We start from the raw sequence: 72,089 nt of genomic DNA on the forward strand, positions 1-72,089 counted from the left end.
CCAAAACATTTAAGCCAACCAAACATGGAAAAATGAGAAAACATTTTTTGGAAAATGTATTCCTTCATACCAAACACACGCTATAAAAGTCAAGTTTTTCCTGAACCAATTTTCATGTTATGTTATAATATATGTTCTCTATAACAACACTTTGCTATAATATTCAAAAATATTCGAAACAAACAAAGCTGTTATAGAGAGATTTGACTGTATATAAAAACAAAATCGGAGGATGTACTCTACTACTCACCAAGTAGGGAAAAGTGATTTTTTTTTTTGATTATTAGTTTTTTCTTGATTTATTTCATTATTGGAAATATATTTCTCAATCAATTTGTTTGTTGATTCATGAAAGAGTCGTGTATTAATTCTGGGAATATTAATGATAGATAAAAATAGATCGATGTATAATCTTTGAATGAGTAATTTTAGAAAATAATGGAATTTTCACATTACGAGTATTTCTTCTTTTTAATATTTGAAAAATATTTTTTGGCGTTTCGAATTTTTTAATATTATTTGTTTTATTAAGACTAATGTCTATTTCTGAAGTTTTTTTAATTAACCTTACGTGACTCGAAATCTAATTAGCGGATTGAAAAAACCAAAAAAGAAAAAAAATACCATACAAAAACATGCTTAAAATGCAAGGACCATTACCCCAAAAATAACATAAAATTAATAAAAACTCCAAGCGTTAGCTTCTATAAAACTCGAAAGCACCATATAGCATATTTAGAATTACCACCACAACCTCTTTTCTAACACCCCCCAACCCGACCCTACCCCTTACACCTCACCTCTCTGTATGCAATTGTATCATGTATGTATATGTGCATATATAGAACACTGTTGAGGGTTTGTTTTTAATCAGAGTTGAGAATTTCACATTTCATCGAGTTATATATTGTACGTAATGCTGTGAAATTTGAACATTTTGTATAATCAATCAATTTGTGGGAGAGAAAATGGAGGAAGAATTGTTAAAGCGCAATACTGATTGTGTCTATTTCTTAGCCTTTCCCCTCACTTGCAAGAAGGTTTTTCTCCTTTTTCATTTGCATTTCTTCGAATTTTGATACCAAATTGAGGTATCGCTACAGCTAAACGAGAGAAGAAACACAGAAATGAAGAGAGGAGAAGGAAGAAGAAAGAAGAAGAGAGGGAAATAAAGGCAGAATTTAGAGAAGAAACAGAGGGAAAGCACTGGAATTCAAATTCATAGCATAATCCATTACAATTTGTTGTGTCTCTATTTATAGTATTTGTAACAAGCTAAAAGTGCTGAGAATAAAAGAGAAAGGAAATGCAAACATGCCAATTGTGTGACATAGCTCTAACTAACTTTCCCGCCAAAATCTAACTTTCAAAACTAGGCAACTAATTTTCAAACTTAGCCAATATGTGTATCAATACCCCCCGGTTGAACAACACCCTTGTCCTCAAGGGTGAAGGAGGGGAAACGAGCTTTAAGAGCAGAAGCTAATTCTCACGTAGCATAAGAAGCATCCAAACCAGTCCACTTAACCAAGCATTGAGCGACAGCCTTGTTGCCCTTCTTGATTAATCGTCTGTCTATGATGGACTCAGGAGAGGGACAAAATCTATTAGCCAAATCAACCACAGGTGGATGTATTATCTCAGTAGGAATGTCATGACAAAATTTGAGCTGGGACACATGAAATGTGGGGTGGATCAGAACTTCAGGTGGCAGGAGCAATTTATAAGCAACAACCCCAATTTTGTCAACTATAAGATATGGCCCAAAGTAGCGAGAAGTAAGTTTATGGTATGGAAAGGAGGAGAGGGAAGACTGGCGATATGGTTGAAGCTTGACAAAGACCCAATCACCAATGTTGAAATGTCTGTCCGACATGTGGGCATTAGCTTGAGCTTGCATCCTTTGTTGTGCACGAGCAAGATGAAACTTTGCTAAGTGAAGTTTGAATTCACGAAGCAGAGAGAGGTCCTCAATAGAATCAACCTCTGAATCTCCAGGTAAGTAAGGCAGATGCAATGGTGGTGGATAACCATAAAGAAGCTCAAAAGGAGAAGTCTTGATGGCAGAATGTGGACTAGTATTATACCACCATTCAGCCAAAGCAAGGAAGGAAGACCAGTCAGAACGAGAGTCTATGCAAAAGCACCTGAGATAAGTTTTCAAGCAGCGATTAAGCACCTCAGACTGACTATCAGTTTGAGGATGGTAAGCAGTGGATGTGTTCAGAGTGACACCCTGAGCAGTGAGGAACTCTTTCCAAAAGGAGCTAATGAAGATGGGGTCTCTGTCACTTGTAATGGAAGCAGAAAAACCATGAAGTTTGAAGACATTATCTAAGAAGATGGGAATGAGGGACTGAGCAGTATAATGGTGAGCCAAGGAAATAAAATGAGCATGTTTTGTAAGGCGATCAACAATGACCCATATAACTGACTTTCCTCGTGACTTAGCAAACCTTCAATGAAATCCATCGTGTTGTCTGTCCAAGGAAGGGCAGGAATGGGCAAAGATTGGAGAAGCCCAGGAGAAGAACCAGTGTCATACTTGTTTTGTTGGCATACAGAGCATTTGTGGACAAAAGACACAATATCATTTCGGATGCCCTTCCAATAGAAATAAGTAAGGACCTTCCTCATGGTGGCATCAATACCAGAGTGACCCCCAGAAGGAGTAGAATGCCACAATGTTAGTATCTGCTGCCTCAAAGCAGTGTTGTTGCCCACTAGTAGCTTACCCTTTCTTCTAAGTTGGCCATTCACCCAAGTGAAGTGTTTCTGAGGTTGTGTTTGCAGAGTAGAAATCAAAGTCTGCAACTCACGATCTGCAGACCAACTATCCTGAATAGCCTTCCATAAATCAGTTTGAACCGAAGAAATGAGCATGGACATCAAGGAAGCACCTTGAATTCTAGAGAGAGCATCTGCAGCTACATTTTCATTGCCCTTCTTATAATGAATCTCAAAATCAAAAGGAAAAAGCTTAGCCATCCACCTAATTTGAGAATCAGTATGGAGCTTTTGTTCCAATAGATATTTAAGGGCCTTCTGGTCAGTTTTGACAATAAATTATTGCTGAGCAAATAATGGGACCATTTAGTCACAGCAAAGACCAAAGCAAGTAACTCCCTTTCATACACAGACAAAGCAGCATGTCTGGGGGCAAGTCCTTTACTAATGAAGGCTATAGGATGGTTATTTTGCATAATAAGAACAACACCAATGCCAGATCCACTGGCATCAGTCTCAACAACAAATGGTAATGAGTGATTAGGCAAAGCCAAAACTGGTGCAGTAGTGAGAGCTAATTTAAGCTCAGCAAAGTCCTGTGAAGCAGCTTCAGTCCATAAAAAATTATCTTTCTTAAGCAAGTCTGTGAGAGGTCAACTAATAAGACAATAGCCTTTGATGAACTTCCTGTAATATCCAGCTAACCCCAGGAACCCCCTTAGTTGTTTGACAGTTGTGGGAATAGGCCAGTGTTGCACAGCCTTTATCTTTGCTGGAACAGTAGCAACTCCTTGGGCAGAAATAAGTGGCCCAGATATTCCACTCTTGGTACCCCAAAAACACATTTATTCTGCTTGGCTAATAGGCTATTCTGTATCATAAGGTCAAAAACCAGTTGTAAATGAATAAGATGATCGTGCAAGTTCTTACTATAGATTAGAATATCATCAAAGAAAACAAGTACAAATCTTCTGAGAAGGTCCTGAAAAACATGTTTCATTAGGCACTGAAAGGTGGAAGGAGCATTGGTCAAGCCAAAAGGCATGACTAAATACTCATAATGTCCCATGTATGTTTTGAATACTGTCTTGGATATATCCTCAGGATCCATTCTGATTTGGTGGTAACCAGATCTGATGTCAATCTTAGAAAAAATGGAAGCCCCTGATAGCTCATCCAGCAGATCATCAATAATAGAGATGGGGAATTTGTCTTTAATAGTGCAGTGGTTTAGGTCCATGTAGTCTACACATAACCTCCACGTGCCATCTTTCTTACCTACCACCACCACAAGTGAGGCAAAAGGACTATTACTATACTGTATAACACCCTGGTGTAGCATTTCCTTTACCAATTTCTCAATGATATCCTTCTTCATAGAAAAATATCTATAAGGTTTGATGTTGATTGGCTTGGTACCAGGTTGCAAGGGAATCCTGTAGTCAAATGCACCCCTTGCTGGAGCTAGTGCAGTAGGTTCTGAGAATACTTCCTTAGAGATTGTTAGTAAGTTATGGAGTGACTGAGGCAACAATTCATCACTAGTTAGATGCAAAGCTAGCATAACTCCATCATTTCCACAAGCAGATGATGGTGCATCAAGCAATATTTGTAGCATATACAACTAAGCAGGATCTCCTTCGTATCTGTTAACAGCTTTGGAACTAGAGAGTTTACAGTCTTCTGAAACCCCCTTCAAAAGATGTTGTTTGCCTTGGTAGTTAAAGGTCATAGTGAGTGCTGAGTAGTCCATGGTGACTGGACCCAAGGTCTTCATCCATAAGGCTCCCAAAACCAAATCATATCTACCAACAGGAAAGACAATAAGATCAGCTACATATGTAGTGCCCTCTAGCATCCATGTGAAATCTTTTACCACCCCAGAAGTGGCTTCAAGAGTGTTGTTGCCTAGACTGACATAGCTTAATACAGTAGGAGTAACAGAACAACCTAACTTCTTTGCAGCTGCTGAATCGATGAAATTATGAGTAATACCACCATCTAGGAGAATTTGAATAGGTCGTTTAGCACTGTAACCTGTAACATGAATGGTCTGTGCTCCTTGGATACCAGCTAAAGCACATAATAAAATGTGAGGATGTTCTTCTTCCACAGCAGGCCACTCCTCAGGAAGTGCCTCAACTTCAGCAGTGATGTTCCCCTTTTCTGGAGGTGCAGCATCATACTCTTCCAGCTCCAAGACAAATAACCATTTTGGAAGGTTACATTTGTGACATGCAGCGTATTTTTCATCACAGAAATAACACAATCCCTAAGCCCTTTTTGCTTGCATTTCAGCTGGAGAAATAGTCCTCTTCCTAGGCATCACAGCAGTGTTAGCAGCATGTAGTGCCAATCTAGGAGTATGACTAACTGGTGAATAGATAGGAGGTTTGAGGCTATGATTATCATAAGAACTCCTCCTAACATCAGAATAACCAGCTGAAGTATGTTTCTGAGCTCTAGCATTAGCAGCAAGAGTGGCCTCAGCTAACCTAGCTAACCTGCACATTTTAGCTAAGGTTTTAGGCTCATGCATCATAATAGGATTCACCAATTCCTCCTTCAAGCCTCCAAGGAAACAAGAGATAGCCTGCTCAACAGTCAAGTTGCATTGAGCTACCAACCTATCAAAGGCAAATTGAAACTCTCTAACAGATCCTGTTTGCTTCAGTTCCAGCATAGGATCAGAGAAATCACCACTAAAAGTCTCGATGAGTTCAGCTATGTACTCATCCCACACAGGTAGCATAGGTAAATTCCTACACTTAAGGTATGATTGATGCCAAACTAATGCTTCATCATCAAGGTTCATAGCTAGTAGCCTCACTCGCTGATTGAGAGGAGTGTCATCTTCAGTAAAATACTGTTCGATTCTATATAACTACGTTTTCAAATTTTCTCCATTGAACTGAGGAAAAACTAGGTTATGATTACGATTAGCATTAACACAGTAAGGATTTGCTCCTAGAATACCCTGACCTGACTAGGGCATCTTATCCTTAGCAGCAGATGTAGATGCACTGTCCTTAGATTGCTGATTCAATTGCAGTCCATCAAAGGAGGTTTTAAGAGCGCTCACCATATGCAGAAGTTCACTGTGTCGCTTGTCCAAGTCATCTCTTAATTCCTGCTGTTTTTGGGCCAATTCTACTCGAAGATCTAGCTGTTGAGCTGCTAGATCTTCATACTGCTCTTGCAAATCCATAGGTGTATTACCCGTTACAACGTCCACAGCTCTTCGCGGGCCCATAATTCACCGAGCTCTAATACCAATTGATACCAAATTGAGGTATCACTACAGCTAAACGAGAGAAGAAACGCAGAAATGAAGAGAGGAGAAGGAAGAAGAAAGAAGAAGAGAGGGAAATAGAGATAAAATATAGAGAAGAAACAGAGGGAAAGCACTGGAATTCAAATTCATAGCATAACCCATTACAATTTGTTGTGTTTCTATTTATAGTGTTTGTAACAAGCTAAAAGTGCTGAGAATAAAAGAGAAAAGAAATGCAAACATGCCAATTGTGTGACATAGCTCTAACTAACTTTCCCGTCAAAATCTAACTTTCAAAACTAGGCAACTAATTTTCAAACTTAGCCAATATGTGTATCAAATTTCGCTCTTTTTAAAAAAAATATAAATCCTATATAACTTTATAGCAGGTTATTATCATTCACGCTAGGTTTCAATGAATGGTTATTATGTTGAATTACCTACAATTACCTTTTACATGGCCTAATTTAAGCTCTAAATTAATATCTTAAACTTTGTTTCTAGCAAACAGTAATGTATAAAATGGAAATATGTGTGTGTGTGTTCTCTGCGTGTATGGGTCTTTATAAACTGTTGGATGTATCTTTTGTCATGATTACATTGCGTTGGTTTCTTGGATTTTCTTTTACATTTGAATTTTAAGTGTTTAAGTGGTGAGTTTATGCAAGGGAAACTCAATGGGTCGAAGAGTTATGTTAACATTTTCTAGCAAATTGAGTTGGTGATCGTGAATTCAGTTAGCTGTCTACATTTAGTTTGCTCTATTGGCGCATTTCTTGTTTACGTAGTTATTGTCCTTAATTGTTCTTTCGATATATAATTTTTGCTTTTTAGTTCAAGTCTAATCAATTATGGTTTAGAGATGATGGGATCACAATAATCAGAGTAGTAGTTCTCAATACAATGGACATTCGTCATTGTTGTTTTATGTAACATGTGCATTCTTGACTCACGACATGAATATCTTTGTTTCGTGTGCGTTGTTGGCTTATTATTTCAAGTGTTGTATCTGAGAATCTGGGTTTTGTTGATATGGATTTTTTTAAAACCAGGGAATAGAATGTGAATATCGACATAGTGAGATAGCTAGGCTCAACCCCAGGGACTGTTGGTACTGGCTGGCAGGAAGCTGTCTTAATCCAACATGCGCTTTTCGGCATCCGGTAAGCACGAAGCTGCAATGCCTTGAAATTGATATCTTTGCTGATTCGTGACGTATTATTACTGCATACATGCAACAAAATAAACTATGCTTTTGTTTTCTGCTTGAATGTTCTCCCCAACTTAAAATAGCGTGTTGAGTTCAGGCAAGTCGTAACTATTTCCTCTTTCAAAATTTAAGAATATTAGTGGTAGTCTATCATGTAGGACAATTGCACTTTGTTTACGGTCTACCTAAGTTCTAGAATGGTAGAACCATCACGACCTAAAAGTAGGCTACTGCAGTTAGATGTAGAGAAAGCTTTACATGTATGCTTGATAGAGTGTTGTTTGATGGTGTAAGGGAAATCATTTTGAAAGAAAACATCCAGCTCTAGATATATCAACGTCATATTTTATTTTAAGAGTTAGTTAGAGTAGATGACTTCCAAGAAAAGATACTTGAAGAGGACGATTAAACAAGTAAGAATTCAAGAGATTTTGGTGCAATCAAACCTTTATATAATTTCACTAGTTTTTTTTTTTATCATTTCGGTTATTTGGTATTTCAAGGATTCTGAAGTTTCAAATATCTTGCTACTCCTAAAGAACGTTGCATTGTACTCTTCTCGTGAAAGACTGGGAAAACAATATATCTTGTTGAAGAAGCACATTTCCTATCATAAGAAAAAAAGAAATACAGATCTCCGCTAAAAATTACTGGCTCCTCAAGACCTATATATGTCAGCCAAGAAAACGCAGTCAAGAAATATAGATCTCCCCTAAAAGTTATTGGCTCCTCAAGACCTGTTCGGCCAAATGCATGGCAACCATCGGGGGGATTTTTAACAAGCTTAGAGCTCAAGTTCCAAATTCTATTTTTTTTAGAAAAGTACAGTGCAACATTATGTAGGATCAGCACGATATTTGAAACCTCAAGAGTCCTTGAAGTGCCCAAATCACTAAACTGACTTAAAAAGCCAGTGCAATTATCTAAACGTTTTAAGTGTTCACCAACATCTCGTGTATTCTTTACTTTCTCTGACTCATCATTTCATGTTCTGGAAACCATATACTCTAACTAATTCTTATTAAATGACGTTAATATATCTAGAATTGGATATCTCTTTCAAATTGATTTCTTGTATGCCGTGAAACGTCACTCTATAAAGTATATCTGTAAAGTTTTCTCAGCAAACTTAATTCACTCTACTGTGCTTGCAGTTCAACTGGGGTAGCCTGTTTTGTTTGGTATCCTTTTACTTTTCCTCCCCAGCCACTCCCTTATTTCCTGTTCCTTCTCCTTTCCAGGGGGTGGGGGCCCAAAAATTCCCTTGCAGGAGTGGTCGAATTGATGGAGTTGTGTAAATATTTTAAATGGAAATTAATATTTCCTTTTCATGTATTGGTTTTATGCAAGTATCTTGAAACTGACACTACTTTGAAAAAGAACAGCAAACACTCATCAGAATTTCAGTCTGTAGCCCTTTCTGCTAAATGCTTTTCTTATGTGAAGTTCTCAAAACCTCATGTCATATGTAAAATATTTAAAGAAACAATAGTGATTCTTGCTTGTATGTAAGCGAGAATATACCGGCATAATTCTGCAAAAACCTGCTTAAGATCTAGCAAAGTGGATTCAAGTACTTTAATATACAAAAGACTGCAACATGATCAGTTCAGAAGCATATTTTTAACTCCTCGAAATTCTATCTGTTGAAAAAACTTTGGATCTGCTACCTCATTCCCCTGAAATTTGCCTTGGTGACGGATTTACCTTCTTGTTACTCTGACACAAATGACTTCATCGTTCTCAAGTCACAGGAGAATTCAGTAATCTACCTCACTTCTAAGAAGTGGTTTATACATATGAACACTAACATATAACTGTTTAACCAAAAATTTGAGTCTTTGGTCAAAGCTAAAAAGAAATTCGGGTTACTGATAATGATGATACTTCTTCCTTTTATAGATAATTCTAGGTAAAGGAATGAAGCCTCACCTTTAATGATATAATCATGAGTAATAAATGACATTAAATAAGCCGTTATACAATCATTCCTATTAAATACCAATTTTATAACGTATCAAGTATTTAATAATGAATTTGGACTTCTTTCTGTCATCAGATCTTTGTCTTCAATGCCTTCTAATCCGTTGGCTGTAAATAATTTAAATTGGTACGAGACTCGTATCTATACGTCGTCTCGTGCCTATTTAAATTCTTCTTCCCGTGGCTGTCTCCATCCGTGCCTCTTAGTCAATTGCTGTTTGACCATTTAACTAATCCACGTGTCATGCCACATCATCTTTAATATAAACTCAGTTTTTTCCCAATACAGATAGTCCCCCCACTTTCCATTTTTTTATCAATTAAATAATTGGGAAGTGGATCTTCATGAAAAAGGAATTTTTGCCACAATTAATGCTCATGACAGTATTAACGCCTCAGTAGTCTTTTCCATTTAATGTTCTGCCCATGTGTCATTTTCTAATTGATTCCGCTATTCACACCCTTTTTCGAGACTTCTTCATTCTCACTATTTACGAAGTGATAGCTGCCTTTATTATAGGTTTTCCATCATTACACTTCTAAGGTTGACGGTTCCCATTTTACACATAACTTTTTCTTCCTTTGTCTTCTTCACAAATCTTCAGCACACACTTCCTTCTTAACAATGTCTTCTTCAAACCCTAACCGTAAAAAAGTTCCAATTCTAGATCAATTCCCTAACGCCCCTGTTAGACACAAAAGAGGCAGAGGAGGTAGGCTTCGAACAGGGTTAGAATCTACTCGAGGCGGCTCCTCTGGTTCTTCTTTAAGGAGTTCTATCCCAAAGGCCCCTTCTTCTCAAAGTAGGGAAATTCTTGATTCTTCTCAAGAACCCTCAGTTGATGAAATAGTTCCCAGCGATTTGTCTTTTGAAAGTGACAAAACGTCTCTTCAAAAACAAATTACAAATTTAGAAAAAGCCGATACTTACCCCACAATAGTAACCGAGCTTACAATCCCCACCATAAGAAGAGATTGTAACTGGAAGGATAGTCTCCGAATGTCAATTCCTTCCCCAAATTAAAGAATTTCCTCTTTTAGAAGTGGGTATTCTTCTGTTTATACTTACCCCTTCACTTTAGGTTTTAATCCTCCGATTGACCCAGTTATTCTCGATTTTTGTCGTTTCTTTACAATTTGTTTGGTCCAAATCGGTCCATTAGTGTGGAGAACAGTGGCTTGTTTGAGATATTTATCCTCCAAGGCCAATGTCAATTTCATCTTTTCTCACCTCATTCATCTGTACCATCCTAACTTAATACACCATGGGGTTTTTACCTTAACTGCAAGGAGCAAAAAAGTTTTGGTAAATCCTGAAGATGACAAAGATCGTGGATGGTATATCCGTTACGTTGTTGTTCGTACGGTGGACTTGATTGGCGAAACAAATATTCCCTTCCCTGAGAAGTGGAATTTTGAACGTAGGTTTCCTTTTATTTACCGTACCTACTTTTGAGAATTTCAAAAGAAAGTTTGTTTTTAACCTCGTCTCTTCTTGGTTTTTTGTAGCAACCATGGGAGATGTGGAACCTATTCCCAACTTCCGTGGTTGGGTAGACTCACTTTTGAAGATTGCTTCTAGGGAGCAGAGAACTTGGAAATCAATTTCTTCCTTACATGGCTGGAAGGTCAAAACACATGGTATCCCCCTTTTTATATGTTTTTTTTACATGTTAAGCATTTTTTCCTCTACTTTGATCATGTATATCCATCCTTTAATCAGGATTTGGCATTAGAGGAATGACGGCTGAAGTAGCTATGGCCATTCGCATGTCTGCGAATGCTGCTCTTGATTTGGATAAGGCTCGAGCCTTGCTGCCAAAAAGGAAAACTATAAAGGAAAGTTCTGAAGAAGAAGAGGAGGGTACCTCCCTAATTACCAGGCCAATGGTCAGGAGAAGAATAATCATTGATGATGAAATTGAAAACACTCCTGCTCGAACCTCCACCACCGAGCCTGTTTTTATTCATTCTGACGAGGACACCGAACCAAGAGATAATAATGAGTCAATTCAGCATCTTTTTGACAGTGGTTTCGGGAGTGGCGAGCTCGGCCCTGTTTTTGATGAAGCTCCTCTTTCCTCATTTGTTCCTATTTCCTCCATTCCTCTGCCAACCGTAAGTATTTCTTTACCAGTTTTGACGACTTCCGTTCTTTTGCCAGTTTCTACCGCTCCTATGTCCGTTCCTTTGGCGGTTTCTACATCTTTTCCTTCCATTCCTGTTTCTACATCTTCTCCTTCCATTCCTTCCATTGCTCCTCTTCCCTCTGTTCATCGTACAGAGACGGGTTCTAGTAGTGGAAGTATGACTATGAGAAGTGTTACTTTGGAGGTTCCTGCCAATCATAGCCTCTTGAGGAAGACCGGTAGAGCCGATGTTTGGCTCGAACCTCTAATTGGAGATATCGAGAAGAAGAAGATGGCGAGCCATAGCTGCTTAACTCTGATGAATGACGTAGTTCATTCTACTTTGAAGGTATTTTTTCTTCTTACCAACAATTTTTTTTTAATTATCTTCAATCTCTCATTTCTATGAGTTATCTCTGTAGGCTAACCTTATTGGCACGGAATTAATGGGAAGAATTTCCCTACTGGAAAGAAAAGCCCGTGAGTCTGAAAAAACTGTCCACGAGGCCGAAGAAATAGCTAGGAGAGCCCAACTTGAAGCAACCAATTGGAAGGAGAAGTTTGAGAATGCTCAAGGGACCATAGAGGAGTTGCAAGAAAATAAAAATCTCCTGGAGCAGCAAAACCGTGGTTTAGCTTCTGAACTGGCAACTGCCAAAGCTTCTTCAAGCCAATTGAAAAGAGACAAAGAGCTTTTGGAATGCTCTTTGTCATAACAATTATCCAAGGCTAGTGAAGAAGTTAGGGAGCTGAAGGCACTTTTGCCTAAGAAGGAAGAGTATGCAGGAGAGTTAGTGCAAAGCTTGACTCAAGCTCAGACTGACTTACAGACCTCTTCTGACGAGATTCATGCCTTGAAGAGTTCTCATGCCTCTCTTGAAGCTTTCCCTTGATTCCCATTTAGCTGAGCACCAAATCTTAAAAAACGATCTTGCTATGTGGGAAAAGGAATATGGACTTCTGGAGGAAAACTTCAACATAGAGGTGAGTTGGGCTTTCCTGAAATCTCGCCGTGATGCTTTGACGGAAGCTGCTCAAGAAGGTTTTGACTTGCAGTCTGAACTGGCCAAAGTCGTAGATACCATCGAGAAAAGCCAACAGTCTACTGATACTCCTTCTCCTGCACTTGAAGTTCCTGGAATGGAAGAACTTTTAAATGAAGAAGTGACTACTGCAACAATTGGGATTACAATTCCTGCTTCAGCTGAAACCGTTCATGTTGCTGCTTCTTCAGAAGTTGCCACCGTGCCTGTGGCTGAAAGTGAAATTAATATTGCAACTTCTGATGTGCTAACCACTTCAATTGGATGATGGTTTTATCCCTTAGTTTTTAAGGGATTTTTTGGTGAAAGTCCCCAGTTATCATAATGGGGCACTTGTATAAACCTTTATTGACTAAGTTTCTACTTAGTCTTTTTAATTATATTAAGAAGTTTTGTTAGTACTTCAATGCGTTCTATTCTTGCCTTTTCCTTACCTATTTAGGACTTATAGAGTAGTTTAACATTTTTATCCTTTGAAAATGCTTTATGATTCTTCTCATGACTTATTAACATGAGGCTTATAAAAGAGGGCCCTTTTATTTTATCGACACTTAATGAAGAAGACGTCTTAACTTCATAATGGTGTTATAATACGATGAAAGAAATAGGAAAACACACGTTTTGTATGAAACAACTTTGGCAAGTTTTTATTCATAAACTTTTAACAAGTTTTTTATTGTTACATGTATTACAATACATCTACAACTTTCTTGTAACTGTTTTTCTTGTAACAGATTTGTAAATAACATAAAATAAACAAGGTTTTTCTTCATAACCTATTTCAGTACATAGTCATGACCCTATCTTTACATATTAAGAAGGGTTTGAGAGGTGACTTTGTTTATGAGTTTGAGAGATGACTCTGTTGTTCTCATAAATGCTGAAGACTTCATAATTTTTTCTCAACACTTGACTTCTATCGTTCGATATTCGTATCTGCGTATCTGCATTTCTACATGTATCTATGTACAATATTGTAGTCCCCCAAGTGTTTGAGCGGTGAAGTATGAAGCCTCGAGAACTTGTTTATTTCTTTTACTTTGGCCCTTTTTCCTGAAACAGAAAGATATGCGGGACCCGAAGGTGCGATTATAGATGAAGACCGCCTAACTCGTGTGTATTTCCATCAGATTAATTGTAACCCTGGGCTAGGAATTTAAGAATACTCCATTTTGCCTTGCAGGTTGTGACTCATCATTTGGCACGAGTTAGGATATTTTTTCTAGCATCTAAAATCGTTAGTAAAATATTAATAAACCAAGAGAGAAATTTTAACATGATGATACATGACCGTAGGTACTTTCTCAAAAGTAATATCTTTTTAAGTGGACAGCATTGCAATGTGAGGGTAAAACTTTACCATCCATTATTTCCAACTGGTATGCTCCTTTTCCCGCAATGCCACGGACTTTGTATGGTCCTTCCCATGTTGGACTTAGCTTTCCTGAGTTAGCAACTTTTGCAGATTGGAACACCTTTTTAAGCACGAAGTCCCCAATTTTGAAAAATCTGAGGCGTGCTTTCCTATTGTAATATCGTTCTATTACTTGCTTTTGTGCTGCCATCCTTATCAAAGCAGCTTCTCTTCTTCCTTCAAGTAAATCTAGGCTAACCCGCATCTCTTCATTATTAGATTCCTCCGTTGCCTGATCGTATCGTGTGCTTGGCTCACCTATTTCAACTGGAATTAAGGCTTCCGTACCATAAACCATTGAAAATGGTGTTTCTCCAGTGCCTGTTTTGGTCGTTGTACGATAAGCCCATAATACTCCAGGTAACACCTCAGGCCAATTACCTTTTGAATCTTGTAACCTCTTTTTCAAGTTATTGATAATAACTTTGTTAGTTGATTCTGCTTGTCCATTCCCTACTGGATGATATGGCGTAGACGTTATTCTTTTGATCTGCCAACTTCGAAGAAATTCTGTGATTTGAGCTCCAATGAATTGTGGTCCATTGTCACATACGATCTCCTTTGGTACTCCAAAACGGCATATTATATTTCGCCATATGAAGTCTTTAACTTCTTTTTCTCGTACCTGTTTAAATGCCCCTGCTTCTACCCATTTAGTGAAATAATCTGTAAGTACAAGTAGAAATTTTACATGACCTTTTGCTTGTGGAAGTGGACCTACGATATCCATTCCCCATTTCATAAAGGGCCATGGGGCTAAAACAGGATGTAGTAACTCAGCTGGTCTGTGCATATTATTGCCGTACCTTTGACATTTATCACATTTGGACACGAAACTGGTTGCCTCTTCTTCCATCTTAGGCCAATAATATCCTGTGCGAATTAACGTTCTTACCAGTAACCGTCCTCCTGCGTGATTCCCACAATGTCCTTCATGTACTTTTCTCATGACATATTCGGTTTGAGAGGGTCCGAGACACCTTGCTAGTGGTCCACCGAACATCTTTCGATAAAGATTTCCTTGATATAAACAATATCGTGCAGCTTTTTTGCGAAGCGCGTGAGCCTTTCCTTTGTCATTAGGCACGGTTCCGTGCTGTAAAAAGGCAACAAATTCATTTCTCCAATCCCATGTTAGATGATTAAAATTTACCTCATTTTTATTAGATTCAAGAACGGAATGAAATAGATGTATGACTGAAGCATCTGTATTGTTTGCCACGTCTGCTGCGGATGCAAGATTTGCTAAAGCATCGGCCTCTACATTCTCATCTCTTGGGATCTGCACTACTTTCCAAGTTTGGAATTGCTTTATTAACTCCCGTACCTTTGCGAGGTATTCTTGCATTCGTGACTCTCTGGCTGTATAAGTCCCCAGCATCTGATTAACCAAGAGTTGAGAATCACTCTTGATTATAATCTGTGTTATGCCGAGTTCTCGTGCCAATTCTAAACCTGCAATTACAGCCTCATACTCTGCTTCATTGTTAGTTATAGAATGACATTTTATAGCCTGTCTAATGGTTTCACCCGCAGGTGGTACGAGGACTATTCCTAGGCCTGCCCCTTTTACATTAGATGAACCGTCAGTGAATAAAACCCAAGTCCCCGGGTTCGCGCCATTAAAAACTAGTAATTCTTTTTCTGCTTCTAAATGCATCCCCTGGCTAAAATCAGCCACGAAATCAGCTAGTACTTGAGACTTTATAGCGGTCCTGGGTTGATAAATAACTTCATACTCACTTAGTTCTATAGCCCATTTTGCTAATCTTCCTGAAAGTTCGTATTTATGCAAAATATTTCGAAGCGAAAAAGCAGTAACTACAACAATGGGAGGACATTGAAAATAAGGTCTTAACTTTCTAGATGCCATGATCAATGCTAATGCTAATTTTTCTAGCTGTGGGTATCGTGTCTCAGCTTCCAATAAGGACTTACTTACATAATAAATAGGAGATTGTTTACCTTGGTCCTTGCGAACTAAAACAACACTTACTGCGACTTCAGATACAGCCAGATAAATGAGAAGTTTTTCCCTCACCTTTGGTTATGCCAACAACGGTGGTTTTGACAAATAAGTTTTCAAATTTCTAAGGGCTTGTTGACAATCTTCATTCCATTCAAAATGATCTTGCTTTTTAAGTGCGGAGAAAAACTTAAAACACCTTTCTGAGGATTTGGAAATAAATCTCCCCAAAGCTGCAATTCTTCCCGTTAGTCTTTGTACTTCCTTTTTATTAGTAAGGATATCCGGAATTTCTTCTATTGCTTTGATCTGAGAAGGATTCACTTCAATACCACGATTAGAAACAAGAAAACCCAAAAACTTACCTGATGCAACTCCAAATGCACATTTTTCTGGGTTGAGTTTCATATTAAATTTTCGCAAAATTTCAAAAGTAACAGATAGATGAGAAATATGATCATGAGATTGCTGGGTTTTGACGAGCATATCGTCTATATATACCTCCATTGTTTTCCCTAAATGTTCTTGGAACATTTTGGTGACCAACCTTTGATAGGTTGCCCCAGCATTTTTGAGGCCAAAGGGCATTACTTTATAACAGTAAGTCCCCCTGTCTGTGATGAAAGAAGTTTTTTCTTCATCACCAGGATCCATTTTAATTTGATTATATCCCGAGTATGCATCTAAAAAACTTAAAAGTTCATGACCTGCGGTTGCATCAATTAGTTGGTCTATATGCGGTAAGGGAAAGAAATCTTTTGGACAAGCTTTATTTAAATCGGTATAATCTACACAAACACGCCACTTACCATTTTTCTTGGGTACAACCACCGTGTTAGCTAACCAAGTAGGATATTTTACCTCACGGATTGATCCGATTTTTAATAATTTTTGGACTTCATCCTGAATCACCTGGTTCTTGAAAGCACCTTGTTTCCGTTTCTTTTGCTTTATTGGTGTGAAAGAAGGGTCCTCATTGAGTTTGTGAGTCATCACATTTGGTGGTATCCCTGTCATATCAGCGTGGGACCAAGCAAAGCAGTCTAAGTTAACTTTTAAAAATTCGATTATCATACCTCGCATGTTCGTGCTTAAATTGGCCCCGACATAAACCTTCCGTTCAGGCCATTGATCAAATAACATCACTGCCTCAAGCTCTTCAATTGTCGTTTTGATGCTTTCATTTTCTTCAGGTTCTTGAATTGTGTCAGGTCTTGAGTCTAAATCCGTCTTTTCCTGTTCAGTTGAAGTTTGATCTTTTTTACCTTCAACTGTTTCCTGTAATTGCTACTTTTCTTTATTTGCGGCGCTCGTACTTGTTACAGCGTTGACACTTTTAGCCATCTGCTGATCCCCACGAATTTGGCAAATTCCCCATGGTGATGGGAATTTAATAACCTGATGTAGAGTTGATGGGACAACATCCATATCGTGTATCCATGGTCTCCCCATGATCATATTGTAGGCCATTTCCATATCAACTACCTGAAATTTAGTTTCCTTCACAACACCCATAGCAAAAGTTGTTAGAAATACCTCACCTTTTGTTACTACACTTGAATTATCGAAGCCTGACAAGGTGTGCGCCTTGGGTATCATTTTGTCTTCAGCTTGCATTTCTCGTAGTACCCTTAGTAATATAATATTTATAGAACTCCCTGGATCAATCAAAACTCATTTTACATTAGTATCATGTACAAGTAAAGATATTACCAGTGCGTCATTATGTGGAGTTGTCACTCCTTCGGTATCTGCGTTATCGAATGAAATACTTTCATTTTCAAGGACCTGACGCACCCGTTTCCCGTGTGTAATCGTTACCTTAGAAACCTTGTTGGAGGCTGTGTAGGTTACGCCGTGAATATCTTCTCCCCCGCTTATGACATTCACTGTCCTCTTGGGTGAAGGAGGTTGTGGTGGCTCTTGTCTGTTTTTCATATAAGCTTGTTTTCCTTTCTTACTAAATAACTCAGTGAGGTACCCTTGCTTCAATAAATGATCCATTTCACTCTGCAGGAATCTACATTCTGAAGTTTTGTGCCCGTGATCGTTGTGAAATTCGCACCAATGATCCGGATTGTGTCTACTTGGATTTGACCGCATCTCTTTTGGCCACCGTACCTTATCTCCCATGCTTCTTAAAACAGCTACGAGCTCGGAGGTAGAGACATTAAAATTATATCCACCGAATCGTGCCTTTAAACTCCTGTCATCATCTCGTGATTCTTGTCTGTTCCGATCATTCCTGAACTTTGAAGAAGAGCTAGAATCCCGGTTCCTCGATTTTTGAGCATATTGCTGGTTATCTTGTTTCGACCGTGGGTCTTTTCCTGCAGGTCCCATATATGGATCGTACCTGTTTTTACCTGATCTTTTTTCGGTTTCTGACCTTCGGGTACCGCCCCTTTCTTCATGATGAAGCTTAGGTACGGTATCTTCTTCGTTTCGCAGCTTCGTGCTATACCTGTTGTAAACATCATTCCATGTGGTTGCAGGAAATTCTCGAAGGCTTTCTTTGAGTCATCTCGTGGCTTCAGAACTTTTGTCATTTAAATTATTTGCAAAGGCTATAGCAGCCCAATTGTCAGGCACACGAGGTAGAGTCATTCTTTCACGCTGAAATCTATCAACAAAGTTTCTAAGCAGCTCCGAATCCCCTTGCTTGATTTTGAAAATATCTTCCATTCTTTTCTCAACCTTTTGTGCTCCCGAATGTGCTTTAATAAAAGAATCTGCAAGCTCAGCAAAAGAATTAATAGAATTTTCAGATAAAAGAGAATACCAGGTTAATGCACCCTTGGTGAGTGTTTCTCCAAATTTTTTGACCAATACTGATTCAATTTCTTGTTTGGTCAAGTCGTTGCCTTTTACGCCTGTTGTAAATGCAGTCACGTGGTCACGTGGATCTGTAGTACCATCATATTTCGGGATGTCAGGCATTTTGAACTTTTTCGGAATTGGAAGGGGAGCAACACTAGGCTTCCATGGTTGTTGTGAGTATTTGTCCATGTCTACTCCTTTTATTACAGGTGGAACTCCAGGGATTTGTTCAATATGCTCATTTTGTCCCTTAAGCTGTTTCTGCAAGGTTAGTACTAAATTTTGCAAATATGAATTATTTAAATTACCTGGTCCCCCTTCCTGTGGTTCGCTGGGGGTTGCTCCGTTTCCAGAATTATCAAGACCAGAACGGGGATTCTCCAATGTATTATTATTAGGAATTGGTGTGGGTGGCGCAGCAGGCAATCGACTAACAAGTGCCTGAAGAGCTTTGCCGACCTGTGCATCAATTAGCTTTTGCAAAGCTTCAGTTGTAACTCCTTCAAAATGTTCAGATTGCTCTTGTTGATCAGTACGGGATTCAGTAACATGAGTGCCTTCACGAGATTGACGTGGTGAATTTAGAGGAGAGGGAACCACGTCATCTTGATTTTGATGTATTTGATTCTCGTGGTTTCCCAATGTGTTATTACTATTGTTGTCGGCGTTGTTGTTTGACATGGTGACGACAATAGATAAGATATAGCTTAAAAGGAAAGATTATCAGATTCCCGGTAACGAAACCAATTTGTTTACCAAAAAATCTGAGTCTTTGGTCAAAGCTAAAAAGAAATTCGGGTTACTGATAATCAGGAGACAAAAATAAAATACTTTTGAGAATGATGGTAAAAAAGCAAATAGATGTGTATTTCAATAAATTCTCAATAGTATTCCTGTGTCCTTACAAATGATGATACTTCTTCATTTTATAGATAATTCTAGGTAAAGGAATGAAGCCTCACCTTTAATGATATAATCATGAGTAACAAATGACATTAAATAAGCCGTTATACAATCATTCCTATTAAATACCAATTTTGTAACGTATCAAGTATTTAATAATGAATTTGGACTCCTTTCTGTCATCAGATCTTTGTCTTCAATGCCTTCTAATCCGTTGGCTGTAAATAATTTAAATTGGTACGAGACTCGTATCTATACGTCGTCTCGTGCCTATTTAAATTCTTCTTCCCGTGGCTGTCTCCATCCGTGCCTCTTAGTCAATTGCTGCGCTTTGACCATTTAACTAATCCACGTGTCATGCCACATCATCTTTAATATAAACTCATTTTTTTTCCAATACAATAACATTCTTTCTCCTTTTGATTGTCACTTGGCTATAAGATTTTGACGTTCAATTCTGCCAGAAACGAATGTTACCAATTCTGTATGCACATATAAGGCACTAAGATGAGCTCATATTATTTCTTCTGGTGGAACAGAAAAGAGGCTTTTGGGGGTATAAATGAGTTAAGTACCGGAGACTGGTTGATGAGGGGGGATAGCTTAGTCAAAACTAATTCTGTTTCCTCACCAACTAAGAATCTTTTATAAAAAGCATCTGTATAGAGAGAAGAACTAGCATAGAAAGAAAACAGCAGTTTTCGGGACCACCCACCTCCAACAATGAGGTTGGGAAATTCGACTCATCAAGGAAGCAAAGCGGATAAAGGTTAGTGTTAGGCAGGCCGGTTTCGGAGGTGGATATACCATACCCCAAAAACAAAGAAAACGTACCTGGAGACTGGTCGTTAGATCTTCCCGAGTGTGAAGGTTTTTGCATCTGTTTTCTCGTTTGGTTGGTCATTGCCTTGTACGACTTAATTGGGTTACTTAAGTACCTAGCTAACAAGAAATTAGATGCTTTAAAGCAATGTTTCTCTTAACTTTCATGTGCTTGTTTATGACCTGTATAAAATTGATTCTTGAACTTGTTATATTTAATACTTTGATTGTGTTAATTTTTTCCTGTTCATTCCTCAGCCATTAGAGAGCCGTGCTGAGACATCATCTGAATCTGCTCCTCCGCACAGTAAAACGGCCGTGCCTGTTAACAAGACAAATGTTCCCTGTTACTTCTATTTCAATAGCTATTGCAATAAAGGTGAAAGATGCTCATTTATGCATGGACCTGATGATGGTACAACTGCATGGAGATCCTCAAAAATAGCATCTGGAGTACCTGATGGACCAACAGCTGAGAAAAAGACATCTGCAGGAAGTGAAACTGGTCCTGCATCAGCACAGAAGCACTCTAATTCCTCTGAAACTGGGTCCAAGGCAGCAGCACATGAATATATCAAGTCAAAAGTGGATCTTCATTCGATGAGTAACAATGTTGGTGAGGAGAGTGCTTCTCGTGAGACTTCAGCATCTCCTTCTGAAGAAGCTACTGCAGTAAGGTTAAATTCGTTGGTCCCTGCTGAAGGCTTTGCCCAAGGAGGATCCGATTTGTCCCCCAACGGGAGCTCAGACGAAGAAGTGGAGGACAATGCGGAGAGAGAGGAGTGGTTGGAATCGTCTCCTGGTTTTGATATTCTTGTTGATGATAGGGTAGAAGGTTTAAGTCACGAAGATAATCACAGTTACCTACTGCAGCATGATAAGGAGCTTGATGAGCGGTTTGCTGGATATGATTTTGTGGACAACCTTGAGTATGATCCTGCATATCCAGACATGAGAATTGTTTCCGACGAAGAACTAGACAATTCTTATTATAATAATGTTGAGAATCATGAAGTAAATGAATATGCAAGAGAAATCGTTATCTCTGCTCATGGAAGAAAGAGTGTACCACATAAATGTTAGAAAATAATAAACAAAATTGGCTTTGAGGCGTGAAAATTGATTGTCCTTAAAGAGTTATCGTCTGTATACTAATTTAGGAAAAATACAAAACGATTCTCTTCAGGATACAACAAAGCCTGCAATAACACTTGTGATTTTCTATATCCACTTCGTTGGAATTCTTGTGTATTTATAGGCAACCAACAGACCCTTTCAGAAAAGATGTCTTATTTCACAAACAGACACGACTATTTATTCGAATTTTGAATTTAAAATTCAAATAAATTTGATTTTTCTGTTAAAAATAATTAACTCTAGGATCTCGTGCCTGTTGAGTCAATCTCGTGCCTGTTGAGTCAGTCTCGTGCCTGTTGAGTCAGTCTCGTGCCTGTTGAGTCAGTCTCGTGCATGTTGAGTCAGTCTCGAGGCTAACAGGCACGGTACGAGTAAGGTCGGTCTCGAATGTGTTTCACATAACAGGCACGGAACTTCTTTCTTCCGATGTGGGAAGAATCCCACTTCCAACTTGCCAATAACAAACTATCTTACAATCCCCCACTAGTTTGTTATTTCGCTTCATAACACTTGTGAATAATTGAAAGTATCTTTTACAGATTTGAACTTTCCTTTAGTGTAAGTATATTAAAGTTTTGACGAAGTTAATGGTATCTTAAGATTTGAACCACAACTCCTTGTGCCAAAACCGAAAGTACCACACACACAGTGTTATCTAGTAGCTTAGAAAATCCAGTATTCGCTTTAGCACGTTTACGGCCATGTGCTCATCCTGAATTCATGAATATTTACAAGATCAACCCTTTAAATCTTGCTAGAAGCGGCACCACTTCAATACTCATATAGGTGGAATTAGTTATTATGTCCTTGTTACTCCAGACATTAATAATTCCATTAAGATTAATCAACCTCTTCATGTAACAGTATGCACTTTGGAGTTTGTCTTTATGCCCCTGTTATAACAAGCATTTAACAACTCCTTAACTCCTCACATAACAGTAAGTAGTACAATAGAATTAGGGCTCCTAAAGAGGAGATCAGTGCTTAAACAATACAAGTAACTTGTTATTACCCATTGAACTTATATTGTTAGAGTGTATACTAACTCAAAGTGGGGTTCCTATTCCTTGTATTTAATTTAAGGGTCTCAGCCCCATCCCTCCACAAGTTTGTTGTACTACATCTCTACCTAATGGCTTCGTAAGTGGATCAGCCAAATTCTTATTTGATCTCACATATATTATAGCTATAGCTCCATTTGTAATTAATTCTCTTATATAAGCATGTCTCAAGCTTATATGTCTCGATTTCCCATTGTATATTTTATTGTGAGCAACACACATTGTAGTCTCACTATCACAGAATATGGAAATGGCTGGCATAGGTTGTGGCCACAACTTTATATCAAGTAACATATTCCTCATCCATTCTGCTTCTTTTTCAGCAGCTGCTAATGCAATAAATTCAGATTCCATAGTAGAATGGGAAATACATGTTTGTTTCTTGGATGCCCAACTAATGGCTCCACCGCCTAGAGTAAATATCCATCATGATGTGGATTTATTATCATTAACACTTGTAATCCAACTTGCATCAGAATATCCCTCTAATACATTAGGAAAACCATTATAGCAAATGCCTAAGTGCTTTGTATATTTTAAATATCCAAGTACTCTACTTATTGCTTTCCAATGATCATTACCTGGATTACTGGTAAACCTTGAAAGTTTACAAACAACAAATGCAATGTCGGGTCTAGTGCAATGCATTGCATACATCATACTACCTATCGCACTTGCATACTCCAACTGTGCTACTGCTCTTCCAGTATTTGCAGTTAGCTTATCACTAGAATCATAAAGAGTATTATACCCCTTTATTCCTAAATAACTGAATTTAGTAAGGATTTTATCTATATAATGTGCTTGTGACAAAGTCACTTGCTTGTTATCTCTTTTGACCTTGATTCCCAAAATAGTATCAACTTCATTTAAATCCTTCATTTTAAAAACTGAGGTTAGATACTTCTTGGTCTCGGTAATTCCTTGTATTTAATAATTTCAGAAAGCGACAATTTATTAGCATCAATACGTTTTCCATTTATTTCAGTCATTTCATCAGCATTGTCATTTATAAATCTATTTTCAATAAATTCAATATGTATAGATTCTATAATGACATTAGATTCTAGATCTAGCAGTCTATAAGCTTTGGAGTGTTGTGCATATCCTACAAAAACACTTTTAATTCCTCTAGGACCCAATTTTGTTCTTTGATGGTCAGGTACTCTATAATAGGATATACACCCTCACACTTTAAAATAATTTAAATTTGGTTTTCTACCATTCCAAAGCTCATAAAGCGAAATATGCATACTTTTTGAAGGTACTCTATTTAAAAATATAACATGCAGTTAGTAGTGCTTCACCCCATAAATTATGTGGCAGATGTGCATTAAGTAACATAGCATTAACCATATCCACCAAAGTTCTATTTTTTTTCTTTCCGCTAACCCATTTTGTTGAGGAGTATAAGGGGCACTCATTTGATGTATTAGGCCATGCTCTTCACAGAACTTATTAAATTCGTTAGGAAAATATTTTCCGCCTCTATCACTTCGAATAATTTTAATTTTCCTACTCCTTTGATTTTCCACAACAGACTTGTATTCTTTAAACTTTTGAAAAGCTTCGTCCTTAGTTCTAAGTAGGCAAACATATGTAAATCTAGAGAAGTCGTCTATAAAAGTAATAAAATATCTTTTGCATCCTCTAGTTAATTCTCCATTTAATTCACACAAGTCTCAATGTATTAAATCTAATAGTTCTGTGGATCTTTCAACTTTACGAAATGGTTTCTTAGTCATCTTTGCTTGTATGCATATTTCACATTTTATATGTTGAGTTTTTACATGAGATATAACTATTTTTGGACATATAATTCAAGGAGCCAAAATTTAAATGTCCTAGTCTAGCATGCCATAAACAAGAATCAGACTCAACGATGTAAGCAGAAACATAATTTATTTCTGCCTTTCTATATCTGCAGTCCCGAATCATATGGCCTTTCTTTCCACAATGATGACAACTAAAGTTCTTTCTCTTTTTAAAAGAAGACTTTTTGGAAACTTTCAGATATTTGTTCCCACTTTCTGAATCATTCTGACTGACAAAATTGACTGCGGAACTCGAAGGCTGACTAATAGCATCACGAGCACGAGTCTCACTTTCAATTTGAATGTGAGTACGAAATTGTTCCACAGTCATTTTATCCATAGAATGTAGGATTTTCTTTCTATAGTCATTCCAAGAGGAAGGCAATTTCGAAAGAATAGCACCTATTTGAAGTGCATCAGGAATTTTAACTTCAAGATCACTTAGTTTTGATACTAAGATTTGCAGTTCATGAATCTGATCCATTATAGGCCTAGTATCAAATATTTTAAATTCAAAGTACTGTAGAGCCAGGAATTTGTCAATACCTCGTTTTTCATTCTGGTATGCAGTTTGTAGAGCAGTCCAAATCTCTCTTGGCGACTTCACATTGCATTAAAGATCATATAGTCGATCTGTCAAAGTATTCAGAATATGGCCGCGACACAACAGTTCATCATGTTCTCGTTTCTTCCTTTCTTCCTTGACTACGTCAGAATCTTCTGCTGTGGGCTCAGGCATCGGAGGCAAGGCAGAATCAAGAACATAGTAGATATTGAGAGCGGACAACAAGAATATCATCTTGTCTCTCCAACGGGTAAAGTTCGTTCCATCAAAGCGATCAAGTTTGATGAACTCCTTCGGATTCTCAACAACAGACATCAATTTCTCCATAGCAGAATAACTCTTTAAGATTGTTAGAAAATAATAAACAAAATTGGCTTTGAGGTGTGAAAATCGACTGTCCTTAAAGAGTTATCGCCTGTATACTAATTTAGGGAAAATACAAAACGATTCTCTTCAGGATACAACAAAGCCTGCAATAACACTTGTGATTTTCTATATCCACTTCGTTGGAATTCTTGTGTATTTATAGGCAACCAACAGATCCTTTCAGAAAAGATGTCTTGTTTCACAAACAGACACGACTATTTATTCGAATTTTGAATTTAAAATTCAAATAAATTTGATTTTTCTGTTAAAAATAATTAACTCTAGGATCTCGTGCCTGTTGAGTCAGTCTCGTGCATGTTGAGTCAGTCTCGTGCCTGTTGAGTCAGTCTCGAGGCTAACAGGCACGGTACAAGTAAGGTCGGTCCCGGGGTTGTTTCACATGACATGCACGGAACTTCTTTCTTCCGATGTGGGAAGAATCCCACTTCCAACTTGCCAATAACAAACTATCTTACAATAAAAGAAAGTTGCCTAGAGAACTAGCTTATCGTGGCAGAGGCAATGTGGACCTTCTGAAGAAGCGGCAAGTCATTGAAAGTGATCCTCCAAATCACTTGTCTAGAAGGTCAGACCTGTCTAGGTTGAATGATCGTGAGCAACACTGGGATAGGCGTCGCCCATATGGTTCTCGGCGGTTGCCTCAAAGACTGGCTTCAAAAGTGGAAATTAAGCAACGCTTCTTTCTCCTCTGGCTTTGATGATGGCACTCTTCTGGAGGGCGCCAATCACACGAAAAAGTTGAGCCAATCTCAAGGAAGCAGTTGCAGACAGCAGCATTTCAATGCAGGTCGCGGCCTTTTGCAAATGAACCCCCTGGGAGGATGGCTTCTAGGAAGCGATTGACTGAAGTTCCTAAGATCTTTAGTGCACCCAAGACACTAGCTCAAATTAGAAAGGAAAAGGTAAGGGAAGAGAGGATTGGAATTCTTTTGCGACAACAGGGTCATCTGGAGGAAGTGAAAGACAAGATTTTCTAGGTCCAAAACCTGTCAGTGAAATTCTCTCTGACAAAAGGAGGCATGGGTTCAGTAGTGACCTCAAACAATTAGTAGCTTGATGAAACATGTCTGATAGGATAATATGAAAACCTAGGTTTGGAAAAGCTTTACTGTAGTTTGGTTCAAAGTTTTGTTTTGACAGTGTTAAATGGAAGTGAAAATGGTAAATTTTTTTGTAGGGGTGCTTCAAACTTTAAAAGATTTTTGAAACAACCAAAGTCCATGCATGTGTCATAAGTATTTGCTAGAAGAAATTGTGCAATGGAGTAGCATAGGTAGATGAATATAGCCTTTTACTGTGATGATGTTTATGGAAACATCCTCTCTACCTCCTACCTACCTCCACAAGGTACGAGTAAGGCCTGTGTGTACATTACCCTATCCAGACTTCACTTGTTGGATTACATTAGAATTTTTTTTTGTTGTTGTTATTGTTATTATTGTTATTGTTAATAGTGTTTAAGCATTAATTCATCCTAAACTAGAAGTCTTGAATTTTGGCACAAATTGGGATTAGTGGGGTCCGAGATGGGTATTGATCGAGTAGGAAATCAAAAAAAGATTAATTTATTTTTTACTTTAGTTATTAATTCATTGGAAAATTTTATATTTTTCAAATGGTTACTCGACATATTAATGCGCTCGGATTAAATAACTCCATACTATAGTAAACTTCATCAACTTCTAACTCGTTACCAAAACGTGGATAAAAACAAATAGCAAGAGGAGAAAGTTTGCGTAATATTTGAGACTTTTGCCAAATAATCAAATCATCACATCGAAATAATCTGGAAGATTTAAAATAAAAAATCACTATATTTGCTAGTGACATCTTATTTTACACATATTTTACATGGAAATTGGATTTTCTATTCAGAGATGGTGCTACTTTTATATAATTTTTGTTATGAAACAATAAAAGAAGAAGAAGAGTATTGCATAGCAAGGTAGAGAGAGAATTCTTATTGATATTGGGATGAATTACAATGTAATAGAACTCCTTTATTTATAGGGGAAGAGTGACTTAACCATCAAGTAACAAACCCTAAGATCTCTCTAAATATAGACATTCACCATAAATAAAATCTTATTTATAACACTCCCCCTTGAATGTCTATTCAATAGATAATGTGTCTCGTTAAAACCTTAACTAAAATAAAATTCAATGGAAAAAAAATTCTAGAGAAGGAAAAAGAGTACACATATCTAACAATACGCCTTTTGGTTGCCTCGTTAAAACCTTGCAAGGAAAACCCAGTGGGACAAAACCTTATAAGGAAAAAAGAGTACAACGCGTATTAACTCCCCCTGATGAGAGCATTAATTCACATCTTTAAGCATTTGCATTCCAATCTTGTGCACCATCTTCAAACGATCTTTGGTAGAGACTTGATAAACAAATCAGCCATATTAACTTGAATGAATATATTGCATCTTGAAATCATCATTCTTGATAAAGATGTAATGTCTTCATAAACTGCCGTAGAATGACCTTTTCAATATCTCCATAGAGGTTTTCTCGTTATCACATTATCATGCTTATAGTTATAGCAAGATACATTTGTACACAAATTGTACTGAGAAAGTGGTACTTCAAGATCAAGAATTGTATATGTTTTAAGCAGTTTAAATCCTTTGGGGATTGTCATATAAGTATAGTCAAATAAGCCATTTAAAGAGACTTTAGATGCATATCAAGTTTTCATGTCATGCTAGACATATAAGATATCGAAAACTGATTGCACATATCATTGACTTTATACTTTCAAGTATTTGAACAACATAGACAAAATTATATGTCTTTCATATGGAATCAATTCTACTTGAATTATGTCTCTTCCATTTGGCCAATACTTTTTGTGTCTATATTTGATAGACTTAAGATCCTCATCTATACTTAGCGCTATGATAGATGTCGTCGACGAATATTTTATATCTGTTCCAATAATTTTTCATAAAGACATAACATAGGGATCTCTTCATTAATATATTCAGGTACCTGAATCTCTCATGAGACTTTATGAAGTGTTATGTCATGTGATCTTCTAGATCACTTGCCTCCTTATTATGATCACTTTGATCATTTGCTCATCTTCTTTATCAAGAAGTTCTATTTGAAACCGATTTGTCTATACGCTTTAAGCGTACCATAGACTTTGTCCTTCTAGAACTTAATATGAGCATTTGTAATGAGAATATACTTACTTTCTTTGGGTCAACAAATGCGTCTATCATACTTTGCAATATATTGCAAATGAATTATCCTTTTATGAACTTCAAGTTCATATTATCTTATTCAAGGATCTAAATGTACAAATGATAATTCATTCCACGTAACTTTTTCTCAACTGCTTATCATGTCTCCCCCTCATGTTAGAAAAACTAACTTGCTTCCTCAATTTTGGGAACCCATCTTTGTGCGTTATGGTCTTAATCAATATATACACTGCATATTAATAATAAAAAGATGAAATTATTTGGTTCCTGACCCCGAACCACTTGTGAGGGGAGAATGTAATATACTTTCGTATATGACCTATATCAAACTGATATAGATAACTTTGTTCTCATCAGCAACAATTTAGCTATTAAGTGGAGGCACTCAATAAATTATTTTGCTAAACCAGCTGTGATGTAAACCAACTTATCAAGATGAACTTCTTGAATAGAAAATCTGGAAATTATGCTCGAAATTAAACTATTGAGCAAGTTACCTCGCAAAATACCATGTTGCGAGTTAATAATAATTGCACATGTAACCATCTCATAAATGCATCTTATGTGGTATACATGACAGGTGAATGAGCCCATATTCACCTTTGATATTTTCAGAATTCATGGGATTCAATCCCAACTTTAGTTGGTCAATTAATTAATGAGAATAAGCAATATAAGAGAATTCGTAAAGAACTTTCTAGTTCTTTAATATTTACCCATGTGAATTCTCTATTATTTTTGCACATCATACTTAAATTGATATGGCTAAACCAGCTATGCCAACTGGATATCAATAAACTCCAAATTTATTATGATATGGGTTTTATATCAATAAAGTTCTACTTTATTGTGGCATTCTTTTATTTGTGTAGTACAAACTGGAGAATAAAACGGATAACTTTTCACATAAATATTATCCCGCTACAAGTTGTAGTAATAGAAGATATTAAATCTTCCTTTATTTATAGTCTCAATATAACCAACCGCTTTCGCGAATACGTTAGAAACTGAATAAATTTCTTTGAGATTTACTACAACACAATACCTTATTGGTAATCAATTGTGTTTCTCCAAAATAGTATAGTTGGCTCTTGAAGAGTTCTCAATTAATTTTGTAGTATCACATATTCATAAACATCCATATGGTAAATATTTCTTTGAAGAAGGAAGTTATACCATTATGGTAATTGTCAAAATTATATGCAAGATATGTTCCTTGCATCACTGTTGTCCTTTAATAATCACATTACCAGATTATTTTGCGTACAATAGGTACATGACCAGTGATCATTCATGCCATAATGATGACATTATTTTCTTATTTCATCTCAAACCTTCCTCTAGAGGTGAGTGTGGTATATTCACTACCACTAGCACGTTCATATTCTTCCAATAATGAATATGTATTCATAAATCACATGTTGTCACATTCACATCATGAATGGACCATAATCATCTATATGTGCTTTACAAAATCTCATGTCAAATTGATGACAAATATTATTTCACAAAGTGAAGGATTATTTTGAGAATCCTTATTGTTCTCATTACCACAATGATGACAATTATAATTTCGTCTATTGCCACGTCCACATCCATTGATACATTCATAGTAATAATTTTGTCTTCTTTCAGACTTATCACATACTACTATCACATTCTCTAAAGGGAATGAGAATTGAGTAGGACGGATTTTCAATTCTTTGTCCACAATCATACATGAATTTGATCATGACAAGGCATAGAAATTTTACCACTTTGGGTGATTATAATTTCTTTCAAACTCCATTAGAGTTGCAATCAAAATTTATCGTCTTTGCTTGTATTTAAAATCAAATTATAGAATGTCAAGAATTTGAAAGAGAAAAATAAAATAGTTACCTTAAATTCAGAATTTAATCATGAAGGAAGTTCATAGAACAATTGACAATCATTATGCTCAATCCCAAAGCTTCTACCAAATTGGTTAGAGTCTCATGCTAATAACGTGTTATGAAACAATAAAAGAAGAAGAAGAGTATTGCAGAGCAAAGTAGAGAGAGAATTCTTATTGATATTGGGATGAATTACAATGGAATAGAACCCCTTTATTTATAGGGGAAGAATGACTTAGCCATCAAGCAACAAACCCCAAGATCTCTCTAAATATAGGCATTCATCATAAATAAAATCTTATTTATAACAATTTTGACTATCTTCCATAATTTTTGCTTCCTCAATCTTGCTTTACTACCTTCATATCAAACCTACTTGTCGGATTGAGCCACAGACTGAAATCAGATTATCTAATTTAGTGATATTACCAAATCCAAATGTTCCCAACTTTGACTCTCTAAGTGCCTATTATACACCTAAAACAATTGAGTTAAGTTCTATATACCAACGGCATTAAAAATATTTATAACGTAGTAATCCGATTCTTATAAGATAATTATATATGAATCTCTACAATGAAGATTAATTGATAACCTGGTAAAATGGTAAAATATGTTAAAGTTTCTCATTTACGGATATATAATAAAACTGAGAGTTTTAATAATCTTTATATTATTAAATCATCTAAAAGATAATTATATGTAATCATTTATAGGAAATAGATCAACAACATAAAAAATAAGACGGATTACTTGTTATAACAAGTTAAAACACATTGATAATGTAAATTATTTATAATGTCACTACATATAGTTAATTTTATGCTGTTAATATATTGTATAACTTAAATCGTTTCGTTGTTGGCAATATAATGGAGTCATGTCAAATCATCAAAAAATAGTTTCGCTAATTTCAGAGGGCGAACAAGTCATTTCAAACACTACGAAATGAGATATCATTAATTTTATGATCACATCATTGTCCAACTAATCAATCTTTTCATATCTTATAATTTCTTATAGTATATCAAGATTGAACAAATCCTTTTGACACAAATTAACCTTGATACCTTCAAATCAAGAATGCCCCTTATTAGATCAAGAAGAATGAAGAACAATAATAAATTGCAATGGCTGCAACTACAGGAGAAATATTGTCAAGGTCAGAAATATCATTGAGAAGACAAGGTTCATCAGGTTTAATATGGGATGATAAATTATTATCAGGGGAACTTAACAAAATTTCAACTCATGATCATCCTCAAGAACACAAGAAAAAAGAACAAAAATCTTCATCATCGTCAGAACAAAAACCTCGTATTAGTTATCGTTCTGCAGATAACTACATAGAACCGTCCACTGATCCTCCATCTCCTAAGTTATCTGGTTGTGGTGTTTGTGGCATATTTGGTAAGCCTGTTAAATCCAACAAACCACGTAAATCTGTTCGACGTAAGTCATAGTATTATAGTCAGGTCCAAGATATAAATTTTAGTTCGGGATTCTAGAATAGCCCGTTTCTTGGAACCTTCATGCTATATATATCTTTGTGTTTACTTATGGCTATGTACTATGTATATGCTTCTTCACATGATATTTACTCATCTACTTAAATTTTTTTATTTTTTTACCTTTTTGTGTAACAGTGTAAGATGAAACTTTTGTTACCCTTTATATGTAGTCTTGTTCAGTATTATCAGTGCTATGGGTAAAGAAAAAAAAAGGTGCATCATGAATTTTGAAAGCGTAAACATGTATCATGAATTTATTTGTTTAATTAATCGGGGTAAACATCGAATATGAGTAAGTTTGAGATATGTTTAATTTATTATATCGCTTTACCTTCTTTTCTTTATGAACAAAAGTTTCATATAGCATAGAGAAGAAGTTCAAACTTTCAAAATAGAAATGTTTCTCTACTCTAAATGAAGGGAAGCTTGGGGGCAAGTAAGATCGTTGCTTGTCGTTGTGACAAGGAGATTAGTGTTCAAACCCTGAAAATAGCTTCTTATAAAAAAATATTACTATCAAATAAAATTACATATAATAAATCTAATATAGCTTGAAGGTTTTTACATGTATTTTGATTAATTTTAACGGGTATTTTAGTGCATATATTGGGTCCACCAAATTTTAAAAAATAGAAATATCACCTAATATTTTACCTTCGTTGAAATTTGAACCTGAGACCCTCAATCTCCCCCTCCAACCACTAGGCCTCACATATTAATATATATTAGAACTTGTCAGGGGGAGGCAGAAGCCGAGCTACAGGTTCGGTCGAAGCCTGTAACTTTTGTTCAACAGTGTATTTTATGTTAAGAAATTCATTATATATGTAAAAATATTAAATTTAAAATTCAGTCACTAACACTTTGTTTACCGTGAAAATGGTAACAACAATTAAATTTGTAAATGGGATTCTAAAAATACGGGATCTATTCTCGAGCTAGTTGTTAGAGCGGTTGATGCTAAGAACGTGAAGCTTAACGATGAAATGCGAGCTAAAACAAGACAGTAATCAAACCGAAGGGGCATGTTGCCCGGATGCAAAGCCGGTCGATAAGGACCTCGGGGTCGGGACTCGAATCGAGCTTGAGCTATCGAGGGCAACCGGGAATAGGATAACAATTAAGGATACGATCAAGCAAGGCTCTTTACGGCCAACGTTGCGCAATATAGCATGAAATAAGTAAGAAGACAACAGATGTTAAAGCGGCCTCGAGCCAGTGAGAACGAACAAAATAGGAGAAAGAGAGAGAGAGAGATATTATTGCTTTAGTGGAGAAATGGAGCAACATCAGCCCTTTACAAAGTGGTATGGGTTCCCGTTATATAGGCGAGGGAACACGGTATGGTACAAATATATGGAGATTAAACACAAAGTACGGAGATGGGATGGTTTGACGTGATGCCTCAGCATAGGCTCTGGATAGGCCGGGCTTGTCAGATGTAGCCATGTGCATTGAAGGCTTCCCCCTACGTCCTGGCTTCGGTATTCGTTTGCTCCGAGTCGGGCTCCGACGAGCCCTGAGGTCGGGAACTTGGTCGTGGCCTCCCGCCCTTGGGGTCCCGAGGCATGCTTCCGAAATGTCCCGACAGCGAGAAATCAAGTCTTTTGATTTTGCCGCATAAGGATAGTCTCCGCGTTTCGCATAATGAAGGGATGGGAAATGATTCTAACACTTGACTCCACGATCTTCTTTCGGCGATGATGTACCGATTATGCGACTCCTGGCCTGAGCTTTGCGGTGATTGGACATCCACGGTCTCGTGCTTTTCAACTTCATTCATTTCACTCATGATTCTCGTTTTTCAAGGTGAAGGTACCGCCGTCGGTTCGATTTTCCATGGATGCATTAACTGCGCCCGTCGGTCAGTCTTCCAAAGCCTAGATGACCGTGTGGTAATCTCCTATAAATGGGGTGCCTTGGCTTTGCTTTTCCTATCCTAGTGCTTCCGTTGGCTCGTTTGCCTTTCCCTTCTTATCATCTTCTTTCACCCCTGAACGTCATGCTAGGGGCTCTTGACCTTAAGGCTGTTTGGAGAAGTTTCCTTAGACTGTGTTGTGGCCTTCTGCTGGGGATTCCCTTCGTCAAACATAAACGTGCCGTTCCGCTGTTGTTGCGATCGTCGGTATGTTGGCTCTTGCTGCTGCTGCTGGGCCGAGGTGATGATGGACGGGGAGTTGGTTTCTCCCTTAAGTAGATAGCTGTTCGGATTATGCACCGCTGCTCACTCTCCTACCCGGGCCTGGTGTGGCACTTCATCCCTAGGGCTTTTTCTTTCCCAAGGGATAAAGTAGCACTACCGGCCGCTGAGGCTGGGGCCCGCCGAATCTTCAACCTTTGGCTTCGGTGGGCCATGTCTCTTTTCTCTGCCTCCTCTGCATCCCCTCCTTTTTCTCTTCTTTATCTTCTCCGACGGGGATCCCTCGGGGGATTGAGCTGGGAACCTATGGGAGGTGGAGATCGAAGGAGTCACCCTCGAGGATACGTGCTCGAGTGTGTGGCGCCCGAGGATGCTGATACCGGAGATGGAATCTCGAGGGCGGACCGGGCGCCAGGTTTCATCGCATGTACATCCTTCCGTTCCTCTGCTTTGGGCGTAGACTCCTGTAGGCTTTTGCAAGTTGTATGTAATGACCCTCGAGGGTTGCTTGTACACAAACTTTTATGAATAAGAATATACCCCGTTGATTTTTGCTTTCGAACTTTGCTTTGTTTCTGTATGCTATCATTCCCTTCGGGGCCCTTTGAATGCTTTCTTTTGTTTGCTGGCTACTGATATAGGGCTTGGACGCGGGCGTCTGTCCCGGTCTTCTGCTGATCGGCATAGCTCTCATCCGAACCCATCGTCGTACTTCGGACCAATCTTGGATTGATATGATAGGTTTGGGCTATCGAGGCCCACCGAGTTGTATAGAGATCATGCATCGAATTCTGGGTCCTTCGGGAATGTTACCCTAGATGAAGGTCATCTTCGAGTATCCGGGGCCCCCTACTGATCTTGATGTAGATAGACCTTTAGAATGTATAGGATAGACTGCTGTTGAGGAGTTTGCCTGTATTCGGGTGCTTCCTCGGACCTTCGTAGAGCTTTCGCGATCGGATCTTCCTATGTTTATTCCTCTTTTCAGATAGAGGGGATCACGAGACCAGGTACTTGCCTTGCGTCAAATGTTGGCGTTTAAGGCTTCCCGAAGTCTGACTTCTTTGGGCCGGGGGTTCTTGACGTAGAGTGCTATCTTGAGCTTAGAGATAATATGAACGGCCCCTTGAGTCTTGACTTCTCGTCGAAGGGTGCTTTCTGGATCGGGTATTGACCCGTCGATCTGTATCGAGGTTGTTGGCTTCCCGGGGCTTGCCTCGGGCAGGCGAGTCGTTGCTGCTTCTCGCATATATGTAGGGCGACTTCGGCTCTTTCGCAAGACTTCACTATTTTTAGACAGCTGCCTTTCTGCTTTGGCACGGGGTACTTCATCTCTTTAGGCGCAAAAAGTGTTGGTGCGCACCCTTATATTGACCTGTTAGTGTCACCATCGTCATGGAAACCACTTCGGGGCTGATCCGGCAGGGGATGGGGATTGCTGCTCCTGGTGCTCAGGAACCGAGGGAGTTCGCTCTAGAGACGGCGTCCTTGATAAGAGAGGAACACCTGGAGATGGCGTGGAGATACTGCGGGTGGAGCGAGGGGATAACACTGCAGGTGCTTTCCCCAGATGAGGGCATTGCGGACTCCACCGATGGATTCTTGAGCGTATACCTATACCCTTTCGCATTTGGCCCCCTGATAGGGTTGTGCTTGATTTTTGCTTGAAGTATCGGGTTACCCTAGCACAAATTCATCCATCGTTTTGGCAAGTGACGTTGATGATGAGGTTCTTCGCGGAGAAAGCCGGGCTTGAATTCATGCTTGATCACCTTGTCAAGCTATATCGGCCCTTCCATCATCGAGGCTTGCTAACTCTGAGGTGCCGTTCATCCACGCCCTTCGTTATTGATGACGAGGAAAGCGGGGATCGAGAGTGGGCTAGTTGGTATATCTGGGTCCGGACGACCGACATTATCCCTGTGGAGTTTTTGCCATTTCCCGAAGGGTGGAATTATGCACGTAAGTGAGGCGTTTGGCGCTTTTTTAGGTTTTGCCTATAGCGAAAATCAGCTGAGTAATAATTTTGTCTCTATTGTTGCATCAACTTCGTGGACGCCGGGTGAAGTCTATGATCTGCCTGGCTGGGTCCGAAAGCTGGTGACCCATTCGTCCTGTGACGAGCGTAGGTGGCGAGCTGTACTTTGTACCGGATGGGGAGCGCAGTACCAAGGTATGTGCGTATGTTGCCTTTGCCTTGCCTTCGCATACCCGAGGTAATATTTTCCCTTTCCATTTGTGCTGGATTTGCCGTTTGTAGATATCGGGCGCTTCCTTGGGATGAGGTACCCGTGGTGTGGTGGAGCCTTTAGTGGTTCTGGTCAGGCTCACATTTTCGAGGAAGGGGCGTCGCCCGAGTCCTCTGCTATCGGAGTGCCTGATCCCCCACCGGCGATTCCTTTGAGAGAATACGCCGTGCCCGAGGTCTGTTCTTTTGGGGCCGCAGGGGCAAGATCAACAGGAGTGTGTTCCGACTTTGAGGAAGTCCGTCGGCTTCACTTTGTGGTGAGTTTCTGTACAGTTTCCCTGTGCCCCGTGTCCTCCTCCCTCTATTGAACCTTCTTTGTGCAGGCCTGTGATAGGCTTAGGTCTGAGTTGCTCCGTCAAAGGGGCCAAGCTTTAGAAAATTCTAGATGAGGGCGAATTCCTTAGGTTCCTTAGCAAGGAGAAAGAAGTTGAGCTGCAACATTGGCGATATGAGGCGTACCGGAGCTCAAACTATGAGAGCTATTTAATGGAGCAGGTAACTTTCTATAGTACGTGCTTCGCTCCTTTCTAACCTTAAGGCTAACCCCTTTTGCCGTATCAGTTGCAGAGGAAGGCGAAGGCCTTGGAGTACCTCAAAGGCGACGTCAACCGTGTCAGAGTTACTTGCGGGGAGCTAAAAGCTCAAGTGAAGGCTCGAACTTTGGAGGAGATGAGTGCCTCGGCTAAGGTTCCTGCCTTCGAGGTCCAACTTCGCTTGACTCATGACAACGCCAAAGTTCAAGCGGATATGATTGGGAAACTCGAATCTGATCTCTCGAAGGTCAGAGCTGAGATAATTGATTCCCGGGCAGAAGCGGCACTAAGCCGAACCAATGCTGATTGTGAGATGGCGATTCGTATGAAGGATGTTACTGATGCCCAAGCTGAGCTGAAGCGAGCCCTCGACCGGGAGAAGAGGATCGAGGAATATGTTCCCTGTAGATCCCGAAGAGAGGTACTCGAGGAGGTAGGTGCAAGGGGATTCGTCCTCTCGGAGGAATTGGCTCGAGCAAGGGCGGATGAGCATGACACTCGGTCATTTCTTGTTGACATTGCAGAGGGCGAACTCGACAAGTTGTAGTCCTTTAGCGCAGAGTGTAGACTTTGCCATTTTGTCACTCCAGACATTACCATTTTGTCGCTTTGGACTTTGCCATTTTGTCGCTTTGTCTCTGATATGCGTAGGACATGCCCGTAGATGGAGAATGCGCTTTTTTCGTGCATGTAATATATAAGAAGAGACTTGAAGCTTTATTTCTTCTGTACCTTTTTTCTTTTGTTGCTTTCGATCGGGCCGACTAGTTTGGTGTTTGGCGAGGTCCTCATAGGCCCGGAATGGATCGGACAAACCTGGGAGCTCTTAAGTGCAATCCTTGGCACAAGCAGGTGTTGGGGCCTCCGTGCTTGGCCCGACTATTTAGGCTTAGTCTCTGAGTCGGGCTCCGGCTCGAGCCTTCTTGTCCTCGAATTTTTTATGCCCTTGCGGGCAGATAGCAATCGTTTTTATCTTTTGCCCTTGGGCATTTTCCGTTCCAACTGTTTTGGGTCCAGTCTTCCAATCGCATTGTGACTCGAGCTTTAATTGACCCTCAAGCTCTTCCCTGCCTGCATGGGCAGATGATGATAGCCCTTTGTGCTTTAGGCCGAAGTGACCTTACGGGTGCATGGCCCGGAGGTTTACTTGGCCGGTGATAGTGGCACTTATGCCATGCCCTTAGGCGTATTCCAGTTTTCAGGTCCAGTCTCTGAGTCGCGTTGCGATTCGAGCTGTAATCGAACCTTAAATTTCCTTGATTTCCCAGCCGGCGACAGTGGTTCTTATGCTGTGCCCTTAGGCATATTGCAGTTTTTGGGTCTAGTCTCCGAGTCGCGTTGCGATTCGAGCTGTAATCGACCCTTAAATTTCCTCGATTTTCTGGCCGGCGATAGTGGCACTTATGCCGTTTGGCTGTTGAGATCTTTCAGTATGTAGCCCAGAGTCTTGCATAGTTAACTATTTTGGATCCGGTCTCCAATCGGGTTATGATTCGAGCTCTTTAATCCTCAAGTTGTCAAAAATATTTAGCTGGCGACAATGGCTCTAACGCTGTTTGGTTATAGAGACCTTTCAATATGAGGCCGTAGGCTTGCTTAGCTGGAGACAATGGGTCTTACGCTGTTTTTGCCCGTGGGCTTTTTTGTAGGCTTTGTTTCCGGTCGTTAAGGTCTTTTTAGAATATTTTTTCCTGACCTGTCATCGGTTCCAGAGGAACCTCGATTTCAAGCCGTTGTCGACGATGTTTCGAGCACCTCGTAAGGTTCATAGTTCGTAGGTCGAGTAGATCGACGCTCTTGCGGTTTGGAGCCGACGTGGTCGGAGCTCGTTTTTGCCTGTTGAGGGAAGCCTGTTTTAACCGGTTCTTTCCGAAGTATTACAGTTTTTGTCATGCCTGTTGAGGTCTTACAGTTTGTCATGCCTATTGAGGTCTTATAGTTTGTCATGCCTATTGAGGTCTTACAGTTTGTATGATGTAGAATAGATCTGGTTATGCCAAGTCTGCCCGCTAAGGGTCTTACAATTTCGGATTTTCCAGTGCTCGGCAATTGGTGACAGTCTCTGAGTCAACGAGTTTGTTTAAGCTTGAAGACCGCTTCTCGTGAACTCGGAGTTGCATTGTGAGGGCTTTGTGAGCCCGGGGTTCCGACCCAGGGGCCATGTGGGCGTTGAACCGTTTAAGTCTCCGAGTATCTCGGGACGTATTCAGTGGAGAGGTTTTTGCTACGAATATGCCGAAATAGCCTTTTTCAAAGTATGAAATGACGAAAAGATATTCTTTATTGCTTGGCATAAATATAGGCTGTAAATACATGTCGTCTCGTTGCTGTGAGCTTGGCCCGCGTGGGTGCGACTCCTCTGATCATCTGATCCATTTACATGATTCCATTTTGAAACTTAGCCTGCCATTTATTGGCCCTTCTGAGGGGACAGTGTCCTTAAGAGAAAGCCATCGCACGCTGTCTGACTGTAGAAGAAAGGCCCGCGATTTCGTTAGATCCTCTTCTGGGGGGTGTGCTGCTCTACTAATAATCTTGCTGGTGGGACCATCTTTAGGTTGGAAGTCTGGTCAAGGGAAGAGAGCACGGCGGGCCCCGTAGAGGCCTCGGATCTCTGAGTGGAGTAAGAACTTCTGAATGCCTCGGCTGACTGCCTGCATATAGGTTAGCAAAAGAAAAGAAACAGCAAGGGAGCAGAGTAGTTCTTCCTTGCTGCGGGATATGTAGGCGACGTTTCGAGGTCTGGTATGTTTCTGCCATTTCGAGGTGCGAGCCCTTAATACAACCTTCTGTTGTGTTCAACTAGGCTTGGCCGAAGATGTGGTTCTACTCACCCTTTGATCCCTTTGAGTGCGGAGGCATCAATGCCGGCGATGGGTCATATGGTGAGGGATCTCCTCTCGTCGCGTGTAGCTCCTTGTTGAATACTTTTTGTCCCACCTCTGTCGTGGAGTTTCATCCCTTTGGAGGAGTGTAGTCGAAGTCGCCTCCGAGCGGTGTGCCCGTTGTCATTTGAATGAAACGTCCGTGTTTCCCAGGCTCGACGTTCCATCCCGAGCTCAGGCGGGCTGTGTAGAGGGAGCGGCCTTCCTGATTGTTGTGGCGATCGGCGTCTGGAATCCATCAAAGATTCGACGTGTGGGAGTGATTTGGTTCGTTAGTCCAAACCACCCCATTAGCTTTGGCCTGACAACATCGGTATAATTGATCGAACCATCTGCACTCATGAGCACATGTTTTATTTGAAATAGGTCAAATGAGGGAGGGGGTTACCAATTGCGTTAATATGAGGCTGAGACAAAGGATCGGTGTCCCTTTCCTTGGATGCAAGGGTGTCCTTTGGGTATATTCCCCGGACCCGTCCTTCCCCGGCGATGAGCACATTCACTCTACATTTTGTGGATCTTTGAAGGGTGCCGCCGCACCTTTACAGTCGTGGCAATATGCCGTGGCTTGTCAGCTTCATTTTTCCCGATCTCCTTCCTCCCTTGGAGCTGGATCCGAGCCTGACCGCTCGATGATACTTGGTGGCGATCTCTATTGAATAGCACAATTGTCGTTCTTTTGAGCCGGTGACCACGCGCACCCTGCGGTTCCTGCGCCGGGCCATGGTTCTCTTGAAAGGTTCTTGGTCGAATAGGTCTGAGCCACTGGCGTTTCCAATTTAGCTTATGGTGATCACGATGTTTGGTATAGCAACGCTGAAATCGTACTCGGCTGGGCGGGGTTTGTGCCTTGTTGAATCTGGTTCTATTGGCGGTTCCTCGTGGGTGCTGTCCTCGGGCTATTTCCCTATTGTTGTGAGGTAGGTTGCATCTCGAGTCGTTCCTTCCATTCGCAGCGCATGGATGATACCTCAATCTGCTAGGCATTAGCTTCTTTGGCGGGAGTCTGCTTGGATATACCGAACCCGAGGAGGTTCCCGGACGGTTGTCCGTGGCCCCGATTCGTGGCTGGTGCCGGGTGTGGGCATCCAACCAGACTTTGGCTGGGTATCCGATTAGGCTTCGCTTGAAATGTCCTAGAGTCGTCGAGCATGCTTCATTCAGGCCTCTGGTGTATCGGGCCCTCTCGGTACTGCTTTGATGGCGTCGGCACGTGCTTCTATGAGGACCACGCTGGTATGGTAAGCGAGTCTGTGAGGTCAGGTGCCAGGCAGTGGTGCTTCGTCATAGTTTCTTTCGAGAGAGTTTCTTCAAACTTCCTTAACGAGACGGGCTCGAACTTATCATCTTGGAGGTTGCTGCCTTTGAATGAGCTCGCGTAAGTGGTGGTGCGCCCGTAGGGATCTGAGGTCCTGTCGCACATAGGGGGTTTCAGCGTTCTGGATTTTTGTGAAGCGAGTTCCGGGATCGTTTCCTTGGGAGATAGTTGCTGTAAGAGCTTCCACGAACCTGATTCGATCCTTTCGAAGAGATTCCCAAGCATCCTCACTGCGGCGGGGTCAGTTACCGATCCATCGTTACTTGATCTCTCGGGTACCAGCTCAGCGTAAGGAGGTGTCTTCGGCGCTACTGCGTTGGGAGTCTCCAGGCGACTTTGCAGCTAAGCGCTAGACAACGGCCGTGCCTGTAACATTTCAAAAATCACACGAAGATTAACTTCCTGTTCTACTCGGGCCGAGGTTTTTTGAGCTTTCTGTCGGTCAATGCGCTGTATGCTGTCATCGGTGCGCGAGGCTTCATCGACAAGTTGCAAGCCTTGCAAGCCCGCGTCCGCTTGAATCGATCCAAATGCGTTATCGGAGTCCCGCGGTGTCGCTCCAACCTCTGGAGCAGCCATACTGTTTTCGCCGTGGTTTTCGGGGCAGTCGTTCTCGGTTTCGCTTACCGAGCCGGACATTAACCTGAAATCAAAGATCTTGGGCAAGAAAAAGTGTGAAAGATAATGTGCGTTTGTGTGACGAAACTAGCAAGAAAATAATCACTATTATTTTTAGCCCCACGGTGGGCGCCAAACTGTTTACCGTGAAAATAGTAACAACAATTAAATTTATAAATGGACTTCTAAAAATACGTGATCTATTCCCGAGCTAGTTGTTAGAGCAGTTGATGCTAAGAACGTGAAGCTTGACGATGAAATGCGAGCTAAAACAAGACAATAATCAAACCGAAGGGGCCTATTGCCCGGATGCAAAGCCGATCGATAAGGACCTCGGGGTCAGGACTCGAATCGAGCTCGAGCTATCGGGGGCAACCGGGAATAGGATAACAATTAAGGATACGATCAAGCAAGGCTCTTTACGGCCAAAGTTGCGCAATATAGCATGAAATAAGTAAGAAGACAACAGATGTTAAAGCGGCCTCGAGCCAGTGAGAACGAACAAAATAGGAGAAAGAGAGAGAGAGATATTATTGCTTTAGTGGAGAAATAGAGCAACATCAGCCATTTACAAAGTGGTATGAGTTCCCGTTATATAGGCAAGGGAACACAGTATGGTATAAATATGTGGAGATTAAACACAAAGTACGGAGATGGGATGATTTGACGTGATGCCTCAGCATAGGCTCTGGATAGGCCGGGCTTGTCAGACGTAGCCATGTGCATTGGGGGCTTCCCCCTCCGTCCTTGCTTCGGTCTTTGTTTCCTCCGAGTCGGGCTCCGACGAGCCCTGAGGTCGGGAACTTGGTCACGGCCTCCTGCCCTTGGGATCCCAAGGCATGCTTCCGAAATGTCCCGACAACGAGAAATCAAGTCTTCTGATTTCGCCGCATACACACTTAAAGTTGTCTTTTTAAAATTCAGAATCGATAAGGTTGAAATCTTGACACTGGCTCTGGTAGAGATATCTCTATTATAGTTTTCTATGTATTCTTCTTTCTTTTTGTGGTAGTCTTATCCACCTTTTAAAAGTAAAATCGCGTTGACGTGGCAGGAGGTTTAAGTAATTGATCCATCAGTATTCATAACCAAAAATGAAATGATATACATTAATTTATATCTATATCTGTTTATATTTATATCTATATCTATATATCTATATTATTATAAAAGTGGGAAGACCTAAACTAGAAAGTTGTATTACCAAAATACCCTTTTAAATAATTTAAATAGCTTAAGTATTATTTAATAATAAATATTTATTAAGAAAAAAAAACTATTTCAAGTGTCCTTTCAGAAAAGTTGTGTCCTCTTAGTAAGTAGTAACTAAATATCTCCGTTGATTTTTGTGAAATAATCAATACTGTATCTATTTTAATGTCAATAATGTATAAAGTCTTTAACCGTATTTTAAATGCCAATAGTGCACAAAACTTTTAACTATATTTGCACACAACCCATTCTTCAAAACTTAGGCTTTTATCCCTTCTATATTATGCTCATTGAACCTTGTTAATCTTCATAAACAATATATAAGGTTATTTTTTTTTAGTTTTGTAAAGTAATCTTCCAGTGGGAACTTTAAAAGTTAAAAGTTGAACCAAATTGCCCTTATAAATAGTAATTACCAATATATTGAATTATCTAAATACCCTTTTATTAATCTAAAATCTCCTATTTAATTAATTTTGTTTTCAAAGAAAAACTAAACTAGAAGACGCTGCTTCATATGAATACGACTGTTTCTAAGTTGCTCTCTAGAAGTGTTCCGATTCATGATTAAATGGTGTGAGAAATTTTTTAAGTCACTTGTTACAAGTTAATTCTCAACCTCCTCAATAACAAAAGAATTTCATCCGGATGAAGTTTATTGCTTTGCACCATTAATTTTTTTTTCATCCTCATTCCTCACCGTATACTTCTTTGGAACAAATTTGGGAAGGTAAAACGGATATGTAATTTCTTTAATTATTTTAGCCGACATATTTATAGTAATAAATATTTTGTCACTTACTTTAATTTAATTTTCTATCTCCTTAATAACAAAAAGTTATCATAACCGATGAAATTCATTGAATTGCACCATTTCTTCCATCCTCGGTTCCTCATCGCATACTTTTTTCTTTCACGATTTAAAGTACAGTCAAAATTTCTTATAATTGCCTGCAGAATATTTTTTGTTTGTTATAGCGAATCAACCTGTAAGTATGTGATATCCGAATCGTTGCATCATTTACCATATATTGGTGTTGCTTTGAACTAAAATATTATCTTAAAGTGTTTTCAGAAATTTCAAAAAGAACTAATTGCCGCTACACTACATCTTTAGCGTGCAAAATGTCTGCACTGGAATTGACCAAGTAGGACGTTTGATAAGAGAACTTTGTTATATGCCCTTTAGGAAGATTTTCTGGTCAGCAATATTATTGGGGAGAAGGAAAATTAATTTGTAATGAGTCCGGTTGTGGTGTTAGGATGCATGCATTAACTATTTCCTTTTGCATTTTCCTTCATGTATTAATAATATAGTTGTTTACTTGGGCGTTATGCTTAAGGTGATAACAAGGTTCATAAATCTCTTAGGGGTCGTTTGGTTGGGAAACAAGTTATCCCATGATTAATTATTTCGGGATTAATTATTCCGAAGTTAGTTATCACATTCTCTCATAGGGATAAAAAATACTACGATCCCGGGATAATTAATTTCGAAATTAGTTATACCACGATTTTATCTCAACCAAACGTGGGATAAATTCATCTCAAATTTAATCCAAAATTAATTATCTCTTATCCCTTGTACCAAACGAGCCCTTAGGATTTCCTTTTTCTATGGATGTCTTTTTTTATTTAGCACTCCTATTTATTTAATAAATAACAACTGAATGGACAAAAATATATTGAAAAAAGTACAAATAGGTTAAATATTTAATCTTTTTTTTTGTGTGTGTTAATACATGGACAATTGATTGTTTTCGTATGCTACATGACTCGGTATACACGTGCATCGCACGTGCCGAAAAATTAGTAGCATAAAAATGATGTTTATATAATTAGAGTAGTTTAAGACATTAAATAGATAGTGAGGGAAGGTGTAAACTATATAGGCAATGTCAATTTCGAAAATGAGGGATATTTCAAATCAAGTCATTGTAAATATATAATTTTTGACCCTCCCTGAAAAAGAGGTATTACAGTATCTTTTTTCTCCTCTTTTTTTTTTGGTTTTTTTCCCCCTTATGTTTCCCTTTATCTTATTTTAAAAAATTCAAAAGTTTCTAAATATTAAGTTACTCTTATCTCCTTGCCCCTATGATTAATGTGATTAATTTGTATTAACTGTATTAGTAAAAGCAAAAGGCCTCTTCCCCTCCCCACGTCTAACATAATTTACGTTTTTTCGTTTCTTTTGTTATTAAAGCAAAAAGCCTCTCCTTTCCCACATCAATCTTTATTCATGCATGGTGATAAGTTTCTTTAGTTTTCTCTCCTAAATCCTTTTCTCAGTTTGTCCTTTATAATTCTTTTTTTCCCAGTTTATTCCTTTAGAATAGAGTTGATTTTTTCTTACCAACTTAACTCGGTTATGATTTCAGAAACTTTGATTTTGGTGTTTGTTTGTTTGTTTGTTTGTTTGTTTTTGTCGATATTTAAATTCTGAATACGTAAGATGTTTTTGTTGTACAAATTGCAATTTGCACATTTGTGATGTCCATTTCTAATGAAGTGATCCAAGATGTGACTAATTATTATTTCTTCCTCACGATATTCTTTAAGCAATTTATATATGGGACAATAATATTATAATATATGTTGTATAATATATTTGAATGTTATATTTATATTTAGGAAATTCTTTTAGAAATTAAAATTCAAAATAAAAAAACATCATCAAATTTGATCCTTTCTATTCTAGGCATGTTCTATCACAATATTATAGAATTTCCTATTATTCTAAGTGCCTATCTTCATTAACTATAGAAGCAGTAACAAATTAAAAATACATTTAGATGAGTACAGTACCACAAGCAAGGAAGACAAAGGATTAAAGAGAGAAAGAAAGCAAATTTTTATTTTATATTTTTATTTTTATTTTTCCTCTTTATTTGTGCTCCGACAGGTGGGAGGGGAGGAAGTTTGATATAGAGGATGTTTTACAAAACCTTTTCAGTCAATATCAAAAATCGCTTTAGATATTTCATTGAGGTTTTTTGCTCAATTTCAATTGCTACGAAGGATAGATTGGAAGCACCTCTAAAGCTCTCACGCTGGAGTATCTTTAGCTTAAAGGAAAAGTCTCAGTGGGATTTAGTTCTTTTTTTATTTTCTTATTTTTCTGATGACTTTAGATTACTTGCTTATGAAAAAGATTATATCCCCGCTGAGAATTTGGGATATTCATGTATTATTATGATCTACAATGATGTGAGGTGAGACAATTTTAAGACTAACAATACCTCATTTACCTTCTTATTTTGGCCATTTGCTCCCTTAGTTTTCATTTTAAATTGATTTGAAAAAATCATCCTAATAATGCTTTGACTATCTTTGAGTACATACCTCCACTATGCTTTGAGTCTTTGGTTACTTTCTTTTATAATTATGTCTTGAGTCTTTTAAGTTACCTTTCTTTATTATCGAGAAGAAAGTTTGTATTTTTTTAAAAAAAAATATGCATGAGTAGAGAGTAAGGAAGGAATAAGAAAAAAGGGAAAAATATGAAATAGGTAAAGAAAAGGGAAAATCACCGGAAAAAAATTGCGTAAGACCATACAACTATACAAGTGATTCCATGGATAGGAATAGATGGATTCGGTTTTACCTCTTTTTCGTTTCATGCTTTGTTATCGTTATTATTTTTACATAAATAGAAATGATTAGATGCTATATATACATATTAAATGTATAAATTGAAGAGATCAATTTTTGAGATCTTCTTTCTTTACACGTCTTTTTAAGAAAAATTAAAAAATATATATATAACATCACTTATATAGACTATAGAAAAATCAAATATCTCTAGAAGTCTAAACACTCTTAAGTGATAAAAAAAAACTAGAAAATAATTTATAATAATAAAATGAATAAAAACTTGAAATTTAATCTATCCGAATGTGAAAATTAAAAAGAATCTTTAGCATACAAAGGAACAGTTTTTATATTTGATACTAGAAATACGTATATCACTAAGATTTATATGACCGCGCAAAACGCTACAAATTTACTAGTTTCCTATTAAGTGCGACTGCTGATAGACCCCTCAAATTTATAGGGTTACCTACTATATGGCCCTCTACGTCAATTTCACACAATTCAGCTCATTATTGAACTATTATGGAGTAGCGTAAGTACAAAAAGTATTTTACATAAAATTAACCAAATGTTAAATTTTACAAAAGTAGAAAATGGGAAGAAATTATTTTGCATGAAACCTAAAGGCAAGTGAAGAAACTTTAGGAATGGCCATGTTGAACCCTAATAGGCTATTAGGTAGAAATATATTTATCACTATCCGGTGTTTACATTAACTCAAATAGTTTAGTTGTAACACTGAAAAATTTAAAAATTTATAACCCAAAGGTAAGTTAATGCAAAAGGAAAAAAAAGAAAAAGAAACACAAACTAGTCATATGGTCATAAAGCCATGAATTTATGAAAAGTTAGCCTCTTATTCTTTATTTTATGTTAAAAGGTCCGGAGTCAAAGAGGGAATCGATTCAAATACTTTATTATTTTCTGGGTCGTTATCGTCTGTTTCCAGTTCAGGGTATGAGTTCTTTCTTTCTAGTGATATGCGGGACAAACATCATTCTAAGTTATCCAAGTTACTAAGAAATATTTCCTTTCATAAGAAACCGATGTGTTTACGCGAGTTGGACGGGCCACTCACATTTTATTTGATTGTTAGAGGCAAATTAAAAGCTATGTAGTGAAAATTCTTATGATTCCCTAGGGAAAATGTGATGACCCAAAAGGTCATCACTTGTGTTGCAAGTGCATTCAGTGTTGCGAGGCCTAAAAATCTCCCTTTTTACCCTACCTTAATTTACGTGCGTGGTCCGGACCTATATTCGGAAAGCTTTCTATGTGAAAATATGAGAAATAGAAATTTTAGAGTTAAAACTTTGATTACGGTTGATTTTGGTCAACATTCTTAGCAAAACGGACCCGGATCCGTGTTCCGACGATCCCGGAAGGTCCGCAGTAAATATGGGACTTGGGTGTATGCCCGAAATTGAATTTCGAGGTCTCAAGCCTTAGAAATCAATTTTTGAAAGAAATTGTTTTACTGAATTATCTAAGGAATAAAGAAAAGAATTAATGTTTGAAACCATTGTTATCGGGCCCGTATTTTGGTTACGGAGTCCAGTACAAACTTGTTATAGTATTTGAAAGATAACTGTGAAATTTGGTGAAAAACGGAGTTTATTTGACGTGAGTTGGACTTCCGGTTGAAGAGTTATGAACTTTGAGAGTTCTTGATGAAAATATTGAGTTTTGAGGTTTAATTCATGATTTTACATGTTATTTTGATGATGTGATCGCACGAGTAGGTCCATACGATGTTTTTGAGTTAGCATGACATTTGGTTTGGAGCCCCGATGGCTCGGGTGAGTTTCGGGATATTTTTACACTTAGGAAAAAGTTGCAGATTCAGAGAAGTTGCAGGTCTCTGAAGCCAGGTGTCGTGGTCCGCGGTGGAAGCTTCACGGCCGCAGTGGGGACTTCGCGACCGCGGTGGGATTTGTGCGGTCCGCGGTGAGCAAGGCCAAGCCTTCGCAGCTTCGCTCGATTTCGTGCGGTGCGCGGTGGAGACCTGTGCGGCCGCGGTCCATTTCGTGCAGTCCGCACAGGGCACTGGACCGCAGTACCTCAGGAAGGCCTATGCGACCGCAGTCCATTTTGTGCGGTCCGCACAGGGGGTCTGAGAGAGGTATAAATAGACGGGATTTTCAGTTATTTTTCACTTTTCAAAACCCTAAAACATAAGAGGCGATTTTTCAAACAACCTTTCTTCTCCAAATCAATTGTAAGTCATTTTTAACTAGTTTTCTTCAATCATTAACATCTTTTAACATGATTTCAACTTCAAATCAATTATTTTCATGGGGGAAATTGAGTGTTTTGGGTAGAACCTAGGTTTTTCAAAAAATTGAGGATTTGGACCTCGATTTGGGGACCGATTTCAAAACAAATTACATATTTGAGCTCGTGAGGGAATGGGTAATTGGGTTTTGGTTCGAACCTCAGGTTTTGACCGTGTGAGCCCGGAGGCAATTTTTGACGTTTTGGGTAAAACTTTGGAAAAATCATTTTCATTCATTCAAATTAATTCATTTTGCGTTTATTGATGTAATTAAGTAACTTGTGGCTAGATACGAGCAAATCGGCGGAGGAATCGAGGGGTAAAGCTATAATTGAAACTTGAATTGAGTTCGAGGCATCGAGGTAAGTGTTTGGTCTAACCTTAGCTTGAGGAATTAAGAGTTGTGTCTTATTTGCTGCATGTTAAATTGTGGAGTGCGACGTATAGGCATGGTGACGAGTATCTATACGTTGGTGTCAAGCATGCCCGTGAGTCTTGTATTATAATTGTTATGACTCCGTTGTGGTTTATTGCGCTTCATATGTTATTATCACCATTGTTCCCTTGCCGGGATGTTTGTTTTGATAGTATTGTTCCCTTGCCGGGATGTTTGTTGATATTGTTGTTCCCTTGCCGGGATGTTGTTGAAATATCATTGTTCCCTTGCCGAGAAGTTGTTATATTGCTCTTGTACCATTGTCGGGATTCCTTGTGATTATTGTTGTCTTGTAAATGGGAGCGGGTGATTACCTACCACAAGATATCATGAAATGGGAGCGGGTGGTACACCTACCACAAGATATAATGAAATAGGGGGGGGGGTGGTACGCCTACCACAAGATATAATAAATGGGAGTGGGTGGTACGCCTACTATAAAATATAATAAAATGGGAGCGGGTGGTATGCCTACCACAAGATATAATGAAATGGGAACAGGTGGTACGCCAACCACAAGATATAATGAAATGGGAGCGGGTGGTACGCCTACCACAAGGTATAATGAAATGGGAACGGGTGGTACACCTACCACAAGATAAATGAAATGGGAGCGAGTGGTACGCCTACCACGAGATAAATGAAATGGGAGCGGGTGGCATGCCTGCCACGAGATACAAGAAATGGGAGTGGGTGACACGCCTGCCACGAGATATAGGAAATGGGATCGGGTTGCACGCCTGCAACAAGATGTGAAAAGAAAGTGAAATCTGCCTTTGTTTCCTTACTCTTGTTAGTGGTTGATTTTGATTCCTTACCTCTATCTTTTATTATATTCTGTAATCTCATGTATCCGAGACAAACAATGTTATTTTTCCTTCAAACCGTTGTATGTAGTACTCTTAGTAGTCCGTGAATGTTGTGACACCAGTTTCTGGGTAGAGTCATATGTTGATTTCCGTATTATTTTGGGTTATATAGTTTAAGTCTTCCGCTTAATCTCAGATTCTACTATTATTTAAATGTTTATCACCTATTAAAGCAAGTCGTTAAAGGGACTAAAACAAAGAAGTAAAGAATTTTCTAAATTTTGTGGCTTCCCTAGTTTCTACGAGTAGGCGCCATCACGACTCCCGAGGGTGAGAAATTCGGGCCGTGACAAGTTGGTATCAGAGCTCTAGGTTACATAGGTCTCACAAATTAAGGACAAGCTTAGTAGAGTCTGAGGGATCGGTACGGAGACGTCTATATTTATCCCTCAGAGGCTACAGAATTAGGAAAAACTTCGCATTTGTTCTTTCTCGTCGTGCGATTTTGTTTCTCGATGCTAATCGAACTTCTGCTCTGTTCTTTCGCAGATGGCCAGAACACGCGCTTCCTCATCCACCGCTCAGCAGCCCGAGCCCCTAGCAGTAGCTCCCACGAGGGGCAGAGGGTGAGGCCGAGGCCGTGCTAGAGGCCGAGGTAGGGGTAGATCTCAGCCCCGAGCAGCAGCCCCAGTGACGGAGCCTCAAGTTGATTTTGATGAGGAGGTTCCAGCTCCAGCAGTTCCGGTGGGCCCAGCTCAGGTCCCAGAGGGGTTTATTACTACCCCAGTTCTTCAGGATGCTTTGGTACGATTAGTGGGCCTCATGGAGAGTGTCACCCGGGCAAGCTTGCTTCCTGTAGCACCAGCCGTCTCTCAGGATAGAGGAGGGGCCCAGACTCTTGCTACTCGCACTCCGGAGCAGGTAGCTCCTCAGGATTCAGACTCCAGCGGTTCAGCCAGTTGGAGCAGTACAGCCGGGTGTGGTAGCTCAAACCGATGATGGAGCGGCAGAGAAATTTCCCCCATTACTCAGAGAGAGGCCTATCGGAGGCAGTTTGAGCGCCTCTAGCAGGGTTCCATGACTGTTACCCAGTATGAGACTAGATTCATCGACTTGGCTCGCCATGCTCTTGTCATACTTCCTACTGTGAGAGAGGGTGAGGAGGTTTATTGATGGTCTTATTCATCCGATTCGTCTTCAGATGGCTAGGGAGGCTGGGAGTGAGATTACTTTTCAGGAGGTGGCTAATGTGGCCAGGAGAGTGGAGATTGTTCTGTCATAGAGAGGTGGTTATGGGTCGGATAAGAGGCCCCGTCATTCAGGCAGATTCAGTGGTACCTCGTCTGGAGGTAGAGATTCATATGGTAGAGGCCATCCCCCTAGGCCTTTCTAGTCAACACTTCAGGTTTCTCACGGTGCTTCAGGTAGCCGTGGTTCTCAGATGTAGTATTTTGATCAGCGGTCCTACAATGCACCACCAGCACCTATTAGTACACCACCGCTTCAGAGTTTCCAGGGTCGTCAGCCCCAGCAGCCGAGGGCTTGTTTTACTTGTGGCGACACGAGGCACATTGCTAGGTATTGCCCTTGAGTTTCAAGCAGTTCTCCGCATTAGGGTTTCCTTGCTATGGTTCGGGCACCCGGTGTTCCACAGGCCGCCCAGCCAGCTAGCAGTGGGGGTAGAGGTGCTAGAGGTGGAGGTAGAGGTGCTAGAGGTGGAGGCCAACCAGCTGCAGGCCATCCCAGAGATGTAGTTCAGGGTGGTGGGGCCTAGCCCCGATGTTATGCTCTCCCGGCCAGGCCCGAGGCTGAGGCTTCAGTTATTACAGGTACGGTTATGGTTTGTGATAGAGATGCTTCAGTGTTGTTTGATACCGAGTCACTACCTCGCCGGGGTTAGGCCAGACACTTACCAGCACATGGGGTCGGTTGTGCTGATACTACACTCTGCACTCTGTGCAGATACCGGAGCGGCACTTGATCAGCAGCAGTAGGGGAGCCAGCCTTCAGTCCACCGAGACACCGAGGTAGCCTTGTAGGCGTCTGCAGGCCCGACGTCTCCTCTATCTTTTATTATGTTCTGTTATCTCATGTATCTGAGACAAACAGTGTTATTTTTCCTTCAAACTGTTGTATGTAGTACTCTTAGTAGTCCGTGAATGTTGTGACACCAGTTTCTGGGTAGAGGCATATGTTGATTTCCGTATTATTTTGGTTTATATCGTTTAAGTCTTCCGCTTAATCTTAGATTCCGCTATTATTTAAATGTTTATCACCTGTTAAAGCAAGTTGTTAAAAGGACTAAAACAAAGAAGTAAAGAATTTTCTAAATTTCGTGGCCTGCCTAACTTCTACGAGTAGGCGCCATCACGACTCCCAAAGGTGGGAAATCCGGATCGTGACAGAAAAATAGAAATGATAGAAACTTATCTTAAACCGTTACAATCATATAGCCTAATAAATAAATAAAAAGAAAAAAGAGGTAATAATATAAGACAATTGCACATTCTCATCAAAATATGGATTTAACTTACAAGAATTAACCTAAAACACCGCTCACCCAATCATTTAAGTTAAAAAATAACTAATGGTGTAATATATGTAATTTGTATATAATATGTGTATAAGTATATATAACCAGGGTATAATTAATATATTCCGGTTAGGAAAAATAAATATTTATCATTAGTCTTTGGGGGCATATTTGTTTCTTTCCCCTTATCTTCCCACCGCCACTCTTAATTACAGAATACTCCCTATTGACCCGACTTCCATTTGTTTTCTATTTTATTTGCAAATTGACTGAATGGAAAATTGAAACAACGTTTTTTTCTCAATATAACAAATAAGTATGTAGCTCTATAGTTAATAACAAAATAGAGAGGACAGAAAGTCTATGGCAGGAATGGAATCAATAGACGAAAAAATATAAGTTCCACGCTGAGTTAATAGCAAACACAGAGGAGAACTATAAATAGAACATGTGATGTTTTTCATTTCTTCTTATTTTTTTTGTTTTTTTTGGTTTTTTTGGTTTTCCTTCTAGGAAAGGAAAACTTGGATTCTCTATTAGAGCCTACAATGTATAATTGTTTACACAATCATGTCATTTAAAAGATAATTACAAAGCACCGTCCATACAATTGAAATTAACAACTTGAAAAATAAGGCCAGTTACTCGCTCTAAAAATTAACTAGTTGTAATTTTTTTATATAACTAGTGTATATAGGCTAAACGCTTTAGTTTTAAGTTTAACTTCTTTACAACGATAATATATATATAAAGGAGAGATTATTGTAACAACTAACACATCGGCGACAGTTGAACTCGAAACGAGGTTCGTTACAAAGTTTACATGATTCGACAAATCCCACATCAAAATGGGAGAAGAAACTAAAGAGTCATATAAGGGGAAGTTCAGGATTCAACTACTGATGTGCCTTTGGGTTAAAGCCCAAGAGGATAAAGTTGTGAGGCGTAGATTGTGAAGCTTGCTTAGGCAAGTTCCATATCAGAATTGTCACGACCAAAACTAACCGTCATGATGACGCCTATCGTGGAACTAGGCAAGTTACTATTCAACTTCTCAACACAGTAAAAACTTTGAAAATAAAGACGGAAAAAATTAATATTTAAGAAAACCCTTTTTGAAATAGAAATAATCCGAAATACGATACAATCTATCCCAAAACCGGGGTGTCACATAGTACATGAGCATCTATACCGGAATTGTAATGACCCGACTGCTTGTTTTGAGCATCTGCACTTTGCCCGATAGTTTGAGGCCTAGGAATAGAGTTTTGTCGGTTCCGTTAGCTCCGTTGGGTTATTTTGGACTTAGGAGTGTGTCCGAATTGTAATTTGAAGGTCCGTAGTCGAATTAGTCTTGTATTGACGAAAGTTGGATTTTTGGAAAGTATGACCGGGAGTGGACTTTTTGGATATCGGGGTCAGATTCTGATTTTGGAAGTTAGAGTAGGTCCATAATGCCAAATGTGACTTGTGTGCAAAATTTGAGGTCAATTGGGCGTGATTTGATAAGTTTCGGCATCAGCTATAGAAGTTGAAGTTTCAAAGTTCATTGATTTTGACTTAATGTGCGATTCATCATTTTGAGTTTGCTATGCGTGATTTGAAGCTTCGAGTAGGTTCGTTTCGTCATATGGAACTTGTCTGCAAAATTTGGCGCCATTTGGAGTTGATTTGATATGGTTCAGACGCTTGGTTGCGATTCTAGAAGTTCTTGAAGTTTATTTTGATCTTCATGCGTTTTGGCGTCTGATTCGTGGTTTTAGAGGTTATTTTGATGATTTAATCGAGCGAGCGAGTTCGTGTTGTGTTTCTGGACCTGAGTGTATGGTTGGTTTGGAGCCTCGGGGGCTTGGGTGAGTTTCGAATTGGTTTCAGAATGATTTTCCATAATATTTGAGTGCTGGTACTGGTGTCATCGCATTTGCGATGTTTTTGTCACAAATGCGGCAGTTGCAATTGTGAAGCAGCCATCGCATTTGCGAAAATTGGACTGGTGGGGAAGATTTACATTTGTGTAGAAACCTCTCACATTTGCGATGTGGGGTTGTTCACATTTGCGAGGGACCCTGCCGCTTTTGCAAAGTATTGGTCTTCGCATTTGTGAAGTATAGGGTAGCAAATGCGACCTTGACAGGAAAGCTTCTGGTTCGCTTTTGCGATGAGTAGTTCGCTTGCGGGGATCGCATTTGCGAACCTCGTGTCGCAAATGCGACATTTGCAGCCTACTAAATGCTGAGAGTTCCGAGTCTTACCTTCATTTTTGTTATATTTTGAACCTTAACTTCGATGGGAGGCAATTTTGTGAAGGGATTTTCATGCCAAATCATTGGGTAAGTGTCTCTAATCAATTCTCAACAACATTTCATGATTATATATAAGATTTAACATCAAATTCATAAGAAATCTAGGGAGAAATTTGGGGATTTTGTCAAAGTTTTGAAAAATAAAAATATGGAATTTGAGAGTCGAATAGGACTCGATTTGAAAACAAAATAAGTATTTGAACTCATGAGGCTATGGGTAGTCAAGACCATCCCTTGGACCTAGGTTTTGACCGAGCGGGCCTGGGGTTTGACTTTTGTTGACTTTTTAGAAATTAAATAAAAATCACAGCTTTATTAATTGAGATTATTTTCTCTTACATTGTATGATGTATTTAAGTCATCTTTGGCTAGATTGAGCCGAGCATAGGTGAATTTGTAAAGAAAAAAGCTAAGTTGAGCATTGAGTTAGCAAAATTGAGGTAAGTGTCTTGCCTAACTTTGTTGAGAGAATTTTTCCTACTATTTGATATTGTTTGATACATGTGGGGGTGATACATATATGAGGTGACAAGCGTATATATATGTGTCGGGGTTAATCATGCTCGGGGTTAGATTATATTATAATTGTGTTTTGTAGAATTACGTGACCTTCTTGTTTCATGCCTTACTTGACTCCTAGATACTAAAATCATAGTACTACATGTTAGGAACTAAGACTTAGTTTGTTATAACTTGATTAACTTTGATGGAAATTCTGAGAACATATTGATGTGTCTAATTTGGTCATCACTACGCATAATCATTAATATATTGCTACGGCCGATATTCTTGAGATACTAGACTCTATATGTGTGTAGTGGATCATTGTTGAAACACCTGAATAATAAGGTTCTTGTGGATTATTGCACTATTATTGCCTTGGAAAGTTGTGATTGGGATTCATTTGGGAATATTCATTTAAACATTCTCCTTGAAGTTATTTATGCTTCCTGCCTTGTTTTCCATTGATATACATATGCATGGTAAGGAAGAAAGTAAAGCACGAAGGGTGATGCCGTGCCATATTATTGAGAGTAAAAGCACGAAGGGTGATGTCGTGCCATATTATTGAAAGTAAAAGCACGAAGGATGATGTCGTGCTATATCATTTGTGAGTAAAAGCATGAAGGACGATGTCGTGCCATGTTATGTGAGTAAAAGCACAAAGGGTGATACCGTACCATTGCATTTATATTATTATGCTTTCATGTTATTGCGAGTTCATGGCACGAAGGATGTTTCCGTGCAGGTGAGGACGAGGAACATGCAATATGTTATGACATCCTTTTCTTGCAGATAACTTCATATCTTTACCTTGAGTTGTTATAGTCGTACTTATGGTTCTTATGTGATTGTCATCACTGTTCTTTATTTATCCTCTATCTCAATTATTGTCGTGTTACCCATGCTTTCTACTTGCTTAACTTGCAAATATCATGCCTACTTCCTGCTGTTATAATTGCATCCATGACATATCTGTTTTGTTGTACTTAAGTATATGTCTTCTTCCATATTAGTCATTCATATCTCTACTTGTTAACTTATAAAGATCATGTGCCCTCTTCCTTATTTGTCATATCCATCTTCATGCCTCCGCCATGCTAGTTAGTGGATGTTAGATTCCTTTTCCTAATCGTTGTCATTACCTCTATGCTTTCCCGCCTAGTCTGTTACTGATGTCCTTATGTACATTATCGTTCATTATTGCTACTTGCGTATATCCTACTTTGTCATTTCTGTTACCGGCATATTTGCCATTCGGCTGCACTGTTTTACGCATAATTGGTGAGGATGAGATAAATGCATGAAGGGTGTTGTCGTGCCATTGGATTTTATGTCTTGAGTCTATTTCTCACACTATGAAAGTTTGAGGTGATTATTGTGGTTTATCAGTTTTTGCTCTAACGAAAGGATTGGGTGGGATATTGGAACCTGTTGAATTGTGATTTATTCTAGTACTCTGTTATTATTTTATACATTCATTTCGTGTACTCTATCCTGTTATACTATATTATAGTTCTATTGCTAGTTTACATTACAGTGTTTATCAATAAGTATCTTTTAACTAAAAAGCCTCGTCACTACTTCGATGAGGTTAGACAAAATACTTACTGGGTACATGGAGTCAGTTGTACTCATACTGCACTTCTGCACTTTGTGTGCAGACTTTTGGAGCGGAGCTGCTGGTGATCTTGGGAGCTGACACTGAAGATGTTCGTGCATTCTGGATATAGGTTCCACTTGTCCTTGGTGGCTTTAGATCTTATTAATTTGTTTGTGTAGTCTTCAACAGATCGTGTAATTACTTTTATCAGCTTGTAAATTCTATGTCTTAGAAGCTCATGACTTGTACAACCAGTTCTTAGGTTAATTTGTAAAAGTTTAGACAATCCTTCACTATTTTCCTATAATTTCATTTGGCTTGAATTGTTTTGCTAGTTGGCTTACCTAGCAGGTCGAGTTAGGTTCCATCATGACTTGTGATTTTTGGGTCATAGCAAGTTGGTATCAAAGCTCTAGGTTCATAGGTTCTACGAGTCATGAGCAAGTGTCTATGTTAGTTTGTATGGGTCCACCAAACCGTAGAGTACCTGGTCCTCTACAAGATTCTGCTGAGAATGCTAATAAAACAATATGTAAATAAGGCAGAGAATTTTTACGTGGAAAAATCCCACACAAAGGGATCAAAAAACCACGACCTACACCTGTAGGCTTTTAACTTTACTAACTTGTAATCTACCTATTACAAGCCACTTTACAATACTTCCTATTGCAAAGGATTTACTCAACTAACTTGTGGTACTCTTACCACAAGCCACTTTGTGACTATCCTAGTTACAAAGGCTTTTTCTAACTTGTGATGCTCTCACCACAAGCCACTTTGTAACTCTACAATTACAAAGACTTTTCCTTATGACTAAATCTAGTCACAACATAAACTCAAGGAGTTTACGAATTTTCAAGAGGATTCCTAATCAAAATACTTCTAGGTAAGCAGTTTAGGAGATACAATAAGTACAATAACAAGGTTACAACTCAACTAGGACAACAACGGTCTATCTTTTAGGAACTGGTCCGTAGTTGCGCTCAACCTTGTTCTTTAAGCTTGTGAGGATTGATTTCTCTATTTTTGCAAGAGGCTTGAATAAGAAACAGAAACCTTTTAGTGATGTTTTGTATAAAGCTCATTATGGGTACATATTGATCACATAACTTGAAATGATGTGAGTACTTTGTTTGGTTAGAGAATGAGTGGGCGAACAGTATAGTGCAGTGCGGCAGAAACAGTCCCGTCAGTCACTTTATTTCTAGTTGTGTCCAATTGACTTTATACTGCTATGAGTAAATCCACAAAAGCATCAGGTTCTTGTGTTGGTTCCTAGCTCCTGAAGCTGTAGTAGTTCACCTTTAGTTGGAATCCGTTAAAACTTGCAGTAGTCCAAGTAGGTCAGGTTCCCTATCTGGTTCTTAATAGTGAGTTTGTTAGATCATCAAAACATAAGGCAATAGTATTTAAGATCTATCAATTTCCTCCTTTTTGATGATGACAAACTTAGCATTTATAAGTCGGAATTAGAGCAGTACCGGTTTAAAGTATCAGGGAACATAGAGAGTTCCCACTGAGACTATGCCTTTTCGTATCAAAAGTTTACATGATCAGAGCAGTAAGAACTTAAGAACTAGTCTAGTTCCCCAATGTGTTTCCCCCTGAGTCCTATTTTCCCCCTTTTGGCATCATTAAAAAGAACAACAACACAAAGAAGTCCAGCTAAGCTAACTCATGCCACATATGTGCACACAATCATGATAGAGAATAGAACACACACAGAGAGAGAGAGTACTGGACATAATAAAAAGAGGATTTATATTAATAACAATTTAATATGCCTCTGTCTTTTGAAAAAGGAAGAGGCAACATTGGACTTGTTAACATGAGCAGTAGTAGTACATCCCAACCATAAAAAAAAGAAAACAAAAAAAACATCCACCAAACATTAACAAAGAAACAAAAACAGAAGAAACATATCCAGAAAACTGGTCACTGAAGGGGTTCTTAGGGGGCACTAGGAGTAAAAGGCTTGGTAGCTGCAGCAAGTGTCTAGAGAACGAGGTCTATTCGGGCGTTTCCCGACTTTTGCTCATTGAGCAGTTCTGCCTTCAGGCTCTCAACTTGCTCCTTGAGATCAACATTCTTCTGTGACAAACGAGCCACTTCATCATTCAACATGGGAACCCCTTGGGCTTGCTGACCTTCCAGGATAGCATTCCTAGCCTTCAACCGACGAATTTCCTCAGCTGCACTGTTCTGGGCATTGATAAGCTGAGACACGGTTGATGTACTTCCTACCCCATACTTTCCACACACTCGCACTCTTCCAAAGTTGTTTGTGAGAAGGTCTGCTTTCGAGTCCCCACTTTACCCATTCCTAGTGGAACTTTAAAGAATTTGAACACTGGAGTAAGCAAGAATCCATAGGGAAGTCCATGATTACCATCCTTGAAGGTGGCATCCTTTTGCATGTGTTCTATCATAATAGCAAGCAGACTCACAGGATTGAAACTGTCCAGTTGCTCCATTAGGAATAGGTCAAACTTAGAAGTCACTAACCTCCTTTCAGCTCGAGGCAACAAGACTTTGTTAACCAATTCAACCAGCAGCTAGTAAACCGGGAGTAGTGCTTTCTTATGGATCTGGTCCCCTTTCTGATTAGCATTGTCTTTCACCACTGCATTTCTGAAGTTATACTGACATACATCTCGTAAACTTGACACCCCAATTGTAGGAACTTTTAAAATCTTTCCAAGCAATTTTACATCAAAGATGATGTCCACCCCATTGACCAAAGCACAGATATGGTCAGTATCAACTGGAAAGAGACTAGCGAAGAAACTTTGTACCTCCTCCTCATGCACCTTAGGTGCATCAATGTGAAATAGATGCACCCATTGTTGAAACTCGACCATTTCCAGAATTTGGTGCATTACGACCATCTCAGAGATTGTTGGGTCAAACGTACGACCCAACAGAACTTTTTGGGTTAATTTGTATAAGTTCAGACAATCCTACACTATTTTCCTATAATTTCATTTGGCTTGTATTGCTTTGCTAGTTGGCTTACCTAGCCGGTCGAGCTAGGTACTATCACGATTTGTGATTTTTGGGTTGTGACAGGAATATAACCTACTACAATGTCTAGGGAATAAAAACTAAAGTACATATAGAGATAATGAAGGAGAGTCAAGGCCTGCGAATGCCATGCAGCTACCTCGATAGTCTCCAAATCCTAACTCCTCGATCTGTAGCCGTCGTGACCCGAAGCACCTAGATCTACACACGAGGCGCAGGGTACATGAATACAACCAACTCAGTAAGTAACAAATCCAACCTTTGGACTGAAAGGTAGTGACGAACTCAACCGGCACAGTTCAAAATAGAAGTAACAATGCATAAACGTAGGCATGCTTTCAAATTAAATAGATAGCTAAAAACAGTAAAAATAGATCAAATCTGAACAATGTGATGCACTGTGCTGACAGCCTCATGTGCTCACACTCTCAAATGCTCAATCACCCGGTATTGTATATGGCCCATACGGCCCAGGGAAGATCCATCCCGAAATATATATATCACTGACCATCAATCACCCAGTATCGAGGAAGGCCAATCCAACCCGTGGAGAAGATCCATCTCCAGGTATATAATGCTTCGGACAAGATCCATGTCAAGGGAAGATCCATCCCTCAATAATATCAACTACACTCACTGGGGGTGTGTGCAGACTCCGGAGGGGCTCCTTCAGCCCAAGCGCTATCATAAATTAGTATATCCGTTGCGGCGTGCAGTCTGATCCCATAAATGTCACTCATAATCAGGCACTCGACCTCACTCAGTGCTCACAATGTCATAAAACTACCCCGAACAACAATGATATGATGTATTAATAAATAACAACTGAGACTAAGATATGATATCAATGCATGAATATGACTGAGTACGAAATATCAATGAAATCAGTGAGATGACAGCAAGAAACGACCACTATGGGTCCCAACAGTATCGGCATAAAGCCTAAACATGATATCTAGCATGAGTGACAGCTCAATTACTTTATCACATGATGAAAGCATGGATATCAATAAGATAGAACCACTAGACAGTGGCGTGGAATCGACCAGGTCACAATTCTCACGGTGCACGCCCGCACGCCCGTCACTTGGCATGTGCGTCACCTCAATACTAATCACATATCACAAAATTTGGGGTTTCGAACCCTCAGAACCAAGTTTGAAAGTGTTACTTACCTCAATCCGGGCAAAACTCTACTCCAAAATGCCTTTGCCTCTCAAATCGGCCTCCAAACATCCCGAATCTTGCCACAAGAAGTACAATACAATTAATATAGGCTAAAAGAACCAATTCCACAAGAATAATATGAAATTAGAGCCAAAATCCGAAATCGACTCAAACCCGACCCCCGAGCCCACGTCTCGAAATCCGATAAAAGTCAAAAGGCTCGAAAGCTCATCCACTCACGAGTCTAACCATACCAAATTTACCTAAATCCGATACCAAATGGTCATTCAAATCTCCAAAATTCACTCTCCAAATCCCTAGCCTCAAACTCCCAAATTTTACCTCAACACCACACAGTCTAGGTGGGAAAAATAATGGGGAAACAAGATTATTGCTAAAAAACGAGTACAAGAAGCTTACCTCAATAATCCCCTCGAAAATCCTCTCCAAAATCACCTAAATCTGAGTTCAAAATGTTGAAATGAAACTAAAATCACGAACCCTTGTTTTTAAATATTCTGCCCAGGCCTTTCGCAAATGCGGCCATATTTGCACACCTGCAGAACCGCTTCTGCGGTGATTCCTCCACATCTGCGGAAACCACTTAAGTTCCCAGCTACCGTACATACGCTCCCTTATCCGCTTCTGCGGAAGCGCTTTTGCGCAACATGCCTGTTTCTGCAGCTTCGCAGGTGCGGAAAGGACCTCGCACCTGCGGCCACTGCCAAGCCTCCTCTCTCGTGCTTTTGCGGGCACCTTCCAGCTTTTGCGGGCTCGCACCTGCGGCCACTGCCAAGCCTACTCTCTCGCGCTTCTGCGAGCACCTTCCAGCTTTTGTGGGCTCGCACCTGCGGTTCCCACTCCGCAGGTGCGATTACACCAGTAGCAGCAACACTTCAGCTATTTCACCAACTCAAAACCAAGTCCATTAATCACCCGAAATCAACTCGAGGCCTCCAGGACCTCGACCAAACATACCAACAAGTCCTAAATAACGATATGAACTTAGTCGAATCCTCAAATCACCTCAAACAACATCAAAAACACGAATTACACACGGATTCAAGCCTAATGAACTATGAAAATTTTAAATTCTACAAACAATGCCGAAACCTATCAAATTACGTCCAATTGACCTCAAATTTTGTACATAAGTCATAAATGACACCACGAACCTACTCCAACTTCCGGAAATCCAATCCGACCCCGATATCAAAAAGTCCACTACCGGTCAAGCTTTCCAAAATTCCAACTTTCGCCTTTTCAAACCTAATTCTACTATGGTCCTCCAAATCACATTCCGAAAGCGCTCCTAAGTCCAAAATCACATAACGGAGCTAACAGAACTATAAAAATTTAAATCCGAGGTTGTTTACACATAAGTCGATATCCTGTCAACTTTTCCAACTTAAGCTTTCAATTAAGAGACTAAGTGTCTCGATTCACTCTGAAATCTCTCCGAACCCGAACCAATCAACCCGGTAAGTCATATAACACCTATAGAACACAAAAGAAGCAGAAAACAGAGGAACGAGACTACAACTCTCGAAACGACTGGTCGGATCGTTACAAGAATGGAGAGAAAGTTAAGGACCATATAAAGGCAAGTTTAGGATTAAATTGTTGAGGCACCCTTTTAAACAAAATTCCAAGAATAAAGACCGTGAGGCCGAAAAATCTTAAAATGCCCTCAAAGATCGAGCCAACACGGATAACACCTTAGCAGCAGCATAGTTGGGACCGTGATATTGACTTTTTAGGAGTATGTGAATTTCTTAATACATATGTCAAAGCCTAAAAGATCAATTATTTTGAATGGAAAGGAGTAATATAATTTATACCAGAATTTAAATATTATTTTTATGTGAGTTGCGACGTCCCAGAATAAGTTAATAACCAACTTAGGGGTGTCAATGAATATTTAAAAATCGACTAAACCGACCGAACTACACCGTACCGAATCGAATTTTAGGTCTCTTTTAATAAAACCGTAGGTTTTTATATAAATCTACAACCGTATCAATAATTAGGGTAAGTTTTTTATTTTATGAAAATAAATCGAAAAAATACCGAACCGTACCAAATAAATTTACAATGTGAACAATATATTTATATATTAAGTTTAAAAATAATAAAACATTAAATTTTTTCTTGGGCCTTGGAATTAAGAAACAGTTGCCAACAAGTAATTAAACTCAAAATCTTAATTCCCAAACCTATTATGCTACTTATATTAAAACTAAATTATTTCCAGCATGTTCACTAGCAAGACACAAAGTATTATCGCGATTATGAGTAGCAAACTACAATATATTGAATATGTTTCCTTTCGTATGATTTTGATTTATATTTTTTAATATTAATCTTCTATAGACTTTATTCTTGAATCCCAGCTTAGTTAATATTTTTCCACTCATGCGATTTATATTATTTTTGTATTTGCTTAGTTTTTTTACGTTGATGTAGAATAGTTGATGGATCTATACTCTAGTAATCTTTCATATTTTCTTAATTCATCACTTTTTAAACTGTAAAAATATCTAGAGAGTTTTGCTAAGTCATATAAAAGTACGTATGTTATTGCATTCTACTTCTACTAGTAACTTTTACATGACATTAAAAAAAATTACCGAAAATTTACCGAACCGTACCGATACCGAAGAGAAACCGACATGATTGGGACGATTTCGAGAAGTCTAATTTTGGTTATACATAACAGAATAACCGAAAAATTGGTATGGTACAAATTTTATAAAATAACCGGCCGAACCGAACTGAACCATTGACACCCCTAAACCAACCTAATCATTTGTAAAAAGTGTAGGATTGCATATAGATTTTCGTAACACACCGGAAGATAATAAAAATTCTAGACAGATCTTTTCGTGTTTAGAATGTATTTACATGTCAAATATCAGTTCTAAGATGTACCTGGTGAAGACAATCACATTTTAAAAAATTTTCGACAGTGCAAAAACTCTATGTGTATCCACACCGAGGCCGATCCTTACTATCAACTCTTTGATTAATGAAATCAACGAACAAATTGAACTAAAATATTGTGCTAATTTTTTTTTCAAAAATCTCAGCTCAACAGTAAAATAACAAGAAAAATAATTTCTTGTGAATAGTAATTTTCTCTTGACTTTGTGCGGCACACATAAACCTTGTGGGGTTTTCAGTAGGGGTGGGCGTTCGGTATTTAAGATTTCGGTTCGGTATTTCGGTATTCGGTTTATCAATTGTGTATACCAAATACCGTACCAAACTATTTCGGTACGGTTCGGTATTTCTTATTTTGGTTCGGTACGGTTTCGGTACGGTTTCGGTTTAACAATCAATGCTAAGTGCTAACAGTGCACATGGCTGAAATCCTGAAACAAGAATAACATCTGCAGTTGCAACTTGCAAAGGCAACCTTGCACGCCAGTATACTGAACTCAATGTCAATATTGTATGTCATACAACCTTGCAAATTTGCAATGAATATGGCAAAAGTTGTAGTTGGCAAAAGCTCAAAAGCTCAATGTCATACAAACTTAATGGCGTATACTGTAGTTGGCAAAAGCTGGCCAACTGCACAATGCACATTACTGATTACACAACTATATTAAACAACTTAAAGTCTTAAACACAGTTAAACACTTAACACAGTCCAACAACTTAAACACAGTTAAACAAGTTAAAAACAGTCCAACAAAAACAGTCTTAACCCTGCCTTAAGTATTAACACTTAAACACAATGCAACACTGCAACTGGCCAACTGCAAGTCTGCACAGTCTTAACACTTAAACAGTTAAACATAGTGCAACAAAAAACAGAGAGGGCATCCCTCAACAACTAGTCTTGAGCAGTAGCACGACCTCACGGGGCGTTGAGCAGTAGCACGGGGCATGATTGCACTTGAACCTAAGCTATGTGAATAGAGTGTTCAACCAAAGTTGTTATAACACGACCAAGAGTAAGCAAACTCTTATTGATTTCCCCCGCTTCTCTTGCACGAGCCTGAATTCAAACAGATATAGTTGTTGTAAGTTGGATTCGCTTTATCAGGGTTAATCCATACAAGACTTGTTACCACCATTCCAGAAGATGCATATAAACCATTCCAGGGTTAATCTCTGTTGTGCTTTTGGGCCAAAAACCTGGTAAATAGCATATCTTTAAGACAACTCCTAATGCTAACATTCTTAACATGCCATCCATCCATTTAATGAACAAAATGCTACTATAAAACAAGGAATTATACCTTGTCAAAAGTGAATACTTTGTCTACTTGCTTGTTAGCTACATTTTGTAAAACAGAAACTTCTCTTTTACTTTCATTACATGTTATGGCCTTTGGAACATTAATCCTTTGCTCATCATCATTCAATGGCCTGAAACAACAACAACAACACTAAGACTTGTCAAATGAAATTTGTAGCATTTGTTTTTCTTGAAGCCAATGTGTAAGAACATCAATCAGCAACAATGCATCCAATCCTAAGCCATTGATGATGTCCATATTGAGGTGTGTTTTTCCACATTCAATTTTATAAGCACATAACGATAATAAAAAAAGGCAGGTTTACAACATATAAATCATGTCCTGAAATATGATTTCAACCAAAAGAATAGAGTCCAAGTGTCTGTTGTTAGGCAAATTTCAACCGGGGCGACTAAAAGAATAGAGTGTTCAACCAAAGAGAGCATTCTGCTATTGTTAGTTGCTCTGCTCATATGGTAAAGATCTAAAAATCAGACATAAACAAAGTAATCATATGGTAAGCCTAACACATAGTCGTGTACTCACAACTATTATTATACAAGCAAATGAATTAAACAGCATGAAGCCATGAACGTGATACAGATTACAGAATACAGATGATATTTTCCTACTAAAGGGAAAAGCTCGGAACAACAGTTCATTCAATCAGCAGTACAACCAAAAGAAAGCGAAACAACAAACCTCTGAAATTGAGGAGTGAGGAATCGAATCGAGCTGGAAATCGCCTCCTATAACCCTAAATTAGTTTGATGCAGAAAATCAGAAATTAAAAATTTATGCGTCTGAACTCTGAACTCAAAAAGTTCAAAACTTAAAAATGTAAAAACTCAAACAAAACCTCAGAGAGTAGTCGACATAGCTTTTCCAGCCTCAGAGAGTGACAGAGTGTTGTTCAAAACTTTTCCAGCCTTCATTATAAAGGGCACACCTGCAGCAGGTAAGCCACATAACTACATAAGATACCCAAGATACAGATTAAGGCGAGTAGCCAAAGTACATCTCTGAAACAACAGATAATTAGGCAATCTAAGGCTGAGATCAAAAGTTAAAATACCAATTTTTAACTTGTGAAATTATTATCTGACCTTCCCATCTTTCATTGTGTATGCGTAAAACCATAGTTGCAAAAGTAGGAGTATTTGAGTTGTCAGGAACCATTGGGTCATCCTTATAGCCTTCATATTGTCCAAGAACGACCTCTTCATCTTTGATTGGAAGCATTGATTGAAGAACCTGTGTGGATAAGGGAAAACAAATAAGTGAAACACGCATGAGAAAATAGAGTATTGGTTCTTCCAATCATTTATTTTGTAATTCCTGGTACACCACAAATTCAGCTAACAATACCTAGATGAAAAGCAGAAGCCACAGGAAAAAACCATAGACTGGTCGTAACTCGTAGAGACGTAGACTGATATCCTAAGCAGTCGATTCTCGTCCTAAACTCGCAGTCGATTCTCGTCTCCTCCTCGATGAAATGGCTAAACACTGAAGAGTGAAGACTAGAGTGAAGACTGAACTGAAGTAGTAAGCACTAAGTTAGCAAACCCTAATGAAATGCCTAATTTGATTCAAGACTTGGGTCTTGGGTTGGCCGGTTGGGTACTTGGGTACTGATTGGGATTGGGATTGGGATTGGGTTGGGAGTTGGGGGAGCTGGGCCTGGGTGGGAGTGGGACGCTGGGATGGGGCATGGCCTGGCCGCATGGGCCTATAAAATAGGTAATTGGGCTTAGTCGTTTAGATTATTTCGGTATTTCGGTTTACCAAATTTGCAAAATTATAAAACCAAAAACCGAACCGAAAACCGAAAAACCGAAAATTCATTACCGAATTAGACCGAAAAACCGAAAAAACCGAAACCGAAAAAACAAATTAATTTTGTTCGGTTCAGAATTCGGTTTTTCGGATTTTTTGCCCACCCCTAATTTTCAGTATCGTCTTAATGTTTCGGATATATCAATATATACGCGAGTTTGCAATACTTTTTAATGGGACAAGGAAAAATTAGCTTCGGTGGTTTTTTCTTTTCCAAGTCCATTAGGACTTTATGGTATCTTTCCATTAAAAGTTGAACCCCGTTCCAAATGGGTAATGTGGTAGCCGACTTTCCAATCCAATTCCAATTGGATTTTACGTTACTATTCCAATCCAAAATTAGATTTAATTAACAAGTCTTTTATTAATATTTTATATAACATCTTTCATATAAAATAAGTATTAATTATATATCACATATATATTTCAATCAAGGGATATACTTTAATTTTCTATTCCAAATAGAAAACTTTAATTTGTTCACAATATTAATTATATCCTCTGTGCTAGCAAAGAATATAGTAATATTTTACCTGGACTAATAATTTAATTTATTTGACTAATTAATTTTTTTTAATTTTATTATCAAATAATAAAATAATTAATCCTTTAGCAAAGATCAGAACACTCATTAGTGTACGACTCCATATGTTCAATACTAAGCGTCATGACCCAAGATCCCTCCGAATGAGTCGTGATGACACCTAGTCTCTAAACTAGGTAAGCCTAACATTTACAGAAATAACATTAATATTTACGAACTTCAAATTAAATAACTCTCAATAAATCATAATTCCCAAAACCGGTGGTACAAGTCATAAGCCTTTCTAAGAGTAATTATACAAAATAAATACAATACTGTTCCAGAACGAGAAGGAATCAATGGAATGTAGTTACAAACGAAGATAACTCCGAGACCTGCGAACGTAGCAACAGGTTACCGTGAGTCTTCACCGCGACGACCCGCACAACTACTATGGTTCAATACCTGGATCTGCACACCAAAATGTACAGAAGTGTAGTATGAGCACACTACGGCGGTGCCCAGTAAGTATCAAGACTAACCTCGGTGGAGTAGTGAGGAGGAACAGTCAAGAACCTATTGATCAAATGAAATGAACAGGATATGATAATAAAACATCGAGATAAAGATAACGAGGTGATATCAACAGCGGAAAGAATCAAAATACCAACAGTAAGAACCATAAAGGGAGAACACGAGTAGTAATGAATGGTAACAAGTAAATCAGATAACCAAGTAAATCAACACTGACATAATAGAAACAGAGACCAGTAAGAATGTATTCAATTAAAGAAGGAAATGCCCACTCAATCAACCACATCATGTCTAATACACAATCTCGACCATCTCAATCCTCGGTTGCTCATATCATAATCTTAACTTCCGAACCTTCCGCACACATGGCACCTTGTGCCCCTATATTTTCTATCTCACTTTTAACAACAGAATCCACATGCTATACAATACATAATGTCCGTACAATGCACTCAATATGTCCAAGAAGTCCCATTTACCTAATATAAGTAAAATTACAATTTCTAAACTAATTGGGAAAGCCAGCGAGAACAGATGAAATTGTTTCTTTTGAAATCATTCGGGTAAAGAAAGTACCCCTTTTAATTTAAAAATACAACATTGAGTGAATTATTACCTTTTACATGAGATTTAATAACTTAAAACTTAGTAGAAATTCCTTTTTAAGTAAAATACAACCTCAGACGGTTTAAGGGGGTATAATTGAGAAACTAATTGAATTACGGCTGTAACAATTACTGAAGTTTGAAGTATTGGAGTGTGTGTGTATATATATATATATGTATATGTACATAAATACAGTGAGGTATTGAAAACATTGTAGGTTCTAACACAAAGGATCACAGAAATAAAGAAATTTAAACAGTTTAAATATTTGAATTGATAACAACAAATAAACACAGCAGCAGAAAGTGCATGACATCACCCTTCGTGCTTTTACTCTCGTTCTCACCATAAGATTCAATATTTATTTTTATTCTAATATTGTTACGGCGTGCAACCCGATCCAAATCATATAATGATATTGTGGCGTGCAACCCGATCCCATATAATATTGTTGCGGCGTGCAACCCGATCCAAATATACAATTCAACCGGCGTACAACCCGATCCCATATAATATTGTTGCAGCATGAAACCCGATCCAAATCATATAATGATGTGGCGACGTGTAACCCGATCCCATATAATATTGTTGCGGCATGCAACCCGATCCAAATATACAAATCAACACCAATCACAAAAGAATCCCAACAAGGAAACAATAAGAAAACAACCATATCCCGGCAAGGGAACCAGCAGTAAGGATTAAATATGTCCCGGCAAGGGAATCAACTATAACCAAACCTGTACCGACAATTAACTTCACAATGAAACCTCAACTAAACAACAAGACATAATAAACACGTGATAACTACATCGGTAACCACAATAATTTGACATGAAACCCATTTACACGAAGTCATAGTGGAACTCACAATCAAGAAATATCAAAACAATAAGGAAGAGAATCACTTCAATTAAGACAATTAAGGGTCAATGCAACACGTAGGAATTAGAGGAAAGCTAACAACATTATATGGATCATATAAAGACAATTTAAGCAATTATTAAACCCAATAATAATGAAATACTCTCCACATATTGAACATAAGTGCCTAAGAACCCTAGAGCAAATTTCCCACAAATAAGTCCGAGCACACACTCGTCACCTCGCATGCACGGACTACAATTAGCAAAGAAGACTCAATCCTAAGGGGAAGTCCCCCACACAAGGCTAGGCAAGATACTTACCTCAGAGATGACAAACCGATACTCTAAAATGCACTTCTCGGGTGAAAAGACCTCATCACGGCTCAAATCTAACCAAATTAACTTCAAAGCACAAATAAAACACATAAGAAACTATTCCGGATCATAAAGTCTCAATCTTTAACAAAATCCAAAAATTGGTCTAAAAGTTGACCCTCGGGCCCGCGCCTCGGAACCCCACAAATTTTACAAAATCCGAATACCCATTCCAATATGAGTTCAACCATACAAAATTTATTAAATTCCGATACCATTTAGCCCCTTAAATCACGATTTTTTATTTTAGGAATTTTCTTCAAAAGCCAACATTTTACTCGACCCAAATCACAAATTAAATGATAAAAATAAAGACAAATTCATGGAATATAATCAATTCTAGGTGAAGAACACTTACCCAATCGTTTTGCTTGAAAAACCCACAAAGAATCACCTAAAACTGAGCTCTAGAACTCCAAAATGGTGAAAATGGCAAACCCTCGGAATAGAGTACTATTTATTCTGCCCATGTCTTAAAGCATCGCGAACGCGGAGGAAGTATCACGTTCGCAAAGAAGAAAAGATGAAGGTGCCCAGGTTACTCATCGCGAACGCGACAGTGCGTCTGCGGACGCGAAGAAGGGAAGTCTGATGGCCCAAAGACTGCTTTTCGCGAATGCGTGAACTTGTACACGAATGCGAAGGGTGGGATGGCATAACTACGCGAACGCGATGGACATATGCGAACATGATGAAGGAAGAGACTGAGCTTCTCGAACGTGACGCTTTTAACGTGAACGCGAAGAAGGATTTCCAGGTGGTCAACAACAAAGCTTCGCGAACGTGGAAGGCGATTGTTTCGGCAGAAACAACAGTTCAAAAATAAGGGAAAATGACCCGTAGCCCATCCGGAACACACCCGAGGCCCCCAGGACCCCGTCTAAACACACAAACAAGTCATATAACCTAACATGGACTCGCTCAAGGTCTCAAATCACGTCAAACAATGCCGAAACAACGAATCACACCATGAATCAAACTTAGGAACTTTCAAACCTTCCAACTTCCAAAACTTGTGCCGAAACCTATCAAATCAACCCCGAAATGACGCCAAATTTTGCAGACAAGTCCAAAATAACATAACGGAGCTGTTCCAACTCTCAGAATCGCATTCCGATCCCTATATCACAAAATTCAACTATGAGTCAAACCTCTCCATTTTCCAAACTTCAACTTTTCCAACTTTTGCCGAAACACCTCAAATTACCCTACGGTCCTCCAAATCCGAATCCGGACGCGCGCCTAAGTCCAAAATCACTATACGAAGCTGTTGAGATAACCCATGACCCATTTCGGGGCCTTTTACTCAAAAGTCCAATTCCGGTCAAATTTTCAATATTTAAACTTCCAAAACTAGGTTTGCTCTTCCAATTCAACTCTGATTCATCCGGAAACTGAATCCAACCATGCACATAAGTCGATATATATAAAGTGAAGCTGCTCGAGACTTCAAACTACCAAATCGAGCGCAATTGCTCAAAATGACCAATCGGGTTGTTACATCCTTCTCCACTTAAACATACGTTCATCCTCGAACATGCCCGGAGTCGTTCTAAAGCCATCGAACCACTGCATGAGCTCACCATACATACACCTGGGTGATTCCCCATCACCCAACCTAAGCAGAACTGACAATGCAACTTAATTGAAGATCTCATCTCCTCCTTAGCCCATAACCTTAGAACAGAACCCAAACCTCAACATCTAAAATTCATCATCGGATCCGAATTCCATGTCATCACGCTGCATGAGCTTTAACAAGCTGAATCAAGTCAAATTCCAATCCAGAATACAATTACACGTTGCTCCACACAACTCAAATGCCTGAAGCAATAACATCTTACCACCATAGCTGCTCAAATAACATCCTGGATGCCGGCAATGTACTTCACATTGAATGCAACCTTGTTCTGGACCTCCACATCACTGATCATGATAAGGAAACATGCGGGAACTCATAGTCGCCCATAAAGACAACAAGTCAAGAAGCTCTCTCGCCCGCTAAGGGCCATCACCCAAATCTTAGCAGAAACACACTC

General features: G+C 38.9%; 1 long non-coding RNA gene and 1 pseudogene across 1 annotated transcript; one reads left to right on the top strand and one right to left on the bottom strand.

Moving 5' to 3' along the window:
- The first annotated feature begins 803 nt into the window (after positions 1-803).
- Positions 804-26,312, top strand: LOC107820137 (zinc finger CCCH domain-containing protein 34-like; annotated as a pseudogene).
- Positions 26,313-64,667: 38,355 nt separating this feature from the next.
- Positions 64,668-66,872, bottom strand: LOC107812865 (uncharacterized). The gene is made up of 6 exons (XR_012694071.1): positions 66,676-66,872; positions 66,414-66,561; positions 66,167-66,256; positions 66,010-66,064; positions 65,308-65,437; positions 64,668-65,063 (listed from the first exon to the last, which is right to left on the bottom strand). It is a non-coding gene; the product is annotated as an uncharacterized LOC107812865 (long non-coding RNA).
- Positions 66,873-72,089: the final 5,217 nt, after the last annotated feature.

The sequence above is a fragment of the Nicotiana tabacum genome, chromosome 8 (genome assembly GCF_000715075.1).
Source record: "Nicotiana tabacum cultivar K326 chromosome 8, ASM71507v2, whole genome shotgun sequence".
Classification (NCBI taxonomy): Eukaryota; Viridiplantae; Streptophyta; class Magnoliopsida; order Solanales; family Solanaceae; genus Nicotiana; species Nicotiana tabacum.